General features: G+C 42.1%; 2 protein-coding genes across 3 annotated transcripts; both read right to left on the reverse strand.

Moving 5' to 3' along the window:
- Window positions 1-37,309: 37,309 nt before the first annotated feature.
- foxf2a (forkhead box F2a) lies at window positions 37,310-42,654 on the reverse strand. Of its 2 annotated transcripts, none has more exons than XM_051697754.1 (2): window positions 40,959-42,654; window positions 37,310-38,130 (listed from the first exon to the last, which is right to left on the reverse strand). In XM_051697754.1, the coding sequence occupies exons 1-2, from the start codon at window positions 41,941-41,943 to the stop codon at window positions 37,961-37,963; spliced, it is 1,155 nt and encodes a 384-aa protein (XP_051553714.1). In that variant the 5' UTR covers window positions 41,944-42,654; the 3' UTR covers window positions 37,310-37,960. The 2 variants fall into 2 exon arrangements, with proteins under 2 accessions (XP_051553714.1, XP_051553713.1); XM_051697753.1 differs by having other exon boundaries at window positions 37,310-38,133; window positions 40,959-42,642.
- A 6,128-nt stretch (window positions 42,655-48,782) lies between these two features.
- Window positions 48,783-50,423, reverse strand: LOC127440879 (forkhead box protein Q1-like). The gene has a single exon (XM_051697938.1). The coding sequence runs from the start codon at window positions 50,197-50,199 to the stop codon at window positions 49,291-49,293; it is 909 nt and encodes a 302-aa protein (XP_051553898.1). The 5' UTR covers window positions 50,200-50,423; the 3' UTR covers window positions 48,783-49,290.
- Between the last annotated feature and the right edge of the window lie 21,666 nt (window positions 50,424-72,089).

Here is a 72,089-nt window from a genome sequence, read left to right on the forward strand (position 1 = left end):
CTCTCCTTGAAGACTGCCTTCCTGACTGCGCTCACTTACATCAAGAGGGTAGGTGACCTGCAAGCGTTCTCTGTTAGCGAAAGTCTGTCTTGCCTGGAGTTCTGTCCGGGTTACTTTCACGTGATCCTGAGACCCCGACCGGGCTATATGCCCAAGGTTCCCACCACCCCTTTTAGGGACCAGGTGGTGAACCTGCAAGCGCTGCCCCAGGAGGAGGCAGACCCTGCCCTGTTGTTGCTGTGTCCGGTGTGCGCTTTACGCATCTATTTGGATCGCACGCAGAGCTTTAGAATCTCTGAGCAGCTCTTTGTCTGCTTTGGTGCACAGCGGAAAGGAAGCGCTGTCTCCAAGCAGAGGATCGCCCACTGGCTCGTTGACGCCATAACTATGGCATATCTCGCCCAGAACATACCGCCCCTGGTAGGGCTACGAGCCCATTCTACCCGAGGTGTGGCGGCTTCCTGGGCCCTGGCCAGAGGTGCCTCTCTAACAGACATTTGCAGAGCAGCAGGCTGGGCAACACCCAACACCTTTACAAGGTTCTACAACCTCCGGGTGGAACCGGTTTCGTCCCAGGTAGTGGCACGCAACACAAGCGGAAAAGCCCGGGATAGCCGGCCAGGTGTATCGCTTGCACATAGCGCCTTCCACCTCCCTTGTATCTGAAGATGTGCGCCATTAATTCCCAGTAGTGTTCACAAACTTTGTTCCCTGGTTGACTTCCTGTGAGCCCTGTGACAGTCGAGTGTTCGGAGAGACTCGCTGCCGGCCCAGTACACGTGCTAACTCAGAGCCCTGTTCTGGGGTAGGTGCTCTGCATGTGGCGGTTCCCTGTAAGGCTAACCCCATGCAATAAATATCTTCTGCTAGTTCGTTTCCCTGCTGGCAAACTGCGTCTTACTTGGGCAGAGCCCCTCTGCCCCAGTCTCCATGTTTGTGGTAACTCCTCCCCATTGGGCAGGATCTACCTTGAAGGCTCTCCACATGGTTGGAAAGACCATGTGACATATTCTTCCACATAAATATCCCCCCCCCCCTTTGGGTGAGGTGTGGTCTCCGTGGTGTCTTCCCCTTGGGAGGGACACCCCCCAACTAGACCTGGCGGCCCAGTCGGATAATCCCCCTTCTTTTTTAGGGAGTGGAAAAAGAGAAGGGGAAAAGAGGCCATGACTGGGTTAAGCCTGTCTCTATCTTTGGGTAGTCAACTTGTTCCCAAAAAGGGCCGTTCGACACTCATAACTATGTTGGGGGAGGTTACGTGTCGACCTGGTTTGCTGGTTATGAGGCACACAGCACTCTGCCCACCACACACCTCCAGTTCACGTAACACAGTTCAGCCAGTTGTGGCGTTTCGTATAGGGACCCCTAATGTCACTACATCGACACAACGTCGAGTGAGTGACAGATAGGGAACATCATGGTTACTGGTGTAACTTCCGTTCCCTGATGGAGGGAACGAGACGTTGTGTCCCTTCTGCCACAATGCTGAACTACCCGCTGAAATGGCCGGACCTTATATCGGCTCCTCAGCATAAAACCTGAATGAGTGGTTGCATACCAGCTCCTTTTATACCCGTATGTGCGGGGGAGTGGCATGCAAATACCACTCGCCAATTTTCACTGGCCTTTTATCAAAGACCAGAGGTGTCTCGGGCTCCCAAGAGTGACCCCTAGTGTCACTACATCGACACAATGTCGCATTCCCTCCATCAGGGAACAGAAGTTACAGCAGTAACCATGACGTTTTCTCTGTTCCCACCCGGGTGTGAATGAGAGCGAGAGCTGGCCTGGAGAGGTATCCCCCATATGCCCACTCCGACCTTAGGGCATGGTTGAGGAAGTAGCATTCCCACGTGGGTGGCTAAGAGGGTGCACCTCAGCTCTGGAATCTGTCTCTGGAAAGCCTGTTTCACCACAAGGATGCCAGATCCCCCTTTATTTTGGACACTTATTCCCCCTGGACACTTTATTCTCATTTTTAAGAACATTTTATTATATTATATGTATTATTATTTTAAATAAATGCCTCTCCGAGGCCTGATGCCACACCCACTGTGTCTGTCTCTTGCTCACCCAGCCACAATATACATATTATAGATAAAGAGAGAGAGACACAGAGAGAGAGAAAAGAAAATATAACAGGAAACAGAATGCAATTGACCTACAATTGTTTAATTAAATACAGAAAGCACATCCACACAGTGCTATTCATAATGAACAAACTTGCATTAACATTACATTAAAACCTTTACTTCATTTTAAAGATTTGGAAACAGTTGTTCATGCTTTTATTACATCTTGCCTGGACTATTGCAACAGCCTTTATTCTGGAATCTGTCAGTGGCAATTATCCCATCTGCAGCTTGTGCAGAAGGCCGCTGTCAGGCTACTGACTGGCACGAGCAGCAGTGAAAACCTTACTCCTGTTTTGTCTTCTCTTCACTGGTTGCAAGTTTAGTATAGAATTGATTTTAAGATATTATTATTTGTTTTTAAACCAGTCTCCTCAATATATTGCAGATCTCATAAGCCTCTATACCTCTTCGAGGGATTTAAGAACTACTAATCATATGCTGTTGGCTGCCCCTCAGTCTAGGTTAAAATCCAAGGGTCATCTGGAATTTTCTGTAACTGCCCCATAATTATTTAATAATCTTTCCCTTCAAATACGCTTGCCTCATTCAAAAATAAAATGTAGGAGATGTTGGAGTGTTTGTATTTTGTGTTTTAGAGTTTGTGGTCATTTTACAATGTTGTTATGATTTAAATGTTATAATTGTGAAGCACTTTGGTCAACTCTGTTGTTTTAAATGTGCTATATAAATAAAGATGTTGAGTTGAGTACAATAATGTAAGCTAAATAAAATTAATGAGAAAAGAAACACATTTAGGGTGTGGCAAATAAAAAATAAAAAAATAAAAAAATAAATAAATGACAAGTAAAATAAAAGATAACTATGCTCTCTTACTAGTAGGGGGCATTGTCTCAGTCAGGAGTCTGCCATTGGTTTATGGCCATGCCACGAAGATGTCAACCATTGACCTTGCTTTGGAGACTCTATTGCCGCTATAGATTTGCTAACTGCATCTGGTACAGCATCCAGTCACTATAAATGTATCCTGTTAATGCTGCACTAATATTAAGATGTATTTCTCTAAATCTGTAATCTTCTTTGTCAGGTAAAGCCAAACGTACACTACACGACTTACCATCGGTGCTCTCCAAATCACAGTCTTGTTTTTTGTTGTGCTGGTGCGTACAATACAGGACTGTAGAGTATCAACCACATGACCATTCGTCTCTGACTGAAGCAATGTGTACATTGGTATTACGATGTGTTTTGGGTGATCCGATCACAAGTGTACAAGTATTATGGGACATTATACAGCAAGCAGTGTTCTGCAGTCTGTTATGGGACAGTATACGGCATGCAGAGTTCTGCACACATTCCCTGTATGGGCCACCTGTGTCCTTGACCTGGGCAAGTGCCTGGGCAGACAGAACGGAGGATGGAACTAATACAAACTTGAAGCCTAATTTTGTTCCAATGCCTGTTTCTCATAAAGTACAAAGCAACTGCTCTTTCTGCTATATCTGTTATCTGTGTAATAGGCTCAGGTCTTCCGCGTCCCGTCCAGGGGCCAGATATGGAGATTCCAGAGGTCTGGTCACGGGTGCCAGATGGTGCCCCGTCCCTGAGAAAGAAGGTCCTTCCTCAGGGGAATTCACCGGGGGGGGGGAGGGTGGGGGGGCTGTCGCGAGGAGCGTGAGGTCTGAGAGCTCACTGGGGGAAACGCATATTTGCACAGTTCAGGGGGCCAGCTGTGTGCCAGCACATCTATACTGAGAGGTGCCTCGGTCAGGGCGAACCAGAGTGGGCAGTGGGAGGATTCTTGGGAAGCAAACAGGTCTACCTGTGCCTGTCTGAATCGACTCCAGATCAGCTGGACCACCTGAGGGTGGAGTCTCCACTCTCCCCTGAGGGTAACCTGCCGTGACAGCGCGTCTGCTGCAGTGTTGAGGTCGCCCGGAATGTGAGTGGCTTGCAGCGACTTGAGGTGCTGCTGACTCCAGAGGAGGAGATGGTGGGTGAGTTGTGACATACAATGGGAGCGCAGACCGCCATGATGGTTGACATATGCTACCGTTGCCGTGTTGTCTGTCCGAACTAACACGTGCTTGCCCTGGATCAACGGCCGGAACCTCTGCAGGGCGAGCAGAATTGCCAGCAACTCGAGGCAGTTGATATGCCAACGCAGCCGCGGGCCCATCCATAAGCCGGCGGCTGCATGCCCATTGCAAGCAGCACCCCAGTCCGTTTTGGAGGCGTCTGTCGTGACCACGACGCGCCTGGAGACCTGCTCTAGGGGAACGCCTGCCCGTAGAAATGCGAGGCCGGTCCAAGGGCTGAAGAGGTGGTGACAGATCGGCGTGATGGCCATGCGATGTGTCCCGTGGTGCCATGCCCATCTTGGGACTCGAGTCTGAAGCCAGTGCTGAAGCAGTATCATATGCATCAACCCGAGCGGAGTGGCCACCGCTGAGGATGTCAACGAGACTGAGTCCAACTCCAAACCGAAAAAAGAGATGCTCTGAACCGGGAGGAGCTTGCTCTTTTCCCAGTTGACCCGAGGCCCTAGTCGGCTGAGGTGCGAGAGCACCAGGTCCCTGTGTGCACACAACACATCCCGAGAATGAGCTAGGATTAGCCAGTCATCTAGATAGTTGAGGATGCAAATGCCCACTTCCCTTAGCGGGGCAAGGGCTGCCTCTGCGACCTTCATGAGGATGCAAGGGGACAAGGACAGACCGAAAGGGAGGACCTTGTACTGATACGCCCAACCCTCTAATGCAAACCGCAGGAAGGGTCTGTATCGAGGTAGAATCGAGATGTGGAAGTATGCATCCTTCAGGTCTTCACCGCCGCGAACCAATCTTGATGCCTGACGCTTGCTAGAGTGCGTCTTTGAGTCAGCATCTTGAACGGGAGTCTGTGTAAAGCCCGGTTCAGTACTTGCAGGTCCAAGATTGGCTGCAACCCTCCGCCTTTTTTCGGTACAACGATGTAGGGGCTGTAAAACCCCTTCTTCATCTCAGCCGGAGGGACAATCTCGTCAGACGTACCGGTGGGTGGGGCCTCGCGGCGGGGCAGAGCCTGAGGTGCCACACCATGTCATGGCCGTATTGAGTTCAGGGACATCAAAGTACTCACCTGGCTCCTTGTGACCACCCCCAGAAACAGCCTGGGACGGGGGAGGAAGAGGCCTGTCCTCGTGACCTGTGGAGACTGTCACATCAGGGGCGGATTTGTGCCACAGCTGGGTGCTCAGGGACGGGGAGACCGCTGCTGTAGCGGCAAACTGCCAAAATGGAGTGGTGGACAGTGGTCGTGATGACGGCCATGCACACCAAGTATGTGACCCAGGGAACAAGGAAACTGCTCTTGCTGAACTCTTGGGTACCGCAGCCACTTGGGCATGCAGCACAATTAAATGCAAAGGTTACAAAGGATTCTCTTCCCGGCCCTCCACCGGGGGATGGAATGATCTGCTTATCAACTCCAGAGCAGTGGGTTTCGTCATCCCTGGGTCGCCCATCTCAGGGGCGCTTCGAAGCTGTTCGTGAGTTCTTGGCAGCCTCGAGACGGGTGGCGTCTGCTTCCTGCGGTGGGCTCCACGGCGGGGCTGGGCCGCAGGGGTGGGCTGCGGCGGAGCCAGTGCAGTCACCATAGGGGGACGCCCTTGGCAACAAGCAGACGGGGTGCGGGATCTTGAGCTGCACCGGGGCAGGATGTGCCGGATAACCTCCGTCTGCTGCTTCACCCCTGAGAACTGCTGGGCAAAGTCCTCGGTGTCGCCGGACTGGCCAACTTGGGAAATGGGGGCAGCAAGGAACCGTGCCTGGGCTACCCGGGAAAGCATTTCATCATCTCCGCATTAACCTGTGACTGGGCGACCGCACCCGAAGTGAGGAGCCTAGCTGAGGCTTCTGTGTCCGACTGGACGAGCCCGCTCTCCAATGCTGCGCTCGAGAGCTCATCACCTTCGCGGGCTCCGAACAAGAGGTCGAACTCACTGTGAGACAAGCCGGCGTACTCATCCGGAAGCCCGATCGGGGCAGACAAGCGTGCTGGGGAATGGGAGGTCCGTGGGGGGATACCCAGTGGAGGTGATACCATTGGGGTCCCCAAATCGCCCCCAGTACTAGCCGCGCTGGCCTCATACCCGTGGGTAGAAGGACTGAGGCGGGGAGCCTCTGGGGTGGCTTGCTTTCTTACGAAGGTAAGCCACGACCGCATCGTTGCCATGGACAAGTTCTCGCAATGAGTACATGACCCATCCACGAATGCTGTCTCTGCGTGAGCAGTGCCCAGACACAAAAGACAGTGATTGTGACCGTCAGAAGGTGAGAGATAACGAGCGCAACCAGGAATAACACCAGGAAAAGGCATCTTTAAAAATACGCATCTTTAAAAAGACGTTCCGTATGTGCCGCTCTTTTAGAGATATATACTCTTTTAGAGAAATATACTCTTTTATTTCTGCCTAAGCGCCCAGGGGCATTCTCTGCAGTGCACCAGTGCAGAGGGGGGAGAAGCCACTGAAATGCACTGTCAGATCCAGCAGAGGTGAATGAACAGTCGTGGGAATTCAGCTCAGTGAGCATGACCGTTCGGCTCCGAAGAGAAAATCTGAATGAGTGGTTGCATACCAGCTTGTTTTATACCCATATTTCCGGGGGAGTGGTATGCAAATACCACTCGCCAATTTTCACTGGCCTTTTATCAAAGACCAGAGGTGTCTCGGGCTCCCATGAGTGACCCCTAGTGTCACTACATCAACACAACGTCAAGTGAGTGACAGATAGGGAACTGAAAATGATGTTTTGAATGGACTCTTGTATGCCATCAATTTTGGATAGCAAATTTGAGTCTCAAATTATTTTAAATGATAAAACATCTGGGGTTAAATCAATCATTAAATCAATCAGCTGGTTTTCTTAAAAGATAAGTCATTTTTGGGTGTAATTCATAAACTGAATTACCAGACCTAAACCAAGAAGTTTAAGGACAACCTTGACAAAATCCATCTGTAAGATGATATTCCATTTAAAAAAAGCGTTAATGTCATTAAAGTTGTAGATTTTACCATATTATTGTGTGATGTTCATATTTAGTTGATTCTAACATTTGTTTCCATTTTGAATAGATGAATATATTAGTTCTTAGTTTTGAAAACTATAAAAATGGACCCTCGATCAGATTTTAAGTTTGTTGCTGTGACATACTATTCTTGATCTAGAACTACTTTAAACTGCATCTTTCAACTTTTCAGTTGTATTTCAATTACACATGCACCTTCTATGACCTTGTACAGAGCCCTGTTCAGCAAAATACACCAGAAGCAGACATTTCGCCCCTTAATCACACGCATGCTCAATGTCAGCAGCTCATCAGTTCTCAGTGTGTCGGACACCTCCGAAAGAGGCGATTCTCAGTTCAGTGTACTGTTGACTTGAGAACTGTTACAAGCGACTCATTGTACTGTTGACACCAGAACTGTTGCAACCAGAGCGTTCAGTCCGATTTGTGAACTAGTTGGAGCAGTTCATTGCAAAGAAGAGTTAGAAAAAACAGATATCACCAGTTTAAAGATCATATTACTCCCGGTTATTGGCTCATTTCGAGTCAGAGTGTCAGGCACGTCCGAGAAACAGGTTAAGATAGAGCAACTTGTGGATCAGTGTTGACTCGATTTTTTAGGGGTCTTAATTTACATGAAGAGCCCAACTTCATTTACATTGTGGGCAGAAAACTGTTTCACAAACTGGCTAAAACTTTTGAGTTTACAGTGTTCGTTGTTCAGCCTGACTCTGCTGAATCCAAGGTACTTCATGTACTTTGTCACTGCAAAACTGGAATAAAGACTTCCGGTTTCTCAAACAAAATCAGGTCAAGTGGGACACACATTTTAGGGCAGAATACTGTATTTCTTACACCTTTCAAGATGCTCTACAAAGAGCAACACTGTAGCCAGTGCAAAGTTGGTAGGCAAAAGTGTGTCAGATGACATCAGATGTCCGACTAGAACCTCTCAATGTATTGTTGATAAATCCATCTCTGGCCAAGAGTCTGGGGGAAACAAAAGGTCAATTACTACCATGATGACCACAGCAACAAGCATGCGATACAACACAAAATGATGATTAAAACACAAAAGGGGTGAACCACTACCTTTGCATCAACTGTACATTTTACCCATCACTACAAAGTGATACATTTCTCTTGAAAGAGATTATGTAATTGTTCCTCTCAGCTTGCAAGCTTAGTATTATTGATTATGCACAGCAAGTCGTGGTTGAAATGTTCTTGTTTAGCAGGTTCTCAAGACCTAATTATGTTTTGTACATCAAAATTTAAGTCATCTGGCTGATTTGCCTCTGCATCCCTGCACACACCTTCTAGATCCACCTCTAGACCTTTGGTATACAAGCCTGTCAAAAAGTGCTAAATAATCTTTTAGTCTGAGATAATATAAACATAGCTTTAAGTGATCTTGGTTCATTGATCCCTACTCACCAGTCTTTTGGCCCATGGGAAGTTAAGGTCTTTTTACCACTTGGCTTAGACTGGAAGGTCTAGGAACAACATCGTTGGTTTCCGGGGCCTGGGTAGCTCAGTGGTAAAAGACGCTGGCTACCACCCCTGGAGTTCGCTAGTTTGCTAGTTTGAATCCCAGGGTGTGCTGAGTGACTCCAGCCAAGTCTCCTAAGCAACCAAATTGGCCCGGTTGCTAGGGAGGGTAGAGTCACATGGGGTAACCTCCTCGTGGTTGCTATAATGTGGTTCGTTCTCGGTGAGGCATGTGGTGAGTTGAGCGTGGATGCTGCGGTGGATTGTGTGAAGCCTCCACATGTGCTATGTCTCTGTGGCAACGCACTCAACAAGCCACGTGATAAGATGCACAGATTGATGGTTTCAGAGGCAACTGGGATTCGTCCTCTGCCACCCAGATTGAGGTGAATCACTATGTGACCACAAGGACTTAAAAGCACATTGGGAATTAAGCATTCCAAACTGGGAGAAAAAGGAGGAAAAAAAAAAAAAACCTTGTTGGATTCCAAGCAGGCTACAGGTCTCACTAACATCTGTTTGGACCTGTCACAATGATGACTGTAAAATCCTGGGGTTGAGGTAAATATATTCATAAATTATTTACACCTGCAATAGTTACGGTACACCAAAAGGACATCACCATCACTATTATCATGTGATTTCATCTGTCAGTCAAAAAAATTTTTTTCATCAATGCCAACAATAAATGCAAGCAAACATATAACCAATTCTATTACCCATGATGCAGAACATTGCATTGAGTAAAGTTTAAAAGTACTGTATTTCTTGCTGTCAGAATTGACCAATTGCAAAAAACTTGTGTAATGATGTTGATGATTGAAAATCCTGTAAAGGTAACTCCTTAGATGTGTGAAGCCGAGAACCTAAGTACAAATAATGGAATACAGTGAAAAAAAAAAAAAATAAAAAAATAATATGCTGAAAAATACCCAAAATCAGATCATTCTAAAAACACTACAGCACAGAAAACGTCATGGTTACTTGTGTAACCTCCGTTCCCTGATGGAGGGAATGAGACGTTGTGTCGATGTAGTGACACTAGGGGTCATACTTGGGAGCCCGAGCCACCTCTGGTCTTTGATAAAAGGCCAATGAAAATTGGCGAGTGGTATTTGCATGCCACTCCCCTGGACGTACGGGTATAAAAGGAGCTGGTATGCAACCACTCGTTCAGGTTTTATGCTGAGGAGCCGAGACAAGTCCGGCCATTTCAGCGGGTAGTTCAGCGTTGTGGCAGGAGGGACACAACATCTCGTTCCCTCCATCAGGGAACGGAGGTTACACAAGTAACCATGACATTCCCTATCAGTCACTCACTCGACGTTGGATGGGCCAGTAGGGTGCTACCAGGACGACCTGCTCCTCATCCTCTCTGACCTTGCACAGGGTCTGTGCAAGTAGGCTCACTGGGGGAAATGCATATTTGCGCAGCCCAGGGGGCCAGCTGTGTGCCAGCGCGTCTATGCCAAGGGGGCCTCAGTCAGGGCGTACCAGATCGGGCAGTGGGAGGATTTTTGGGAGGCGAACAGGTCCACCTGTGCCCATCCGAATCGACTCCAAATCAGCTGGACCACCTGAGGGTGGAGTCTCCACTCTCCCCTGAGGGTAACCTGCCATGACAGCACGTCCGCTCTAGTATTGAGGTTGCCTGGGATGTGAGTGGCTCGCAGCGACTTGAAGTGCTGCTGACTCCAGAGGAGGAGACGGCGGTCGAGTTGTGACATACAATGAGAGCGCAGACCGCCTTGGCGGTTGACATATGCTACTGTTGCCGTGTTGTCTGTCCGAACTAACACGTGCTTGCCCTGGATCAACAGCCGAAACCTTCGCAGGGCGAGCAGAATTGCCAACAACTCGAGGCAGTTGATGTGCAAATGCAGTTGCGGGCCCGTCCACAGGCCGGCAGCTGCATGCCCGTTGCAAACAGCACCCCAGCCCATTTTGGAGACATCCGTCATGACCACGACACGCCTGGAGACCAGTTCTAGGGGAATACCTGCCCGTAGAAACGAGAGGTCGGTCCAAGGGCTGAAAAGATGGTGACAGACCGGCGTGATGACCACGCGATGTGTCCCGTGGCGCCATGCCCATCTCGGGACTCGAGTCTGAAGCCAGTGCTGAAGCGGTCTCATATGCATCAACCCGAGCGGGGTGGCTACCGCTGAGGATGCCATATGCCCCAGGAGCCTCTGAAAAAGTTTCAGTGGAACCGCTGTTTTCTGTTTGAACGCCTTCAAACAGGCCAGCACCGACTGGGTGCGCTCGTTTGTATGGCGCGCTGTCAAAGAGACTGAGTCCAGCTCCAAACCAAGGAAAGAGATGCTCTGAACTGAGAGGAGCTTGCTCTTTTCCCAGTTGACCCGAAGCCCTAGTCGGCTGAGGTGTGAGAGCACCAAGTCCCTGTGTGCACACAACATATCCTGAGAGTGAGCTAGGATTAGCCAGTCATCGAGATAGTTGAGAATGCGAATGCCCACCTCCCTTAATGGGGCAAGGGCTGCCTCTGCGACCTTCGTGAAGATGCGAGGAGACAGGGACAAGCCGAAAGGGAGGACTTTGTACTGACACGCCTTACCCTCGAATGCAAACTGCAGGAAGGGTCTGTGTCGAGGAAGGATCGAGACGTGGAAGTACGCGTCCTTCAGGTCTACCGCCGTGAACCAACCTTGATGCCGGACACTCGCCAGAATGCGTTTTAGCATCAGCATCTTGAACGGGAGTCTGTGTAAGGCCCGGTTCAGCACTCGCAGGTCTAAGATTGGCCGCAACCCACCGCCTTTTTTCAGTACGATGAAGTAGGGGCTGTAAAACCCCTTCTTCATCTCGGCCGGAGGGACAGGTTCTATTGTGCCCTTCCGTAGGAGGGTAGTGATCTCCGCACGCAAGGTAGCAGTGTTTTCGTCCTTGACTAAGGTGAAGTGGATACCGCTGAACCTGGGCGGGCGCCTGGCGAACTGAATCGCGTAGCCTAGTCGGGCAGGCCGGATTGGAAAGCGCAAGCCACACATCCAAGTTCCACGCAAGGGGGACCAAGGGGACAACGTCGTCGGACGTACCGGCAGGTGGGACCTCGTGGCAGGACGGAGCTCGAGGTGCCACACCATGTCATGGCCATGCTGAGTCTAGGGACATCGAAGCACTTACCTGGCTCCTTGTGACCACCCCCGGAACAGCCTGGGACGGGGGAGGAAGAGGCCTGTCCTCGTATCCCGTGGAGACTGCCACATCGGGGGCGGCTGTGTGCCACAGCTGGGTGCTCAGGGGCGGGAAGACCACCGCTGGAGCGTCAATCCTGCAAGGAAAAACCCATTGACGGTAGTCGTGATGACGACCGTGCACACCGGGTATGTGACCCAGGGAGGAAGAAATCCGCTCTTTTGCTGAACTGTTGGGTACTGCAGCCACTTGGACATGCGGCGAAATCAAACAAAAAGGCAACAAAAGATTTTCCACCCGGCCCTCCACCGGGGGATGGAGTGGTCTTCTTACCAGCTCCAGGTGAGTGGGTTTCGTCGTCCCTGGGTCGCCCGTCTCAGGGGCCCTTTGATGACCTCCGTGGGTTCTTAGCGGCTGACTGTGAGACTGGTGGCGTCTGCTTCCTGCGGTGGGCTCCACGCCAGGGCCGGGCCGAAGGGGCGGGCTGCGGTGGAGCCGGTGCAGTCACCGCAGGGGGACGCACTTGGCGACGAGCAGATGGGGTGCGGGATCTTGAGCCATGCCGGGGCAGGATGTGCCGGATAGCCTCCGTCTGCTGCTTCACCGCCGAGGACTGCTGGGCAAAGTACTCGACGGTGTCACCGAATAAGCCAGCCTGGGAAATGGGGGCAGCAAGAAACCGTGTCTTGTCGGCCTCACCCATCTCGACCAGGTTGAGCCAAAGGTGGCGCTCTTGGACCACTAACGTGGCCATCGTCCGCCCAGGAGACCGCGCCGTGACCTTTGTCGCTCGGAGAGCAAGGTCGGTCGCCGAGCGCAGTTCCTGCATCATATCTGGGGCGGAACTACCCTCATATGCTGTCGTGGACCTGCCACCCGGACTATGGGTCTAAAGAGCTTAGATATTTTTCTAAAAATCCTTATTTGAAAGAAAGTCATACACATCTGGGATGGCATGAAGGTGAGTAAATGATGAGAGAATTTTAATTTTGGGGTGAACTATCCCATTTAGAATCACTTCCAGTACTAATACACAATTGTGTACTATGTGCACTGCCATATGGTAAAGAAACTCCCCCTGCCATTGCAGTACACAACATGCTAAAGCCATCTGACAAACCTTTTCCAGGCTGTATAGGAGCATTTCACCAGCTGCATCCAAGCACATTCAACGGCATAGTATGTTGTCTGTGCACTCAACAACTAAGCACGCCTGGGCAGAACCAGAACCTAGCTCAAACTATAACGCATATAATTTGTGTTACTTTACAATAGGACAGACTATATATACTCACTGAGTACTTTATAAGGAACACTGTACTAATATTGGGTAGGGCCTACTTTTGCTCTCAAAACAGCCTCAACACTTCGTGGCATGGATTCCACAAGATGTTGGAAAAATTCCTTTGAGATTCTGGTCCATGTTGACATGAATGTATCACACAATTTCTGCAGATTTGTCAGCTGCACATTCATGCTGTGAATCACCCGTTCTACCACATCCCAAAGGTGTTCTATTGGATTCAGATCCAGTGACTGGGAAGGCCACTGAAGAACAGTGAACTCATTGTCATGTTCAAATCAAATCAAATCAAAACACTTTTATTGTCACACAACCATATACACAAGTGCAATGGTGTGTGAAATTCTTGGGTGCAGTTCCGATCAACATAGTAGTTGTGACAGTGATGAGACAATTTACAATAAACATCAGATTTACAACACAGTTTAAAATCTAATATACACATAATTACACACAACACAATATACAAATAATAACATACAATGTACAGTATACAATACACACAATATAGAATACACATTATACAATAAAAAAAGTATATATAATATATATAGAATGTACAGTAGGTTGTGTTGTACTGTATTGACATTCAGGCTGTCTGTTGATAGTAAGTTGTTAAGAGAGAATATAATATAATAATATAATTTATGACAGTCCAGTGTGAGATATAAGAGTAATAAAGTGCAGTGCTGATGTATTTGATCATGGGAGATCAAGAGTTCAAAAGTCTGATTGCTTGGGGGAAGAAGCTGTCATGAAGTTGGCTGGTGCGGGTCCTGATGCTGCGATACCGCCTGCCTGATGGTAGCAGTGAGAACAGCCCATGGCTCGGGTGGCTGGAGTCTCTGATGATCCTCCGAGCTTTTTTCACACACCGCCTGGTATATATGTCCTGGAGGGAGGGAAGCTCAAAAAAAGATTTTGCGGAAGATATCACATGGGGTCGCCTTCGGGGAACCAGCACATGTGGAGCACCTACCTCAGTACAGGGTCTCATTAGCGCACGTACTGTGCCGGCAGCGAGTTTCTCCGCAAACTCAACTGCCAGAGGGCTAAGGAGGAAAGTCTTCCAGGGATCACAGTCTGTGAACACGACTGGGAGTCAAGAGTGCACGTCTTCACCTCAAGGGAGGGGAAAGGTGCGATGCACAAGTGGTAAACCCGGCCAGCTGTCCTGTAACTTACCTGCTCATGCCTGCCAATACACGGGACCGGCTCAACCCGGAAATTTTAGAACCTCGCAAAGGTGTTGGGTGCTGCCCAGCCCGCTGCTCTGCAGATGTCTGCCAAAGAAGCGCCACTGGCCAGGGCCCAGGAGGCTGCCACACTCCTGGTAGAGTGGACTCGTATCCCCGCAGGGGGTGGCTTGTCCTGAGCCTGATATGCCATCACGATGGCGTCAATGACCCAGTGGGCAATCCTCTGTTTGGAGACAGCGCTTCCTTTCCACTGTTCACCAAAGCAGACAAAGAGCTGCTCGGAGCTTCTAAAGCTCTGCGTGTGATCCAAATAGATGTGTAAAGCTTGCACCGGACACAGCAATGCCAAGGCTGGGTCTGCCTCCTCCTGGGGCAGTGCTTGCAGGTATACCATCTGATCCCTAAAAGGTGTCATGGGAACCTTGGGCACATAGCCCGGTTGGGGTCTCAGGATCATGTAAGAGTAACCCGGACCGAACTCCAGACAGAGAACGCCTGCAGGTCCCCTACCCTTTTGATGGAAGTGACTGGAGTGAGCAGGTGTTGTTGCTGCAGGAGGATGCCCTTGGCAATGAGCAGACAGGGTGCGGGGTCTTAAGCTGTGCCAGGGCAAGATATGTTGTAAGGCTTCCGTCTGCTTCTTCACCGCCGAGAACTGCTGGGCAAAGTCCTCGACAGCATCGCCAAACAGGGCAACCTGGGAAATGGGGGTGTCAAGGAAACATGCCTTGTCCGCCTCTCCCATCTTGACCAAGTTGAGACAGAGGTGGCACTCCTGGACCACCAGGGTGGATATCGCCTGCCAGAGAGACCGCGCCGTGACCTTCATCGCCCGGAGAGCAAGGTCGGTCGTGGAGCGCAGTTCCTGCATCAATCCCGGGTTAGAACTACCCTCGTGCAGTTCTTTTAGCGCCTTGGCTTGGTGTACTTGCAGGAGAGCCATAGCGTGCAGGGCGGAGGCGGCTTGTCCAGCGGCACCGCAGGCCACAGTGGTCAGGGACGACGTAAACCTACAGGTCTTGGACGGGAGCCTCGGGCGCCCGTACCAAGTAACGGCGCTCTGCGGACACAAGTGCACTGCGAGCGCCTTATCCAGCTGGGGGATCACCGAATACCCCCTGGCCGCTCCACCATTGAGGGTAGTGAGAGCGGTGGAGCTGAAAGACCAGGACCGGGCAGTAAAAGATGCCTCCCATGATCTTGTCAGCTCCTCATGCACTTCCGGAAAGAAAGGGACTGAGGCGGGGCGTGGCCGTGGGTGGCGCCCTGAGCCTAGGAACCAATTGTCGAGCCACAAGGGTTCAGGGAAGAGTGGAAGGTTCCACTCTAGCCGAACGCTCGCGGCTGCCCCGGGAAAGCATGTCCGTCATTTCCGTGTCGGCCTGAGACTGGGCGACCATTCCTGAAGGAGGAAGCCCAGCCGAAGCCTCTGCGTCAGACTGGATGAGCCCACTCTCCAGTGCTGCGCTCGATAACCCATCGTCTTCCCGAGCTCCAAATGAGAAGTCGAACTCGCCCTGAGATGAGCCGGCGGACTCGTCCGAGAGCCCGACCGGGGCAAGTGAGCGTACTGGGGAATGGGAGGTCCGTGGGGGGATACCCGGTGGAGGTGGTCCCATTGATGTCCCTAAATCACCCCCAGTGCTAACTGACGCAGCCTCAAACCCATAGGTAGAAGGACCGGTGCGGTTCTTACAAAAGCAAGCCGCGACCGCAACATTGCCATGGTCATGTTCTCGCAATGAGGACATGACTCATCCATGAATGATGTCTCCACGTGGGCAGTACCCAGACATGTAAGACAGCGATCGTGGCCATCAGATGTGGAGAGATAACGACCGCAACCAGGAATAACACACAAATGGAAAGGCATATTTAAAAAGATGTTCCGTGTGTGCCGCTCTTTTTGTGAATGAAAATATACTCTTTTAGAATATACTCTCTTATTTTCGCTCTGCCGAAGCGCCCAGGGGTGTTCTCTGCACTCCACGGGTGCAGAGGGGGAGAAGCTGCTGTATGGCTGATGCCGAAATGACGGACATGCTTTCCCGGGCGGCCGCGAGCGTCGGGTTAGAGTGGAACCCTCTGCTCTCCCCTGAACCCTCGCAGCTTGATGATTGGTTCCTGGGCTCGCGGCACCGCTCAAAGCAGCCACGACCCACTCCAGTGCCTTTCTTCCCGGAAGTGCGTGGGAGGCACCTTTTACTGCCCGGCCCCGATTCCGCAGTTCCCCCGCTCTCACTACCCTTGATGGTGGGGCGGCCAGGGGCTATATGGCGATTCCCCCAGTGGATAAGTTGCTTGCGGTGCACCTATGCCCGCAGAGCGCCGCCACCTGGCACAGATGCCCTAAGCTCCCGTCCAAGCCCTGTAGGCTCACATCATCCCTGACGGCTAAAGCCTACAGCGCTGCTGGACATGCCGCCTCTGCCCTGCACGCCATGGCTCTCCTGCAAGTCCACCAAGCCAAGGCGTTGAAAGAACTGCACGAGGGTAGTTCCGCCCCAGATTTGATGCAGGAACTCTCCAAGCGACAGGTCACAGCGCGGTCTCTCAGGCGAACTCCAGGCACGTTTCGCTGACAGAGAACGCTTGCAGGTCTCCTACCCTCTTGATGGAAATGAGCGCAGTCAGGAGGGCAGTTTTCTGTTCGACACTCATAACTATGTTGGGGGAGGTTACGTGTCGGCCTGGTGCGCTGGCTACAAGGCACACAGTGGTCTGCCCGTCACACACCCCCAGTTCACGTAACACAGTTCAGCCAGTTGTGGCGTTTTGTATAGGGACCCCTAGTGTCACTACATTGACACAACGTCGAGTGAGTGACAGATAGGGAACGTCCTGGTTACTTGTGTAACCTCCGTTCCCTGATGGAGGGAACGAGACGTTGTGTCCCCCCTGCCACAATGCTGAACTACCTGCTGAAATGGCCGGACCTTGTCTCGGCTCCTCAGCATAAAACCTGAAGAAGTGGTTGCATACCAGCTCCTTTTATACCTGTATGTCCGGGGGAGTGGCATGCAAATACCACTCTGCAATTTTCATTGGCCTTTTATCAAAGACCAGAGGTGTTTCGGGCTCCCAAGAGTGACCCCTAGTGTCACTACATTGACACAACGTCTCGTTCCCTCCATCAGGGAACGGAGGTTATGCAAGTAACCAGGATGACTTCTCTTAAGTATTCATCCCTCAGAAGGGCACTCTCTCTTCGGTTCGGCAGAGCCCTACCCACACATGACAAATCTTTCCGATACAGCAGGATGTGACTTTTATTAACATAAATTACAATTATACTGAAAGTGAAAACTATATTATACTACATACTGCAAAAATACAATGAAATGAAGTAATATTGGCCACTGTTACTATACTTGAAATTTTGTAAAACCCTTCTCCTTTTTACTAGCTGAAGCAACAGCTCCATGTCTCAGTGTGTGATGAATAATGTCTAGTGTCATCCATATAAACTCCTGTAAATAATGCATATTAAAAGAAGTTCCCCCACTTACCATTTGGTTTTGTGAGTGTATTAATGTGTTTAATTAATAAGGTAATGTTGCTGTAAAATTGTATTTACACAGTATTGGGTATGAATGTATACTTATCTCCATAAGCACTGTCTTTACTGACATACAAAGTACTTATTCAGACGAAACGATGAGGAAAACCGCTTATGATTGTATGCTTAATTGTTGTTATATTCCATATTACTGCATATTTCGAGTTATATATTTTAACTCCATCATTATTGAGTCCCCCTTCTTTGTGTTTTTATCTACAGTTTTATTGTATTTCTGTTATTTTAACCTTACCAAAGATTAAAAAAACCAAAGCCTTACCAAAGCCTACTTGCGTTGTCCGCTGAGGCTGTACGTTGTTATATAAAAATAATTAAAGGTCTTCCATTGAAATCACATCAGCCTTATCACAGGTTTCACCTCTTAAATTTGGGCTATTTTATTCAAACAATCATTTCAAAATATCATTAATGTGTGGATGAAACACTTTAATAATCATATTAAGAGATATAAATTAAAGTGTTGATGATTATAAACAAAGCAATTAACAAAGCAGTTAAATGTTTTAGATACCTATTGGCTTTTTCTAAAGCATAAAAACAACACAACAGCTTTTCGTCATATTTTTTGTTGTTAAAATAGCCAAATCTATTGGATATTTCTCCCCGTTTTTCTCGTAGGTGTGAATGAATCATTATGGTAATGGGGCTTTGCTTTCCCCCACAAGTGGGGGCCTCATTGCTGATTGTATCTATAGAGTGCAACAGTCTGGTTCTGGAAGTAAAAATCCCATACATTTATCCCATAGACGAATTGATTTTCAACAATAACTTATAAAACTTTTGAAGCAGACCTACGAGCTACGATGTTGTCCATTGATGGTATATGCTTCCGTTGAAGCATCTGTCTGCATTTTCAACTTCATTGTTTAAAAATAATTTTTGATAGTGGAATTCATGGCAAACAACTACATTACCCATGGTCCAACAAAGAAAGCTTCACCAATCAGAAAACTGCGACCAACGAAGCCTGTGAAACATGCCTCAGAGCAACCGCCCACTCCCATGACGCACTGTGAATGACGCAACTGAGTCATTCTCTCTTTACCCTTAAACTACTTACGTGCAATACACGTAAAACATATTGTTCATGTACTTTTAAACATCAACCTAAATTTTATAGTTTTATATATTCCCATCATTTTTTATTCAATGACACAATTTGCAATGCTTCTTGGGATTGTAGTCCATGCCCTCATGAAAGACGGTAAGTAACTTTGTCTTTTTGTCCAATTTTCAAATATTTTTTGCCTCAAAAGAATGTTAGTGATGTTGGGATTTATCTCAGAGCTGGTTAGTTTGGTTCATGGCTCTTTTAAGAAGGATTTTAAGAAAAGTCTATGGAAGAAATGAATGGGGAAAATACTTCGGAACCCAGATGGCTGAATAAGTGGGTGGGCACTTTTGTGCTCTATTGGTAGTTTGTAGGAGTAAAAAAGTTATGAGGATCAATCAGCAGCCATTTAATGGAAAGTACCTCCTCCTAGTATGGGAGAATCCTTTTCTAGAATAGAATTCTTTTTAAGAGACTGTTTTTTCATTCACAACTTCTCTGATGAAGCCACATATGGGTGAAACATTTGGCCTTTTTAGCAATTTTGTCTTTTTATTTCTTTTCTTTTGTTTGAAAACTTATTTTCTAGGATGATTGGTTAAATCCTTTTAATGAGAAACTATAATAAAGCAATGGTGTTTTTAAACTGGTATTCAGAAAAAGGGAAGTATTCCCAATGGAATAAAGATCATCACAAAACCATCATCAAACAACAAATCACAACAACCAAATCCTGAAAGCTTTCAACAAAGGAGTAAGTGTTCAATTTCAATAAATAATAATAATAATAATAATAAAACAATCCTAAACAAAAGGGTGTTCACACTGAAGATAAATTAGGAAGAAAAAGATACTTATGGTTTTAAAAGGGAAGATTCTTTCCTGAGCACTCCTCTAATGGTGGTTGAAGTGATGTTATCCTGTAAAGAAAGACAGAATTGCATGTAAAGTCTTAGTTTGTAAACACAATCCATTGTGGTGACCCAACAATTCCATAATTTATCCACCAGGTGGCAATGAGCTTCTACTCTACAGTCTAACCAGGTATACATGTCAAGTTAGTTTTAGTTTGTTTGCTGTGTTTGTTTTAAATAATCCTAATTTTTAAGTCAAATGTTTAAATATTTTTTTTGATTTCCCCAGGTACATGCTCTTCTCCCCTCTTGTGTTTAGCGAGTGCCTGATATCGATATGTCTGTAGCACTACACAACTGCTTTGAGGCCTTTGACGTCCCTGAACCTTTAGGTGAGCCTACAAATCTGGTTGGAAATAGAAGACATACTCTTCCTAAATCTAAGACTTAAACAGATTTGACACTGTTACAGGCCTTGCATCACTCATAAATTTTGGCTGACATAACACCATCCACATTTGGTAGATGCTTTTATCCAAAGTGACTTACAGTGCCCTTATTACAGGGACAATCCTCCTGGAGTTAAGTGCCTTGCTTAAGGATACAATGGTAGTGGCTGTGGGTTTTAAACCAACAACCTTCTTCTTACCTGTTCAGTGCTTTAGTCCGCTACACCACCACTCCCATCTGAGCTAAATCTGATCCCCTTGGTATGTTCAGGCAGGCTGCAAAACATACTTTTTTATTGAATCTCTCCAAATCAGATAACACTAGAGAAAGTGAAACAGAACACAGCACAATGGATGGATAGAAAAATATAGAGATTTTGGGAGAACACTATAATGGGGTAATAGCAGTTTAGGAGTTTGATATTGAAGCTTTCAATAGAGCAATGATGTGGGGTAAGACTAGATTCAAAAAGATGTTCACTGACAGTTTAGCACAGACTTCAAAATCTATGTTGATGGGAATTAAAATCACCTACCCAACTTGAGACTTTAGCTTGTCAGGACCCCTTTCCTCTGTTGACCAAACCTACCACACAATCTATGTCAGGGTGCAGAGGCTGTGAGGGGAGGTTGGAGGGAGTCAGAGGCCAAAATGAGAAGGAAAGCAGTGCTTTCTATGACTTTCATACCATGTAGTCCTAATAATAACAAAAAGGAAGATAATGTTAGAAAACTTCAAAACAATTAGCTGCAGTCTCAAATGTCATGGAACAAGCTGAGGAGATGCAAGTAATTTTAGAAGTGAAGGCTGTTAACCTTAATTGGCCCCTGACTCAGTTAGAGAGAATCCAGACGATAGGGAACAGACCAATTTTACTGTAAAATATAGTAACATAATAGTTAAAAATAGTGATAATATTGTCTCTTCTTCTGTTTCTTCTCCTATTCCAGAGTCAGCCTCCAGAGCATTGGCAGAGCGTGCTTCCAAAGTACTCCAAACATCAAGGATGGGCGGACATCAAATGATGATGGGTGACACGTGAAAAGAAAAAAATCATTTAAGTGACCCTCATTCTGAATCCCCCATTACCACTCAAGCATGGGCGTTTATGGTACTTTTCCACTGCACGTTACGGTTCGACTCAACTCTGCTCACTTTACTTTTCTGAGCTTGCTTTTCCACTGCAGTTTAGTGCCGCCTCAACGTGGGTGGAATTATAGGCTGATCATCATAGTTGCACCACCTCTACTTCCGTGACATCATCTTAAACGTGACACAAACATTACTGACCATAAACAATAACACGACCGCTAGCTGTTAGCTACTAGCTCATTGTGCTGCATAAAGCAGTTGTTGCATGGTGATTTTACACAAGTGTAACAGTTAAATTGGCCTGGTTGTTTTAGAAGCAAGCTTTACAGTAGCTGGTCAACTAAATAAAGTGAAGCTTTCAAGCAGAATATAGAGTTAACGTAACAAAATGTACCATCCTCCATCGTGGACTCCAACAACACCGAGTCCAGGGCACTCTCCCTCCCATTGCTCATCGGTCTATTGCCATAGACAGCGTCCATCTGGTTGAATCACTTCCACTTTCTTCTGTTTTAACCACTCTGGCTGTTGTGGTCCTTGATGGCTCTGTAGTCACTTTTATGTTTTTTTAACTTTTCCCTACACTGTTGGTAGGTCCGGTGGTAGCCGTATGCGGACAACAGCTGAGACACTTCCTGAAAGACTTTTTCGTTTCACGTTGTTTCATTCGTCGCTAATGAGAGGAACGTCTGCACCTTGTTTATTGACCACGGCGTGTATTTGCGCACAGACATTTCTTTTTACAATTCGAAAGTCACGTGAACAAATTATATTGCTATCGCTGTTGCTAACTTTAAAACTAGTGGGTTGATGTCACATGTCGCAAATCCAGTAACGCTGGTAGTGACGATTCTCTCTGACCAATCAGTGATCTGCAGGGTTTTGACGTCACATTTAGTATCAGCTCGGCTTGACATCAAATGATGATGGGTGACACATGAAAAGAAAAAAATCATTTAAGTGACCCTCATTCTGAATCCCCCATTAACACTCAAGCATGGGCGTTTATGGTACTTTTCCACTGCACGTTACGGTTCGACTCGACTCTGCTCGCTTTATTTTTCTGAGCTTGCTTTTCCACTGCAGTTTAGTGCCGCCTCAACGTGGGTGGGATTATAGGCTGATCATCATAGTTGCACCACCTCTACTTCCGTGATATCATCTTAAACGCGACACAAACGTTACTGACCATAAACAATAACACAACCGCTAGCTGTTAGCTACTAGCTCATTGTGCTGCATAAAGCAGTTGTTGCATGGTGATTTTATACAAATCACTGGTCCGAGGAACCAGGTTCCAGGTACTATCCAGAGTGGAAAACCCCCAAAAAGAGAGCAGAGTCGAGTCGAGCTGTACCGTGCAGTGGAAAAGCCCCATTAGTGTGGAGGCTGCTGTTGCTGCTAGCCTGGAGCTGATGAAATACAAAGAGAACACAAAGGGAAATCATCTACTGGGAGTTTTAAGTAGATAAATAAATAATAATTATAGGTGATTCTAATTTAGCCTGCATTCCACGTTTCCTGACCCCAGAGTCCAGGCAGACAGCTTCTCAGGTGTGACCTTCTACCAAATTAGGGGGGTTCTAGAAAAATCTAGAACCTCACCCTAATATAGAGAAAGTAGTATTGCTTCAATAACTCTTTGGGTAGACAGACATTGAGGAAATTTGGGAGGCAACATGAAGGAGAGGCAATACTCACATTAACTTAACAAATAAATACATTTATTAAAGAAAAAAATAAAGGTTTTCAAAGTATCCAAATAATAATCAAATGCAGTAGCAGTTCTAGCTTGTGTGGCACCCTGGTAACTCCTCGCTAACAAAAGTTGTTGACCGTGTGGGTGGATGGACATGACATGGCTGGTGGACTTCCTCCCCCAGCAAGATGCCGCCCTGGGAGGCTGCCCATGTCTCAAAAATCAAAATCAAATCACTTTTATTGATTTGCTAATCAATAGTCTAAATCCACCCCTGATCCAATGAGCCCCAAGAAGTACTGGAAGTGAGGGGAAAGCCCAAACAATGGAAGGAACAGCTCTTTTATCCTCTTGCCCATCAGCACCGCAATCAAGGAAAGCACCCACACCTGCTGCCACTCTGCAGAGGAGAAATGGATTAGAGTTAAAAATCTATATGGGACTTCTAAGGTTAGGTTTAGAAAAGGAGAAGGGTAGTGGAATGGCGCTTTAGAACTAATATTAGGGTTAAAGAGCTAAACAGAACTTAAGGTAAGGTTTAAAATTCTAGAATTTTATCCCCCTACCCCAACTTTCCTAAACCTAAATTTTGGAGTCCCATATAGATTTCTAACCCTAATCTTAATTCAATATCTTTACCCCATCCCCTTTCTTAATCTAGCCTTTTAAAAACATATTTTTAAACAGTTTGAACATCATGATCCAACATCATTCAATAGAGTAGGACAGTGAGCAACTTTCACAAACATTTGTTTTACCCCTAGTGGTTGAATAGGCAGGTGCATGTCCAATATAAACCTGGGGCTGACTGAGAGTCAATCTCATCCTCTTCTTCTTACTCACTGTCAGACTCAGAATGGACAGGGACATGACACTGGTTTCGTGTCTCTGTCTCCTTCAACAAAAAAGCTATTACAAAAAGAAGGTTTATATTGGACATGCAGTTCCCTATTCTACCACTAAGGGTAAAACGAAAGGTTTTGAAAGTTGCGAACTGTCCTACTCTATTGAATGACATTAGTTTCGTGTCTCTATCGCCTTCAACAAAAAATCTATATCAAAAAGAAAGTTAATTTTGGGCGTGCAGTTGCTTATTCAACAACTAGGGGTAAAATGAAAGGTTGTAAAAGTTGTGCACTGTCCTACTCTATTGAATGACCTTGGTTTCATGCCTCTGTGTTTTTAAACAAAAAAGCTATTACATAAAAAAGTTCATTTTGGGTGTGCAGTTCCCTATTCAACCACTAGGGGTAAAATAAAAGGTTGTGAAAGTTGTGCACTGCCCTACTCTATTGAATGACGTTGGTTTGATGCCTCTATGTTTTTCAGCAAAAAAGCTATTACAAAAAGAAAGATAATTTTGAACATGCTGTTCCCGATTCAACCACTAGGGGTAAAATGAAAGGTTGTGAAAGTTGTGCACTGTCCTACTCTATTGAATGATGTTGATTTGATGCCTCTATCTCCTTCAACAAAAAATCTATTACAAAAAAAAGTTAATTTTGGGTGTGCAGTTCCCTATTCAACCACTAGCGGTAAAATGAAAAATTGTGAAAGTTGTGCACTGTCCTACTCTATTGAATGACATTGGTTTCATGCCTTTATCTCCTTCAACAAAAAAAAAAAAAAATCAATTTTGGACATGCAGTTCCCTATTCAACCACTAGGAGTCAAATGAAAGGTTGTGAAAGTTGTGCACTGTCCTACTCTATTGAATGATGTTGATTTGATGCCTCTATCTCCTTCAACAAAAAATCTATTACAAAAAAAAGTTAATTTTGGGTGTGCAGTTCCCTATTCAACCACTAGCGGTAAAATGAAAAGTTGTGAAAGTTGTGCACTGTCCTACTCTATTGAATGACCTTGGTTTCATGCCTTTATCTCCTTCAACAAAAAAATCAATTTTGGACATGCAGTTCCCTATTCAACCACTAGGAGTCAAATGAAAGGTTGTGAAAGTTGTGCACTGTCCTACTCTATTGAATGACATTGGTTTAATGCCTTTATCTCCTTCAACAAAAAATCTATTAAAAAAGAATGTTAATTTTGGGCATGCAGTTCCCTATTCAACCACTAGGGGTAAAATGAAAAGTTGTGAAAGTTGTGCAATATCCTATTCTTGGGTGACGTTGGTTTTATGCCTCTATTTTTTTTCAACAAAAAAGCTATTAAAAAAAGAATGTTAATTTTGGGCGTGCAGTTCCCTATTCAACCACTAGGGGTAAAATGAAAAGTTGTGAAAGTTGTGCAATGTCCTACTCTATAGAATGACGTTGGTTTCGTACCTCTACGTTTTTCAACAAAAAAGCTTTTACAAAAGGAATGTTGATTTTGGACATGCAGTTCCTGATTCAACCACTAGGTGTAAAATGAAACGTTGTGAAAGTTGTGCACTGTCCTACTCTATTGAATGACATTGGTTTGGTGCCCCTATGTATTTCAACAAAAAAACTATTACAAAAAGAAAGTTAATTTTGGACATTTAGTTCCTGATTCAAACACTAGGGGTAAAATGAAAGGATGTGAAAGTTGCACAGTGTCCTACTCTATTCAGTGATGTTGGTTTCATGCCTTTATCTCCTTCAACAAAAAAGCTATTACAAAAAGAATGTTAAGCACTGGGGGCTAGCACTTGGGGCGATTTGGGGACCCCAATGGGATCGTCTCCACCGGGTATCCCCCCGCGGACCTCCCATTCCCCAACACGCTTGTCTGCCCCAGTCGGGCTTCCAGATGAGTTCGCCGGCTCATCACATGGCGAGTCTGGCTTCTTGTTCGGAACCCGCGAAGATGATGAGCTCTCGAGCGCAGCATCAGAGAGCGGGCTTGTCCAGTCGGACGCAGGAGCCTCAGCTGGGCTTCCCCCTTCGGGGATGATTGCCCAGTCACAGGCCGATGCTGAAATGATGGACATGCTTTCCCGGGTGGCCGCGAGCGTCGGGCTAGAGCGGAACCCTCCGCTCAAAGGCGCCGCCCTAAGGCCCCGCTCCAGTGCCTTTCTTCCCGGAAGTGCACGAGGAGCTGACGAAATCGTAGGAGGCATCTTTTACTGCCCGACCCCTATTCCGCAGTTCCCCTGTTCTCATTACCCTCAATGGCGGGGTGGCCAGGGGCTATACAGCGATTCCCCTGGTGGATAAGGCACTCGCGGCTTATGGACGGGCCCGCGACTGCATTGGCACATCAACTGCCTTGAGTTGTTGGCAATTCTGCTCACCCTGCAGAGGTTCTGGCCGTTGATCCAGGGCAAGCATGTGTTAGTTCGGACAGACAACACGGCAATGGTAGCATATGTCAACCGCCAAGGTGGTCTGCGCTCTCGTTGTATGTCACAATTTGCCCGCCATCTCCTCCTCTGCAGTCAGCAAAATTTCAAGTTACTGCGAGCCATTCCCGGGCAACCTCAACACTACAGCGGAAGCGCTGTCATGGCAGGTTACCCTCAGGGGAGAGTGGAGACTCCACCCTCAGGTGGTCCAGCTGATTTGGAGTCGATTCGGACAGGCACAGGTGGACCTGTTCGCCTCCCAAGAATCCTTCTACTGCCCGCTCTGGTACGTCCTGACTGAGGCACCCCTTGGCATAAACGCGCTGGCACACAGCTGGCCTCCTGGCCTACGCAAATACGCGTTTCCCCCAGTGAGCCTACTTGCACGGACTCTGTGCAATGTCAGGGAGGACGAGGAGCAGGTCGTCCTGGTAGTACCCTACTGGCCCACCCAGACTTGGTTCTCGGACCTCACGCTCCTCGTGACAGCCCCCTCCCGGCGAATTCCCCTGAGGAAGGATCTTCTTTCTCAGGAATGGGGCACCATCTGGCACCCAAGACCAGACATCTGGAATCTCCATGTCTGGCCCCTGGATGGGATGTGGAAGACCTAAGCGGTCTACCATCCGCAGTGGTAGACATGATCACTCAGTCTAGGGCCCCCACTACGAGGCGCCTGTATGCCTTTAAGCGGCATCTGTTCGCTAAGTGGTGTTCTCCCTGACAGGAAGACCCCCAGAGATGCGCAGTTGGATCGGTGCTTTCCTTCCTGCAGGAGAGGTTGGAAGGGCGGCTGTCCCCTTCTACCTTGAAGGTGTACGTAGCTGCTATAGCAGCACACCACGACACAGTGGACGGTAAATTCTTAGGGAAGCACGACCTGATCATCAGTTTCCTGAGAGGAGCCAGGAGGCTGAATCCCTCCAGACCATGCCTCGTTCCCTCATGGGACCTCTCTGTAGTTCTTCAGGGTCTACAGAGAGCCCCCTTTGAGCCTTTGCAGTCAGCTGAGCTTAAGGCGCTCTCCTTGAAGACTGCCCTCCTGACTGCACTCACTTCCATCAAGAGGGTAGGAGACCTGCAAGCGTTCTCTGTCAGCAAAACATGCCTAGAGTTCGGTCCGGGCTACTCTCACGTGATACTGAGACCCCGACCGGGCTATGTGCCCAAGGTTCCCACGACCCCTTTTAGGGACCAGGTGGTGAACCTGCGAGCGCTGCCCCAGGAGGAGGCAGACCCAGCCCTGTCGTTGCTGTGTTCGGTGCGTGCTTTATGCATCTATTTGGATCGCATGCAGAGCTTTAGGATCTCTGAGCAGCTCTTTGCCTGCTTTGGTGCACAGCGGAAAGGAAGCACTGTCTCCAAGCAGAGGATCGCCCACTGGCTCATTGACACCATAGCTAAAGCATATCACGCCCAGGACGTGCCGCTCCCGGTAGGGCTACGAGCCCATTCTACCAGGGGTGTAGTGGCCTACTGGTCGCTGGCCAGGGGTGCCTCTCTAACAGACATTTGAAGAGCTGCAGTCTGGGCAACACCCAACACCTTTGCAAGGTTCTACAACCTCTGAGTGGAACCGGTTTCATCCCAGGTAGTGGCACGCAATACAAGTGGATTTGCCCGGGATAGCCTGCTGGGTGTATTGCTTGCACATAGCGCCTTTCACCTCCTCTGAGCTGAAGACGTGCACCATTAATTCCCAGTAATGTTCACAATCTATGTTCCCTGGTTGACTTCCTCCGAGCCCTGTGACAGTTGAGTTTTCAGAGAGACTCACTGCCGGCCCAGTACACGTGCTAACTAAGAGCTCTGTTCTGTGTTAGGTGCTCCGCATGTGGCGGTTCCCTGTAAGGTAACCCTATGCGATGTATATCTTCCACTAATTTGTTTCCCTGTTGGCAAACTGTGTCTTCTTTGGGCAGAGCCCCCTCTGCCACAGTCTCCATGTTTGTAGCAACTCCTCCCCCGTTGGGTAGGATCTACCATGAAACTCTCCACATGGTCGGCAAGACCATGTGATGCATTTTCCACTTAAATACCCCCCCTCTATTTGGGCGAGGTGTGGTCTCTGCGGTGTCCTCCCCTTGGGAGGGACACCCCCCGACTAGACCTGGTGGCCCAGTCGGATAATCCCCCTTCTTTTTTAGGGAGTGGAAAAAGAGAAGGGGAAAAGAGGCCACGACTGGGTTAGCCTGTCTCTATCTTTTGGGTAGTCGACTTGTCCCCAATGGGCCGTTCGACACTTATAACCATATTGGGGGAGGTTATGTGTCGGCCTGGTGCACTGGCTATGAGGCACACAGTGGTCTGCCCGTCACACAACCCCAGTTCACTTAACACAGTTCAGCCAGTTGCAGCATTTTTTATAGGGACCCCTAGTGTCACTACATCGACACGACATCGAGTGAGTGACAGATAGGGAACATCCTGGTTGCTTGTGTAACCTCCGTTCCCTGATGGAGGGAACGAGATGTTGTGTCCCTCCTGCCAAAATGCTGAACTACCCGCTGAAATGGCTGGACCTTGTCTTGGCTCCTCAGCATAAAACCTGAATGAGTGGTTGCATACCAGCTCCTTTTATACTCGTATGTCTGGGGAAGTGGCATGCAAATACCACTCGCCAATTTTCATTGGCCTTTTATCAAAGACCAGAGGTGTTTCGGGTTCCCAAGAGTGACCCCTAGTGTCACTACATCGACACAACATTGAGTGAGTGACAGATAGGGAACGTCCTGGTTACTTGTGTAACCTCCATTCCCTGATGGAGGGAACGAGATGTTGTGTCCCTCCAGCCACAACGCTGAAAAAAACCCTGAAATGGTCGGACCTTGTCTCGGCTCCTCAGCATAAAACCTGAATGATTGGTTGCATTCCAGCTCTTTTTATACCCGTATGTCCGGGGGAGTGGCATGCGAATACCACTCGCCAAATTTCATTGGCCTTTTATCAAAGACCAGAGGTGTCACGGGCTCCCAAGAGTGACCCCTAGTGTCACTACATCGACACAATGTCTTGTTCCCTCCATCAGGGAATGGAGTTTATGCAAGTCACCAGGACGTTTCATGCCTTTATCTCCTTCAACAAAAAAGCTATTACAAAAATATTGTACATTTTGGACATGCAGTTCCCTATTCAACCATTAGGGATAAAACGAAAGGTTGCGAAAGTTGTGCACTGGCCTCCTCTATTGAATGACATTAGTTTCATGTCTCTATCTCCTTCTAAAAAAAAAAAGCTATTACAAAAAGAAAGTTAATTTTGGGCATGCAGTTCCCTATTCAACAACTAGGGGTAAAACAAAAGGTTGTGAAACTTGCACACTGTGCTCGTCTATTGAAAGATGTTGGTTTCGTGCCTCTATCTCCTTCAACAAAAAAACTATTACAAAAGAATATAATTTTTGGACATGCAGTTCCCTATTCAACCAGTAGTGGTAAAACGAAAGATTGTGAAAGTTGTGCACTGGCCTCCTCTATTGAATGACATTAGTTTCGTGTCTCTATCTCCTTCAACAAAAAAAATTTATTACAAAAAGAAAGTTAATTTTGGGTGTGCTGTTCCCTATTCAACCACTAGGGGTAAATAAAAGGTTGTGAAAGTTGCGCACTGTGCTCCTGTATTGAAAAACGTTGGTTTCGTGCCTCTATACTTTTCAACAAAAAAGCTATTACAAAAACAAAGTTAATTTTGGGCGTGCAGTTCCATATTTAACACTAAGGGTAAAATGAATGGTTGTGAAAGTTGCGCACTGTCCTCTTCTATTGAATGACGTTGGTTCCATGCCTTTATCTCCTTCAACAAAAAAGCTATTACAAAAAGAATGAACATTTTGGATATGCAGTTCCCTATTCAACTATTAAGGGTAAAACGAAAGGTTGTGGAAGTTGTGCACTGTCCTACTCTAATGAATAATGTTGGTTTTGTGTCTCTATCTCCTTCAACAAAAAAGCTATTACAATAAGAAACTACATATTGGACATGCATTTCTTGAGTCAAACACTAGGGGTAAAATGAAAGGATGTGAAAGTTGCACACTGTCCTACTCTATAGAATGACATTGGTGTCATGCCTCTATCTCCTTCAACAAAAAGGCTATTACAAAAAGAAAGTTAATTTTGGGCATGCAGTTCCCTATTCAACCACAAGGAATAAAACGAAAGGTTGTGAAAGTTGCACACTGTGCTCATCTATTGAAAGAAGTTGTTTTCGTGCCTCCATATTTTTCAACAAAAAAGCTATTACAAAAAGAATGTTAATTTTGGGTGTGCCATTCCCTATTCAACCTCTAGGGTTAAAACGAAAGGTTGTGAAAGTTGCACACTGTGCTCGTCTATTGAATGACATTGGATTCATGCCTCTATCTCCCTCAATAAAAATAATCTATTACAAAAAGAATGTTAATTTTGGGTGTGCCATTCCCTATTCAACCTCTAGGGTTAAAATGAAAGGTTGTGAATGTTGAGCACTGTCCTACTCTACTGAATGACATTGGTTTCATGCCTCTATCTCCTTCAACAAAAAAGCTATTACAAAAAGAAAGGTAATTTTGGGCATGCAGTTCCTTATTCAACCACTAGGGTTAAAACAAAGGGTTGTGAACGTTGCGCACTGTCCTCCTCTATTGAATGACGCTGGCTTCATGCCTCTATGTTTTTCAACAAAAAAGCTATTTTTTTAAAAAAAAGGTAATTTTGGACATGCAGTTCCCTATTCAACCATTAGGGTTAAAACGAAAGGATGTGAAAGTTGCACACTGTCCTACTCTATAGAATGACGTTGGTGTCATGCCTCTATGTCTTTCAACAAAAAAACTATTCAAAAAAAAGGTAATTTTGGACATGCAGTTCCTTATTAAACCATTAGGTGTAAAATGAAAGGATGTGAAAGTTGCACACTGTCCTACTCTATTGAATGACATTGGTTTCATGCCTCTATCTCCTTCAACAAAAAAGCTATTACAAAAAGAAAGTTAATTTTGGGCGTGCAGTTCCTGATTCAACCACTAGGTGTAAAATGAAAGGTTGTGAAAGTTGTGCACTGTCCTACTCTAATGAATAATGTTAGTTTTGTTTCTCTATCTCCTTCAACAAAAAAGCTATTACAATAAGAATCTTAATTTTGGACATGCATTTCCTGATTCAACCACTAGGGGTAAAATGAAAGAATTTGAAAGTTGCACACTGTGCTACTCTATAGAATGACAATGGTATCATGCCTCTATCTCCTTCAACAAAAAAGCTATTACAAAAAGAAAGTTAATTTTGGGCATGCTGTTTCCTATTCAACCACTAGGGGTAAAACGAAAGGTTGTTAAAGTTGCGCACTGTGCTTGTCTATTGAAAGACGTTTGTTTCTTGCCTCTATATTTTTCAACAAAAAGGCTATTACAAAAAGAAAGTTAATTTTGGGCATGCTGTTCCCTATTCAATCTCTAGGGGTAAAACGAAAGGTTGCGAAAGTTGTGCACTGGCCTCCTCTATTGAATGACATTAGTTTCATGTCTCTATCTCCTTCAATAAAAAAGCTATTACAAAAAGAAAGTTAATTTTGGACATGCATTTCCTGATTCAACACTAGGGGTAAAATGAAAGGATGTGAAAGTTGCACACTGTCCTACTCTATAGAATGACATTGGTGTCATGCCTCTATCTCCTTCAACAAAAAGGCTATTACAAAAAGAAAGTTAATTTTGGGCATGCTGTTCCCTATTCAACCACTAGGGGTAAAACGAAAGGTTGTTAAAGTTGCGCACTGTGCTTGTCTATTGAATGACGTTGGTTTGATGCCTGTATCTCCATCAAAAAAGCTATTACAAAAAGAAAAGTTATTTTGGGCATGCAGTTCCCTATTCAACCACAAGGAATAAAACGAAAGGTTGTGAAAGTTGCACACTGTGCTCATCTATTGAAAGACGTTGGTTTCGTGCCTCCATATTTTTCAACAAAAAAGCTATTACAAAAAGAATGTTAATTTTGGGTGTGCCATTCCCTATTCAACCTCTAGGGTTAAAACGAAAGGTTGTGAAAGTTGCACACTGTGCTCGTCTATTGAATGACATTGGATTCATGCCTCTATCTCCCTCAATAAAAATAATCTATTACAAAAAGAATGTTAATTTTGGGTGTGCCATTCCCTATTCAACCTCTAGGGTTAAAATGAAAGGTTGTGAATGTTGAGCACTGTCCTACTCTACTGAATGACATTGGTTTCATGCCTCTATCTCCTTCAACAAAAAAGCTATTACAAAAAGAAAGGTAATTTTGGGCATGCAGTTCCTTATTCAACCACTAGGGTTAAAACAAAGGGTTGTGAACGTTGCGCACTGTCCTCCTCTATTGAATGACGCTGGCTTCATGCCTCTATGTTTTTCAACAAAAAAGCTATTTTTTAAAAAAAAGGTAATTTTGGACATGCAGTTCCCTATTCAACCATTAGGGTTAAAACGAAAGGATGTGAAAGTTGCACACTGTCCTACTCTATAGAATGACGTTGGTGTCATGCCTCTATGTCTTTCAACAAAAAAACTATTTAAAAAAAAGGTAATTTTGGACATGCAGTTCCTTATTAAACCATTAGGTGTAAAATGAAAGGATGTGAAAGTTGCACACTGTCCTACTCTATAGAATGACATTGGTGTCATGCCTCTATCTCCTTCAACAAAAAGGCTATTACAAAAAGAAAGTTACTTTTGGGCGTTTTGTTCCCTATTCAACCTCTAGAGTTAAAATGAAAGGTTGTGCAAGTTGCACACTGTGCTCGTCTGTTGAATGACATTGGTGTCATGCCTCTATCTCCTTCAACAAAAAAGCTATTACAAAAAGAACGTTTATTTTGGGCGTGCCATTCCATATTCAACCACTAGGGGTCCAACGAAAGGTTGTGAAAATTGCACACTGTCCTCGTCTATTGAATGACATTGGTTTCATGCCTCAATGTCATTTAACAAAAAAAGCTATTACAAAAAGACAGTTTATATTGGACATGCAGTTCACACACCAAGCTATTCTAAAAAGGAAATAAAAAAAGGAAAATTGCAATTTCTCCACGGTCCCTTACTTATCGCTGCAACAGGAGGAACTCTTCCCTGGGTAACTCACATTGCGACGGCTTTTGCAGGCAAATGCTCATAATTTCAAGTGAAAATAATGACAACAAGCTTGAAGAATATTATTAGCTTTCCATGTCAATTAAAAAAACAAGAAAAAAAATAGAAAGTATTTTCTAAGCCGTTTAAGAGTTATTGCCGTTTATCATTGAATGTGTCTGGAATATCAAAAACAATTTTAATCTCACTCTGTCTGGTTTGAAGCAGCCGCTTTGAGTGTGTCATTGCTTTCGGACAATGACAAAAATAGAAAAACACTACACATTTCCTGTGCTGTTTTGTGATTGGTTTGGCAGTCTACAGCTCACCCTTAATGTTTGCAACACACAGCCCTTCCCCATATTGCTTTTAACCAATGCACAAATTGGAAAAAAATATAATTGTTTTAAATTTAAAACTGTGTTTCCAAAATGTTTGATTGGGTGGGCAAGACTTACGTTTGGGTGGGCTCAGCCCACCCTTGCCCATGCCTTCATCTGGCCCGAGTTACATTTTGGTCTGTTCTCACCCAAAACCAATTGGATTGCTTCTGAAGACATGGATTAAACCACAGGAGACTTTCAAAGTTTTGGTCACCATCCACTTGCATTGTATGGACCCACAGAGCTGAGATATTCTTCTAAAAAAAAAAATTCAACAGATGAAAGAAAGTGATACATATCTGGGATGGCAGGAGGGTGAGAAAATGATGAGAGAATTTTCATTTTTGAGTAAACTATTCCTTTAAAGTGTTCTAGCAAAGCTAACTCCTGAAGATGTTCAAAGGTTGTTGTGTTACAAGCGAGATGCCACTTCTCGTGGCAAATTCTAGGAATTACAAATAACTAGATTGAATGCACTTAATACACAATATTCACAATATTAGAACAGAGAAATGGTCAAAAAATAACAGGACATTTTATTAGGCATGGGTTTCAGAATCAAAGGATTTAGGAAATAGAACATAGTCCATATTGGATAAAAAAGGATAGATTAATAAGGAGAAACAATGGATTTAACGGCTACATTATTTCCCACAGGGATAAATGAAAAATAGGAATACAGTAGGCTAAAATTCTAGGGGGGTTTAGGACTAGGATTTATAACATTTAGAGTAGGCTTTAATGATGATATAAAAGAATACATGTATGAACAACCCAACAATTGGCCTTGGCCTCAGCTTTGCATTTGGCATGGACTTGGACCATGGCCCTGACCCTGACTTTAACCCGTAACTTGACCCTGGCCCCAATTTTGACATAGACTTCAGCTTTGTTATTAGCCCAAGCCCTAACCCTTAAACCTATGTGTTTAACTTTTCACCTGATGGATGATTAAACAGGAAAAAAATCCTATGTACTTAAATTGAAAGAGGGACAAGCCATATCTAGAGACCAAAATATGATGACTTGACTTGGGCTAGTAAACACCTATAGCAACATGTTAAAAACTACCCACAAAAATCTAGAATTTAACACTAAGTATTGCATAGGCAAACATAACTCCGATTTATTTCAGATGATGTAAAAATCAAGCTGGTAGAATTTCAAGACAGAGCTGGTTGTGTGATCTAAACATAATGTCCTCCATAAGGGGAAGACTCTTCTGTGTAGGAAAACAACAGCTTTTTCTAGAAGACTGTATGTGTAAAGTCTTCATCCCATGTGAGTGTACATAATTATAAATATAAATGTTAAACGTAATTGTCAAAATACTATTCATTTCTTCCGATTTTTTAAAAGTAGACTAATCTTTATACTTATTTTAATGATTAGATCATGTAAGTCCCTCCTTTAAAGAGCTATTTAAAGAGCATATACCATAATTGGAGGTTACCACTTTTTACAGTGTATGCAGGGGCGTGTCCAGGATTTTTTGCCAGGGGTGGCATCCAGTAAGTTCGCTTGGTGGGGGGGGGGGGGTCGGATCTGTCTACTGAGGGTGAACGCTGTGTCCTGCCAGACATGGGTGGAACGTTGTTATGGACAGGTTAAACCATTGCCCACCGTCTCTAGGATGCGAGCGGGGTCCAAGTTGGGATGGCAAAGCTCATTTTAAGGGTGGCAGCTGCCATTTTAATGGGGCCCTGCCCCTGAGTGTACATTATCAGACAAAATATTTTTACAATGTGATATAGCACAATTTAAATTGTCTTTTTAAACTTGGATTTATTTATTTAATCATTAATTTTGTAATACAGAAGTTAACATAACAAAGAAGTACTATTCATGCTCGTTACATGTAATTGAAATTGATTTCCTGAAATTATACTGAATCATAATTTGAAATGTATTGACTTATGACAAGCAAAAATACCTTTGGTTAGGTGTACTAAAACATGCTTAACACAATTTAATGTGTATTTCCTGAATGTGTACTCAAGTGCAACATTCATCATTTTAAATGTAATGTCTAGTACCTTGAAAAATGCTTGTCTGTTAGGCAATCATTTAATTGTAGCCCGCTTCTTTAAAATACACTAAAGCATTATTTAAAAAGTATTGATTTCAAATGAAAGCCTCCTTGTAAAATAATATTAAGTTAAATTAAAAATATTATAATTTACTTAAAATATTACTTAAAACACACTTTAAAATTACACTTAAAACAGTATTCATGAACAGTAAAGTCAAGTACAGTACTGTACTCTAAAGTATTTTTTATATTCATTACTATCTGATAATATACTATTTAAAAAGTGTACTTTTAGGATTTTAAGCACACAATTAATACACCCCCAGCAATTGTGTTTCTGCCTGATCTAACTCTTAAAATTAGTTTTGTTGGTAGTCAGCCTAATTCAGACTAATGCTAATTGTTATTATTATTAATAATGAATCATGTTTAAATAAAACTAGTTCATTTAGATCTCACCACATGAAGCCATTTTTTTTTTCTGTGACACAATGAAACTAGAATGCTATAGGAATAACAAAGTGTGTCCTTGTTTTTGATATTATTATGAGATGTACACGAAAGCATTTAAATAGATTTTACAAATGCAAAAGCGACTACAAGAATAATCCATTGATCATGGTGGCCGCTCATTTACAGAGCGAGGAGAAAAGTGTGCGGTATAACGGTAGATGGCGACATTGTGCAACATTTAACATTGTGAATGTAGTTCCAGCGTAGCCTACAGTCCTGCGTTAGAGTAATAGGGGTTAAGCGGAGTTAACTCCGCCACGCTTAATGACTTTCTCTATTCATTCTCTCTAATTGAACTGCAAATTGCTCCCTCTTGTATTTGATAATTTTAGCTAACTGATCTCAGGGTCCTTCTGATTCGAACGCGCTTTGATTATTTTCATCATATATATATATATTATATATATATATATATATAAGTTTTTATTTTGTGTGTGATATGCATTTTTCATTTAGAGGGCTCAAGAGCCGAATTAGTGACCTTGTTCTTGTTGCTTAAGCGATAGTAAATTAAATGTGATTTTGTCATGCTGATCTAAAATGAAGATTTTGTGTCATGTCTGGGCTGCATTGTCTTTTTACAATGTCGTAACCCAATTTCCCTCTTTATCCTTATCGTATCCGTTTTTACACTTTCTTTTATTTCTTTTTCTTTTTTTTTCTTTTTCTTTTTCTTTTTTTTTTTCAAACAATGTATATGCAATAATAAAGGCGGCTTTTAGTCGTATTCGTTTTTCCCTCTTGAAGAGCCCGTTTTTCGTGTTTCCAAGTTGTACATCTTCGCAAATTAGTTTTCTATAACCTAAATAAAAACAATTAATTTGTTAAAATATTGCTGGTCCAAATATTTATTTGACCGCTTTTATTTATTTATTTATTTTATTATCCAGAAAAGCCCAAGCTTTAACTTTAGAAATGTGCAAAAGAACTCTAAGATTCTAGAATTAGTATTGTCCGAAAAAGTAAAATCATTTTTTTCAGCATTAAATAAATGAATAAAAACACTGGATATATTTGTATTTTTATTTTGAGAATACATCGTTTCATTGTACTGTAATTGTATTGTTTTCAACTAACAAAAATGCAGTCATTATTATTCTATTGCGAACTCTTTCCTTTTACTCATGAATTAAAACCAATATACACTCACCCCTCTAAATATAGGAGGTGGAATCTTTTAAAAGCAGTCAAAAAGAAACACACGTAAGATTTAAACAAATAAGATAGATGGATTTCAAGTGGGTTTGTGACATACATCATTTCCCACACCACTGGACGCTAATTCTGTATTTCTGTAGGTTGCTGAGTGCATAAAACAAGATAATTTTACAACGCCTTTATTATGCTCAATTTCTCATCAACTTTAGAAATGTGATCAAGTCAAACAGAACACTAGGCTATTGTGGACTGGATAAACTGGGTGTTTTGTTAAACAACATGTCTCTTCATTTGCAGAAGTTTCGAGGTTTGTTCCAAGGGAGTAAATATACGTTATAAACCTCAAAGCCAACACGTTCTTGCTCCCCATGGAGTCCTTCATTCCTTCAGTGAATACTGACATACGCATCTTCTCTTTTTTTGTATCTTAGATAACTGTGTGCCTCGAGCACATCATTTCGAAATTGCCAGCTTTTGATTTATGAATCCTCTGCTTGACAGTTTACAAAACGCATGGCTTCACATCTTGACAGACTCCTTGATGGTGATGTAGCTGATGATGATAGTAGGATCCACTGGTGGTCGGATGAAACGACGTAATTCCGTTGAAGTTCAACACAAAGTCTTTTCTGTCACAGACTGGCGAGGGGTGGGCCTGATATCGAGACATTCCTACTGCAAAAATAAAGAAATAAACACGATAAAATCAAATAAGAGATCTTTATTAATATCTGGATTTATTTACTTTTTTTTTATTTTTTATTTTATTTTTTTTTACATATAGTGGTGAATGCATTAAAGTTTTTATTTTCTAGGCAACTATATTAACTAAAAAAAACAAATGCATTGGTATAACTTAATTCAGTTGTGGACATTGGTTCCACACAATGAAAATGAGTGTCCTTAATGTGAAATTAAAATATATGCTCCACTCAAATGCTTTGTTTAGCGAAAACCTAAATTATTTGACGGTTTCAGCACTAAGCTGATGCAACAAATATTATGCACATAGTCCCAACACAATTGAATTAAGAAAACATGATGGATTGTACTCAGTGAAGTTAAGTTGAGAACAAATGCTAAATAATTTTGTTGCATTAGCTAAAAAAAATTAAAAAAAAAAAAAAGTTAATTGAGCAAGCAGTAAAAATCACATTGAGTTAGAAGTCGGAATCCATTTAATATCCATTAATAACAATGTGATCGTCAGCTTTTTGATGACTGTGTTGAATTTCACTTGGACTTAACGCAATATAATTCTGTTCTTAAACATACATGTATTAAGTTGATTTCACCTTTTTTCACAAGTTGAATGTTTAAAAGTCAAACACGCTTTATCCCTGAAGGCTACAGCATATGTAGGGGGGAGCGGGGCACAAACTAACTTGGGGCAAGCTGTAACACACGTGGGTTCACTTTTGTTTACTTGTTGCCATATCAACACTGTGTAGATAAAAAAAAATCCAGAAAATTTCAAAAAAACCAGAAGATATCGCCAAAAGATCATTTTAAAGTAGCAAAAGTAAATCTCTGTTTTTCCTGTTTATTTAAAATGAGGCAAACTTGGTATCATATTAATCTCCAATCTTTTAGCTAGCATCTTACATAGTCTTTTCATTCTCAGATAGCCAGCAGAAGTGACCAGCCAGGTTTAAATCCCAGCTGCGCCCCAATTCCAAAAAACGATATGCAATTCCATGCAGTCAGATATGTAATTTACATAATTCCTCTTAATGCGTACGTGTGTGTGTGTGTGTGTGTGTGTGTGGGCAGGTTTAAGTGGTTTACGAGGACTTTTTTTTAGGTTACAAACTGGTAATTACAAGGATATTATACTATAAATGTGGTTTATGAGGACATTTCTAGTGTCCCCATAATTCAAATCGCTTAAAAAACATACTAAACGATGTTTTATTGAAAATGTAAAAATGCAGAAAGTTTTTTGTGAGGGTTAGGGTTAGGGGATAGAATCTATAGTTCGTACAGTATACAAATCATTATGTCTATGGAGAGTCCTCATAATGATAGCTGCACCAACATGTGTGTGTGTGTGTGTGTGTGTGTGTGTGTGTTTTGTCATCAATCCATGCATTATTTCGGTCAATGCTGTGGCTTTGTTGTGTATTTATTGGCAAGTGTCAAAATTGTTGCTATATTATATATTATAATAAATGGCTTTTATTGACATGAAAATTTAGTTTATCTTTTAGGCTTTTTAATTAGATCAGATGCAGTTATTAGATGAGGATTTTAAGCTGTTATATGGTCTTGTTACAATGTGCCCCTCACCTGTTACAACATTTCACTTTCTTTTTTTCGAGGTAGATTGCGAAAAACGTACACGCTGTATTCATGAAACAAGAGCACATATGTGTAATAGACACGTGTGAAATTCATGTGAAAAACGAAAAATACATCGAACCCAAAGTACATTTACACAAACTTAAGAAAACCAAAAAGTGTTAGTTTGTGCCCCGCTCTCCCCTAATCCAGGTCGAGTTTATTCAACAATTGATTTCGAGTCTTTTCAACACCATGCCACTCTTAAGACATGATGCATATTTATGTGCTTATCATGAAATGACATTTTAATCACTTGAGGTAAGTTTTTCCTGTAAAACGTGGTCTATTTTCTTGAATTCTAAATTAGTCCGGCTCAATCGATATCAAATTCCCTCCCTCCCATTTTTGTTTCAACGCCTTCTTAAAATTGTACAATATACTGTTATTCACGGATTCACTTTAAATTGCACTGTACCATTAAACATTTAGGAGACTCTTTTGTGTTTGCCACCTGGAGCTCAGCTGTTAAAACAGTCCGCACTGGCTAAACTGAACCCATAAGCCTCTCTTGTGAAATCCTCTTTAGCTTTCAGTAATGTTGGGTTTTCATTGCCAATCCACTGGCAAAGGCGACAATGTTTTCTTAACCTTAAAAATGTTAGACAGAAAAAAAAAAAAAAAAGAAAGAAAGAAAAAAAAAATCCCAAAAGAGCGCACAAAGGCATTCTGCGTCAAATATACGCAGTTTTTTTTTTTTTTTTTTTTTTTTTTTTTGATCGCCACGGCGGAACTTTAATTCTGAATAGCATTAGGCCTCAGACATTTATAACATTGTAGCCTGTATAGTCTACTCGTGCCGTTAACTCAATAGGACTCTGAAAAAGACAACATTTTTTAAAAGTTGAAAAAAGAAGCGTGATGTGATTGTCGAATCTCTGGCTTGTAGAAACCTAAATGTCCCTTAAATACATAAATAAAACTAAACATGCATGCTATAAAAAAATAATAATCATTTAATTGCATATATTTGTATAGAGGCTATTTCTTATTTTGCGTGCTTAAATTACAAGCATTCATTTTTGGTTATTATTACATTATAAACATTAAATATGATTTATCTTTCTAAATGCTTCAGTAACGTGTCTTTAATGGTAATTCTTCAGTCACTTCTATGGAAATATTAAATCGAGACTTTTAAAGAGGGCAGTCAGATTTACCTGAGATGTCGGCCGCCGAGTCTCTGCCGTTGTGATGCAAATAGCTTTGCTCCAGAGAATAGGGAGACATACTCGAGTGTAATCCAGAGGAGGTCGGGCTGCTAGAGGACAGTGGCTGCTGTTTAATATAGGGAGACATGCCAGATGAAGGCCAGTGCGCCGAGGCGGCTCCATATGGCGAATGGCACTCCAAAGAGCCGGACATCGTCGGGGGTGAATGAAGCGGGCTATTGCTGCTGTCCGGGCCATACTCGCCATTTGAGGTGACTTGGCATGCCGTCATGTATGTTGAACCGGGGCTTGGTGACATGTGTGAGACGTGGTGACCTGAAGTAAGGCCATCGTAGCCCGTATGAACGCCGGGCACAGCGTTGGTCATCATGTCCAGATTATAGCCGTTGGCGTGGCAGGCCAAGGACGCGGACGGGGACTGGAAATCAAAGTTTTGGGGCAGCATAGAAGCCCCGAAGCCGATTCCGTTCATCATGCGGTACATGGGTTTCAGAGCTTGGCATTTCCTTCGGAAACCCCGTGGTCTGCGTCGAAACGAGCCCTCCTCGAACATGAACTCGCTCCCGGGGTCAATGGTCCAATAATGGCCCTTGCCCGGGCGCCCGAGGCCCTTGGGAAGTTTGATGAAACACTCGTTTAGAGATAAATTGTGCCTGACGGAATTTTTCCAGCCCTGGTAGGAACCCCTAAAAAACGGGAAGCGAGCCTGGAGGAACTGATAGATTTCACTCAGTGTCAACCTTTTTGTCGGAGAGCTCTGGATCGCCATGACTATAAGAGCGATGTAGGAGTAAGGTGGCTTTTCGGGGCGTCTCATGCCCGAATTGGACTTTTTGCCTTTGGTACCGGTCGTGGTTGTGCTCTCCATCACTGTCTGTGCGCTCTGGACAGCTGAGTGCATACCACTGGACGCCGGGCTGGATCTGAGGGGCGGCGGCGGGTCCAGCTGTTGCTGGGAGCTTTCGGTCGTCATTGTTAAGCGTAACAGCTCGATGACAAAAGTAACAAAAAAGACAAAAAATTACAGTATTTAAAAATTGAATTTTATGAGGGGGGAAAAAAAGAAAAAGAAAACGATTGGTACTCCACGCAAATCTATCTGAAATCCAAGTCTCTTCGAAGTGTGATGGTCAGTGCGCCCAAATCCTGCTCTGCTCGCAGGACGCGCTCCTGGTTGAGGCCACCAGCTGTGTGTCGCCAGGATAGCGACCCCTCCTTAGTCTCTTGGTGGCCATCGTCAGGACTAATCCTTAAGAGAACTCAATGCTCCGGAGTCTTCTGGCTCAAAGACGTGCGGCCAAACAAAACGCGACCACCAATCAATTCGTAAATCTCTCTCTGCCCCCTAGATCCCCACTAAATTCCTCCAAGAAATCTCCTCGAACTGTGGAGACCCACCCCTTTACCATGTCTGGCATGCCTCCAGCTATCGGTCTGGCGGGAGGCTGTGCAGAGTCCGAGCAGAGAGGCTCCCCACCTCCCCTCTGACAACCTAAATACACGCAATAACGCCATTTATCAAGCCCGTTCCGACATTTCAATCAACAGCGCCACACGCCAAACACCGGGGCGAACGCTTTCAGACCTCCACGCCAATAATTAATGGCGTGTTTTGGTGAGAGTCCTGGCACTGTGTGGTGGGAGGAGGTTAAGATAGGAAAGCACGTTTAGGACTGAACTTTAATGGCTCTGTAACACTTGCTTTTGTCCGACAAAAGAACAGCCGCGTAATGGACGAATAAGAGTTCATTAATTCGCCAAAAGAGAGAGGAGTGTACGCACAAGTGACCTGGTTGAGCATCTTGTCAAGGAGGAATTGAGGGGGGTGGGCAACAAAAAAAAAGACCCTCTCCAAGTGTATACAAGTTCTTGTAAAGGGCTGTTCTGGATAAATGGTTTTGACATGAGTGGAAGCAGGCTTTTTCCATCAGCCGCTGCACCGCTGCTCGGATACCACACACAGCGTAGTGTCAGTTTACAGTCCCGCACCCCTATCATCCCCCCCTGAGAGAAGAACTAATTAATTGTGGAAAGTGAGCTTAATTGGCCGTACCGAAAAATCTCCAGTGCAAAGTAACATTCGTGATTATTATGAAAGAAACAACAACTGCAAAAATAAATGCCCTAAGTTACTTGACTTTGTCTAAAAATTATAAAATGTGAAGATTTCCAACCAACTCACTGTTTGCAGTTCATGTGGAATACTTAATAATAAGAATAATAATACATAATAAAAATATGTATTATTATTATTATATAGCAATAATAATAAATGATAATACATAGGTTAATTATAACTATTATTTATTATCATATAATATTATTATTTTTTATAATTATTGTTTTAATTTTATCACAAATAAAAATTATAAAATGTTATGAAATCCAACCGACTCTTTGTTTGCAGTTCATGTGGAATTCTTCATCATCATCATCATCATCATCATCATCGTCATACTACTACTACTACTACTACTACAACTACTACTACTACTACTACTACTACTAATAATAATAATAATGCAATAATAATAATAATAAATGAAAACACAGGCTAATTATTATTATTATTATTTAATATATTATTAAATATAATGATTTCCAACCAACTCTTTGTTTGCAGTTCATGTGGAATTCTTCATCGTCATCATCATCGTCATAATAATAATAATAATAAAACATAATAATAATACATAATACAAATCATTATATTATTATAAAATAATCATTGATAATAATACACAGGCTATTAATAATAATAATAATAATAATAATAATAATTAGTATTATTATTATTATTATTATTATTGCTGTTGTTATTATGACGATGATGATACAAACATAGAGTGAAACCAAGAGTTGGTTGGAAATCATTACATTTTATAATTTTTAGGTAAGTCAAGTACATTTTGGGCATTTATTTTTGTTGTTTCTTGCATTAACTTTTTTTTAACTTGCATTACCCTGTATACAATTTTTTGTCCATTTGACATGAACATAAGCATAACACAGAAAATACATTTATTTTGTATACACATTTACACATTACTCTTTTTTTTTTATTATTATTATTTTTTTACTATTTGTAGAAATCGTGAAAATGACTTTGAAAATATAGAAATATTTGCCTCGAGGTCAACTGCCTGCTCAAAAAATTCTACAATGTTAATTTTAGATAAAGATTGTTAGTTGATGCCAGAGTTATTGCTCCTCGCCCCGGCCTCTCAAATGTGTGTATCCTCCAGAATACAAAAAGCTTTTTATATGTGGAAAAAACAATGATATGTGCGCAAAAGATATTTATTCGTTTTATAAACTAATCGGTGCTCCTATATTACTGCTGACAGCCTCTTATTAAACATTAAATCTAGACTCAGCAGCAAGTCTTTATAATAGACTGCAATCCGAATACACGCACTGAAATATATGAATGCTCTGATTCTAGAGGCAATTTACACAGTCATGGCTCATAGGCAGAAACAAGCAGCCTCACATCTTTATCAAACACGACAAAAAGGATGTGAAGATAAAATCAGCCCTCGTCATAACAATAAAGGTAAAGAAAATAATCGCCCCGAAATTCCCGGCAACATCAAACTCACTATCCCCGCTGCGTTCAGGATGCACACTTGGCTCAGAGAAAGCATTACTCGGAGCTAAAGAAAAATACGTGAAAGACTTTGAAGGTTTAACGCTACAGCCTCTCGTTTTGGGGATAACATTGTTGTACCAGACTGCTGGATCCCTCTTCTGTTTTTGGTGACCTCTTAACGAAAGGTGGCACTCTGACAGAGTCTCCGAGTCCATTTTTCAATGCCGTTTGGCACTTGCAAGGGCTGCTGGATAATGCCGATGTTAAAGGGTTTTTACTCTCCGCGTGACAAGAGGCACTTCGGGGGGCGGATATTTGTAGTTCTGGACAGAAAATATAAATACTGAATTGCTAAATATATCTGTGTCCGCTCTCGGGGAAACTCAGCGAAGAAAAAAACAAAGCATTGGGTGCTCGAGGCGCCTACAATGACGAATGTTTCTCCCTCTAAATAATCAAACAACTTTAGCGATTGTTTAAACTGCAATCAAACAAATAAACTGTGCGATAATAACAAAGATTGCACTGCTTTAGGGAATTGGTGACGTGGGGTTTAAATATATATATATTATTATATATATATATATATATATATATGAAAAAAATCGAATAAAGGAACAAACAAACAAACAAACAAATAATGGATATGTATTTAAAAAATATTCAGCCATTGACCGGTTTCCAAATTTGTTGAAAAATGATCACTTTATGTGATCTTTATAGTGTTAGATTAGTAAATTAAACGTGATTTATGTGAATCGTGTTCTTAAAATATTACACCTTCACCTGTATTATGCTTATGTGTAGTAGAAGATGTTGGACATTGCAACCTGTAGGTTGCAGTATAGTGTCTTGAGTTATTTCCCCTTCAGATGCGATGGATACAGCAGGCCTTGTCGGTTTGATTGGTAGTAAGTCTGACATGTGGGATGAACATATATCTAAAAATAATAGTCAATATATTTGAGATTATATGTACGTAAATTAGTAGGCCAAGAGGTTCATTTCCCCCAATAATTTGTATACGGTAATGTCAACATTCAATTTTCACTCTAGTGCTTGTGTTCATTTACTGTCTTTGCTGCCATATTCCTCAAATCCCAAATCCTACTATTGAAACGGTCGGCCAATTATCAAATCAGGTTAATAATTTGCATGCATGATTGACTGGTATAAGATATTTTTGCCAATAGCCTACTTATCCCAAAACATTAGCTATACGATATAAGAACATCGAATTATTAAAGTGATAAAAACAGACTAATCAGCAACAACAACAACAACAAGAGCAATACTACTTATAATAATAAATAGGATTGTTATTATTATAATTGTCGTTATTGTTGTTAAATTACTACAACTACTACTACTACTACTACTACTACTAATAATAATAATAATAAAGTCAAACGAAGAAACAATTTCCAACACTTTTAACTCTCTGAAGAGTTTTTGACTAGTATGTTAAAAGGGTGCGCAGAAACAAAAATTCTACATTTTCAAATGAAGCATCTTGGGCTTTGTTATAGCAGGGGTAAATCACTATAGCCTACTTGTCCGTGAAAACCGAGTTATGGCATCTTATCTTCAGGACCGTGGACAGCTCGTGGCAAAGTATGCAACTATTTCACACTCCGTCCCATTTGGGATTTTCAACATTGATTTTATTGCACTTGACCTATTACTAAAAACGGCTGGGCATCCATGTACGTATTTAAAAAGATGAGGAGGCAAAGTCTGAGAAGGGTGCTGCTATAGGTTAAAGCCCACAAACATCAGAAGCGCACAGGGAGAAAGGCAATAATGGTGCCTTGTAGGATAACAAGACAGGAATTGCTATAAATGCTCTGGGCCTCGTTTCTCATTATTATCCTTGCCGGTTAATAATAACAATAATAATAAAATAAAACGTATGTATACTTATATTAAATGAGCATAAAGTGTAGCTATAGGTATTTAAGTGTATGAAGTGTAATTTCGTGGTTGTCCTGCAGGTGTCTACATAAGTCTGTGTGCTCACCATGCTCTTAGCGCTGTACGATTACTCCAGAGCACTCCTTAATCTATGAGCATTTTCAAGTACTACTTAAGTTACGATGTTTTTGGGAAATGGCTGCAAAACAAAGATTAATAGTAAGAAGGATTCTACGATCTACTTAGGCTTCCCATGCTTTTGGGAAACAAGGCCCTGGGCCTCCTTTCCCAAGAACTATCGATCTTAGCGGCCAAGAGTGTTTTCTACGAGCAATTTTACGAACGTTTGTTATTTTTACGTACGTTTCCCAAAGCTGCATTTAACATGAATGTGAGGACACACTTTAAGTGAGAGTCGCTGTCCATGTGACAGTGCTGAAATGTGACTGTATAGTGCTGCTCCTCATTGCAACTGCATTATATTTGTGCATAACTTCACAATTTGTAATTTACCTCGCTAAAATTTGTTTTAAATGTTTTTATTAAATATTCAACCTAATTAACTGCATATTTACATATTTTTGTGCAGAACAATCTTTTTCTTTTCACAGTCTGCTTCCTATTTCCAATTGTAATATTTACTTTTCTCAAATTCCTCTCGATATAAAAGCTTCCAGGGATTAGTGAAGACAGTGGAGGCCCTGTGTATGATCCTGCTAATTAACCTAATTAACTGCATATTTACATATTTTTGTGCAGAACAATCTTTTTCTTTTCACAGTCTGCTTCCTATTTCCAATTGTAATATTTACTTTTCTCAAATTCCTCTCGATATAAAAGCTTCCAGGGATTAGTGAAGACAGTGGAGGCCCTGTGTATGATCCTGCTAATTACAAGCATTCACTGAATATTATTCCGTGTTATCGCGGAGCGCAAAACATGGAGACGTTTGGAAGATGTGCTTTAGAGACATTCACCAATTAAGCGGAGGTCTGCTCTTTACTGCCAAAAGTGATAATGGTGAAAGCAATGCTACATGTGCAGTGCTACACAACTTGTAGTGCTGGCGAGAGAGCCTTTGGGTGTCAGAGAGGAAGAAGAGACGAGGATAAAAGCATCTGCCAAATGAATAAATGTAAATGTAGGATGATGAGCAAATATATATGGACGATTTTCATGCACGGCAACAAGTTAATGAATTTTTTCTTCTTTATCTAATATTAATTTATACAGTTGTCTGCATCAATTATGCCACAACTTTGTTGTTACCAACTATTTTATGTATGTATATTTCATAATAATAATAATAATAATTATTATTATTATTAGACATGTCTTTTAAAATCAAAATTAAATAAAACACATATATCCTGATATTAAAGTCTCAGCATAAAAGTGTAGCTACTGGTATTTAAATTGTATTAGGTGTAATTTCACGATTGTCCTGCAAGTGTCTGCGTAAGTCTGTGTCCTTACCATGCTCTTAGCGCTGTACGATTACTCCAGAGCATTTTGAAGACCTACTTAAGTTTCAATGCTTTTGGGAAACTGGCCGCAAAACTAAGGTGAATCGTAAGTTGGATTCTACGATCTACTTAGGCTTACGATGCTTTGGGAAATGCAGCCCTGGCTTTTGCAAGCATCACAACATTTATATTTATGACAAAATGTAATGTGTAGAGTTTGCCATGTTGTAAATGATCTAATTACTTGAAGTCCTATCAATATTTACACCACCAAAGTTGATCACGTTAGAGCAAACCATTAAATCGGCAGAGATTTCTATATGTTTCGAAGAGATAAACAACTTATAATATTTAAAGGCACATCCATGATGAATTTGTGTCCCATATAGAAGTCTGACATGTGGGATGAATATATATCTAAAAATAATATTAAATATATTTGAGATTATATGTATGTAAATTAGTGGGCCCTTTGGAAAATATTGGCTATATGTTACATATGAAAACGGCCATATAAAAAAATAAAACAAAATAAAAATAAAAATAAATAAAAATGTTGCATATATAGTAGGCTACAAGTATGTGACATTTTATATCAGTGAAAACCTTATCTGAACAGTAGTATCATAAATGTGTTTTTCCAAATGTGGCATTTCATAACATCTCAAGGATTCTACAAACAAATGAATCTCCACTGTGATCGGATCAGTCAATGTGAGCCCATTTTGAACATTCTTCATAACAAATCTGTTCGCCCCACTTCCACTCACTAAAGTGTTAGAATCCAATCAGCGCCACTGAAACACAAAGGTGATGCACTCATCGACTGGAAAGGATCAATTCTTGTTTAATTTGAAAATATATTTTATTATTCAGTATAAAATGCGCCATGCATTTTTGTCAGGAAAATCAATTCTACAGTCTAATTCCAGTTTACGACTATGCAACAGCCTCACCTTCTCCATAAGAACTCAGGTTGAGCTTGTCTGAGTCAATCTGAAATGAATACAGGTCATATCATTTTACTTTCATAAGATAATTTGAGGCCAATGGTTCAACAAATTCAGAACAATCACAAATAACAAACAAATGACGAAAACATCATAAATACATACATGAACAAAGCAATCGTTCAGTAGGACAAGACGCATCAGAAAATTAAATAGTTTAGTGGTTCACTTTGTGTGTTCTCCCCACTCAAACTTTCTCGACAATGTACCAGTTAGTTTCCGAAGCGATTTATTATGTGAGGACATGCAGGCTTATGAAATGTATTTTGCGAATAGTCTCTGACATGAGCCATGAGTACAGAAAGTGCCAACATTCCCCAGCCCAAACCCTCACACCATTAAGACAACAGATAGTCAATCTTGAACGGGTGATAGCCCGCTAAAGCTGGCACCGGTGCCACTGTGGTCGTGTGCGGGATCGAGAGGCACTCGGAGGTCAGCTGGAACGGGAAGAAGTCCTTCTGGTGACGGCAGCTCATGGCAGGGTCCTCGGGTGCCCCGTATGATCGAAGCACCTGCGTGTGCGGGAGAGTGACAGGGGAGCCACACAGGGCATAAGCGAGCATCTCCACTCCCCCTTGCCAGGTGTCAGTTTTGAGAGCGGGGCGTTCCTCTTTCCTAAAAGGTCGGCTGAGGATGCTGTCAATGGCGAAAGAGCTCGTAAACTTGGCGCTGGAAGGAGGCGTAATGACCGAGTCGCTGGTGTCCACTCCAGCAGCTTGGCTCGGCCGCTCTGGCTCTTTGCCGGGTTTTTTGTTGATGCGCTTTCTCCTCCGCCGAAACACCCCATCCGCAAAGGTGTACTCGCTGTGCGGGTTCAGCATCCAGTAGTTGTCCTTGCCCCACGGTCTGGAGGGATCCCGCAGCACCTTCAGAAAGCAGTCGTTCAGAGACAGATTGTGGCGGACCGAGTTCCTCCATCCCGTATAGCTGCCTCGAAAAAACGGGAACTTTTTCATGAGGTAGTCATTGATTTCGGCGAGAGTCAGTCGACCCGACTTCGAGTCGCGGATGGCCATGGCGATCAGAGCGATGTAGGAGTACGGCGGCTTGGGTCTCCGGGTGTAGGGCTTGCCTTTGCTCTCCGCGCACGGAGTAACAGGTGCCGGACTGTGCGCAATGCAGTCTCCATCTGAGCCCAGCTCCTCCTCCGCGGACAGCGGGGACGGGATACTGCCCTCGGCGTCGCTGCACAGCTCCACGGGCTTAGAGTCGTAGTGACCCCCACAAAAAACTTCCAGTTTCATTTTTTAGACGTGACTTGGTGACTCGTGAAATTGTCCGACCCCTGGTTCCAGGTTCCTGCAATGCACATACGGAGCAGAATGCCCACGCAGCGCTGTCAAACACAATCCAAAGTGTGAGAGTGACAGGATTCGTACCTGCTCAAGTTTAAGTGCATGTAACATCTCGAGCAGGCGCTCAGCTGGCTAATATAGCCGCTCACCTCCGGGTATGCCTACAGGGGGCGGGGCCTGGCGAGCTGTCTTTAAGTCTAAAAAACGATCAATCTTTGCAAAACAGACAAGGATCATGATGCACACCCTGTTTTGAAATAGAGCGGTCAACCATAGCCTATATGGACAAATAGCTGTTAGAGTGGTGATGAATTAGCTACTTTGTTGATTTGAGCCGGGTTGCGTCACAGCTAGGTGGGTTCACCTGTGTTTTTGCTCACCTTTGTTCGCGCATTCCCAGAAGAATTTCACCTCAGGAAACCAGGTGGCGTGCGTTTATCAGACATGGTTGTTTTTGCCCGTGTGCCCTGGCACTTGGTGGACGAAAATAGTTTAGTAGCCTATAGAAAGCATATTCTTAATTCAATGCATGTCTAAAATTTAGAGTTAGTAGTGATCATCATCATCATCCAAAAATAAATAAATAAATAAATAAAAAAATAAAAAAACATGTTTTGTGTGCGCGATACGTTTTATTGTAATATTTGCGAGACTATTTGATAGACAGTATAGCCTATAATAAGCAGAATAATGCATTACTGACTTTATTATATGGGTCACCAAAATGGTTATTTAATAAATAAATAAATCTTTGTAGGATTTTAAACATTCTCTCAGACAAATTAAGTCTTCAACTTATATAAATAATGTATTAAAGTATTAATAAATTACATTGTGCTATCTCATGCTACATTTTTAATTTTTAATATATGTCGGGATGTAGCTATGCCTTTAAAGACAGTAACAGGGTTGACAGTTTTACAGTTTATTTAGCCATTACTATATTTAAAGGAATATTCTGGGTTCAATTCAAGTTAAGTTCAATCGACAGCATTTGTGGCATAACGTTGATTACCACAAACATTTATTTAGACTCGTCCCTCCTTTTCTTTAAAAAAGCAAAAATCGAGGTTACAGTGAGACACTTACAATGGAAGTGAATGGGGGTCAATTTTTGGAGGGTTTAAACACAGAAATGTGAAGCTTATAATTTTATAAAAGCACTCGCACTAATTCAGTTAAAACTTGTGTATTATTTGAGCTGTAAAGTTGTTTAAATTGTCATTTTTACTGTTGTTTTAGGGTTTTAGGGTTTGTAGACATTACATCGTCATGGTGATGAAGTTGTAAAATTGGCCATAACTTTACACAGAAAAGGTTAGTAAGTGATCGTTATCACACTAAAATTATGTTTACACGTATATTGTTTATATCTTGTGGCTATACTTTTGAAAAAGGGAGCATTGTAACATACAAAAATTGGCCCCCATTCTCTTCCATTGTGGTAAGTGCCTCACTGTCACCTTGATTATTGCTTTTTTATTTATTTTATTTTTTTTTTTTATTAAGAAAATGAGGGAAGAAAGAGTCGAAATACATTTATGTGGTAAACAATATTATGCCACAAATGCTGTCGATTGAGCTTAACTTATTGAACCAGGAATATTCCTTTAAGGCCAAGGACATGAAACTACAAGGTGTTTATTACAGAAAAGAATTTAATGCTGATATTTCTACAAACATCCACTTTTTAGTAATCAGCTGTATTCTGTACAAAATCACCGTAACAGGGATAAGCATTTAATATCATCCTTTACTGACAAACCAAACAAAATAGAAGATAAAATGATCTACAAAGAGAAGACATTTACTTGTACTTGTATTTCAAGTTCGCATCCCGAGAGGATGGTGATGTCATAATTTATTAATGGAATTGTTCATTATTTTAATAAGAGGGAGTTATGATGGTAACAAAGTTGACACATAACTTGGTGACACAACTTTAAGTCTTAAAAATATATTGTGCTCAATAAAACACAAAATATATATGTAAAGGGATAATAAATAATAAATACTAGTTTTTATTGCAGTTTTTTTCTTTTCTTTTTTTTTTTTTTTTTATCAAAATGTTTATATATACTTAAGGAGAAGTTGGACACACCAGGCTGGGGATCCTTATAAAGAAAGACGGTGAAAACAAAAAGACTTAAAAATAAAATAAAGTTACCTGATTTTTTCTGATGATTTAAGAAAATTGCCTATAGTACTGTAATAACACTTTATAAAAGTTGTCATTAGCTATTCATTGTTAAGGTCATTCAGGTTTTGCACAAAGTTACTGAAAATGAGGGTAATTTGTCGATGTAACTTTTTGCTGAAATTGTTATTATGCTGATAATATAATTTGTAATGAAAATTTTGTAATGAATGCCAGGCATGAGCTATTGATGAGATTATGCTTCAGCTTTAGTCTAAAACAAACTTTTGATAATTAAAGGCAGTAAACACAACAGCCAGGTGTTTAATGGGCTTTAGATTCTATTGGAAATTAATGAAGGTAGAGCATAAAACATTTCATTACAGCAGGGAAAGAGGATACTGCATATTAAAATAGTGATATGATGTTTATTATTATTTGTTTTCCTGTTTTAGCATCAACAATGGCTATATTATTAAACAACCCCAATTTTAAAAAAGTTGGGACAGTATGGAAAATGCTTTTAAAAACAAAAAGAAGTGATCTGTAAATTAAATTCACCCTCTGCTGTATTGAAAGCACTACAACAACAAATTATTTGAAGTTTTACCTTTTGAATTAATTAATTAATTAATTTATGTATTGAAAATATAAACTCATTTCAAATCAGATGATTGCAACATGCTCCAAAAATGTATATCATGACATGAGATCGAGAATACTTCGGTAAACCTTCATCAGTCAACACCATTCACCGTTGCATCCACAGATGCAAGTTAAGGCTTTACTATGCAAAGGAGAAGCCATACATCAACACTGTTCAGAAGTGCCACCGACTTCTCTGGGCTTGTTATCATATGAGATGGAAAGTAGAAAAGTGAAATTGTGTTTTGTGGTCCAAAGAGTCCACATTTCAAATAGTTTTTGGAAAAACAGCCGTCGTGTTCTCCAGGCCAAAGAGGAAAAGGACCATCCAAGCTGTTATCAGTGTTAGGTCCAAAAGCCAGTGTGTGTCATGGTATGAGTGTGTGTCAGTGCCCATAGCAAGGGTAAATCTGTGAAGGCAACATTAATGCAGATAAATATGTAGAAATTTTGGGTGCCCTGTGTGTCCAACTTCTTCTTAGTTGAATCGAATTTACAAATCAGTCCTTTTTGTTTTCATTTTAGTAGCATTTTCTATATTGTCCCAACTATTTCGGAATAGGGGTTATACATTTATCTTGAATTCATTTGTAAACGCCATAAATGCAACATAAATAAGTTGTATAAATGAGAGTTTCCTGCTAATTTCCAACATATATTACATTTACTGTATGTCATAGCTTTGTAATTTGTAAACACGAGTAAAGCTGGCTCCACACTAGCAGACTCAGAACAACTGGATTTGGGTGGGGGGTGTCACACTTGGTGACTGTTTTCGCTGATCTTGCCCTCCTAGTAAGTGAGCCTGTCACATTTACCGATTAAATTTGGAGGGAAGGTGTCACACTGAACGACTGCCCTTGACTTTTCTCAATGCTTCACTGTCACACCCATTTTCACAGCCAATTAATACACAGGTATTTTAAGGGTCATGTTATCTTAAGGGTCATGTTCTATTCATAATACATTAAACATTAAATGGACAGAATACAGTACAATTTAACCTGCATTGCAAGTTTTTATGTAGTAAACATAACGTGTTTTAGAAATATCCTCAAAGCATAAGTCTCGAATATGTACTTTATACTTACTGAAGTTTCTTTTTTAAATTGAATGTCTTAAAGGGCTAGTTCCCCCCATATTAAAGGAATTTTGTCATCATTTACTCACCCTTATGTTGTTCCAAACCCGTGTGACTTATTTCTGTGAATCACAAAATGCATTCACTTTCACAATTCATTGCATATTTCTTTTTTGTTTTTAATAAAATGAAAGTGAACAGTGCTATCTTTTTGGTTAGTCATACTGGTTTGGATGAGGGTTAGTAAACGATGACAGAATTTTCATTTTTGGCAGAACTATCCCTCTAAGCTTCATATGAAAGATGCAGTCTAGCTCTTTCAAGGATTTGACAGAACTTCTGGATGTTCAGTTGAGAATGCTCATGTTTAAGATGAAAAAGTACAAAGAGGCTGGTTATGGACAGACCTGTCAAAAAGTACAGTATACCTGACTTACTTGGCTATCTGACTAAGAGGTGAGCGCACATCAAAAAGACTCATGCCAAAGACCCCCCTCCAAGACACATTTTCAAGTGTTCTCAGATTTCCTACTACTATAAACCAGGAGCTCAACAAGGCAGTACTGATGACATACAGATAACACTGACACACAGTAGCAGAGTCATTTTGAGGTTTTTTTCTTTCTTTCTGGTTTTAGTTTTAAAAAATTAGAAAAAAAGGCAAATACATGATATGAAGGTTCCTTAGATATGTTCATTTCAATGACGTGACACTCTTTTTGTGTGTGTTCAAACCGAATAGGTTATTAAAATGTTGTAAATTGTCTGAATCAAAATTTGTTTTGATATTTAAGTGGAATTAAAAAGTCTAATTTCAGTGCTTTCAATAAAAAAAATTAAAAATATTAAAAGTACAATTAAGTTGTTAATATTAAAACTAATTAAATAGTCAATCTTCTTTTTCTTCATTTTTTTCTTAAAAGGAATTGTGTATTTTTTTCATAGATTTGCCATTTAATTACTGGCAAATTAACCAAAATACTAATTTAATTATGGAGGTGGCATACCCTACATTAATTCCTGAGTCACTGATGTTTCATGCAAGTACATAATTCCTCATTTACTATAACTGATATGTTTTTAAAGCATTACTAGCATTTCTACTTTTTCTGTTGTAAAGAGATCCTCTTGCTAAGCAGCATTTGTAAGCATGTAGGCAGGGGAGAGCACAACTGCCAAGTTTAATAGGTTACACATTCATAATTAACAGTTGACTTAGTTATAGAATCTTCTTCATGCTTGAGGCATGAGGTAAACCATCATGCTCTCCAATCTCAGTTGATGTCACCATTGTTGACTACAGCTTTCCATTATCCTTCAAGCTGCAAAAGGACAGGGGCTGCAAAGTTACACTACATTTGTTACTCACAGTTTTCAAGTTCTGGTTGGTGTCCTGCACTCAAGGCCAGAAATTTGCACGAATGATTACACAATCGACATGTGGTTTCCGAATGTTCATGTATCAATTTAAAAAAATTACAATTGTGCCACAGTTGTGGCATCATTTCCACTACACCAAAACATTTCTGCCTATTTTTTATTTTTATTTTATTTTTTTAAAGTTAGTGTACTTGTTAATTAAGAGGACAAAAGTGTCAGTGAAGAGCATGCTTGAGATGAAATATGAGACATGTGATGTTTGAAGAAAACAAAGAAAAAATCAAGGTAAATACCACTTGTGAATAGAGTATTTTTAAAGGGCGTAATTTCCAGTAAAGCTGTAATTTTTCAAAAAAGTGTAAAATTAGTATTTAATTGTGTGTATTTAGGAGACATTAAACGTTAGCAATGGAATTAGCCTTAGCAAGACTTCTTTCTTTTTTTCTTTTTATTTAATTTTTATCACCATTATTTCCACCACATTTGAGATGTGCTGCCTGCAATTGTGGAAGAATCATGCTTTTAACAGCTTCCCCCGGCGGGCCTCCAGCGGGCATCCTGAGCTGTAACTCAAATATTTAGATAGCAGTAATCCCACACAAAGTGGTTTACAGATATTCATTTATGTGTGTGAAAACAGGTTTACTGCTTTAACTCTGCAAAATTGGTATATAGAGCGCAACAGCATGGGTTCTGGAAATAAAAAAATAAAAAAATAATTTTCTCTTTAAGAATTTGCTTTTTACTGACAATGTACAAACTTTTCAAGACAGACAGGAGCTCTGAGTTTGTTCAGCGATGATATATGCTTCTGTAGAATACAAAAGTCAGTGTGTTTTCAACTTCATTACAAAATAATTGTTTTATTGACAAATTCCTGGTGAGAACTACACTACACATAATCCCAAAGAGAGATCCACCAATCAGAGAAGTTGCTGTCACCACAGAAACGGAAATCACATTAAAAGAGCTCAGCAGTGACCACCCACTCCCATAAAGCATTGCAAATCACTTTATTGAGTCAACCTTACTACACTATCAAACTACTTGCATGCAATTGTAGAGTGTAATCTGAATATAAAGTAATTGGTTACTAGAATAGAATTACCGTCTAGTCAAAAAGTAGTGTAACATTACATTTTAAATTTAAATTACAGTTACTGATGTTTAATTAAGATAATTACTTGTATGTGCATTAATTGGATTACTAATATACTAATAATTATTTTAAATTAGCTATGCGAAAGCAGTATTTTAGAAAGTAACTTAAAGTACAATAATTAGTCATGATTTTTTATGAAGTAATCAGTAAAGTAATCTTTACTCAACTCAGTGATTTATAGTGAATACTGTTTTATCGTGGGCCTACCATCGTTTCTGATTCAATTACATAATTCAAAAGGCTTTGTGGGATGAGTAATTCATTCATTCAAAAATAAATGTAATTACGCAGTCTTGTACGTTTTTTATTTGTTTATTTAATACTTTCTAAACCAAGGCTACTGAAAAAAATGGCAATAACTGTTATGCTTTATTTGATGGTATCGTAATGTTCCTTTTCCATTACCATCTACAGTAAGCTTTAGAAGTAAAAATAAAAAATAAAAAGTTAAAGAGAAGAATAATGGTTCCATTGTTTACCTATAGAATAAAATTTCACTTTATAGCTGTGAGACTGTGAAAAGATTTAAGGGCGTGACAGACAAAAAATGACGATGGCATAGTCCCAACCTAATCTATCAAAGCTAATCTATTGTTCAACTAATCTTTTATAATAAGTTGTCTATTGAATGTCTAAAACCTATTTCCACAGCATATTCTTTAGATCCCATATTTGCTTTTCAGATTTCAAAAGGGCCGACTGATCTATTTGGTGGCTAGAAATGATAAAACGTGTATGGTTTCAATTTGAGTTGTAAATGTCATTTTAAGGTTTGCTCATTTAAAAAAAGCTCAATTGTAAAACAAACAGTTAGAGCTAATTATTGTCGTATAGAAATTGCTTAATCTGTCGACTCATTCAGCTACCGTAAATATTTGAAGATTCTTGGTATAGAATTGAGAATATTAAAGGAGAATCTCTATTAAAATCTAAATTTAATCTACACACAAAACCTCCAGCATCTAACGTTAAGTTTGTCTTTTTTATGAGCTTGAATAACTTTAATTATGAGACATAAAATCAGCACATGTTTAATGTTACATTAAGAATTTCCTGCACTACATGGGGCAAAATCAACATTGTCCACCTGGTTTTCTCTACTTATTCAATTTTTAAGTGTACTACAATGAGCATAAAACTTTACATCTTATACACTTATTCTGTTATTTGAATGTGGTTCATTATAACACGATCAAATTCATGATGTGAAATGGCAAAGTTATTTTACTTCCACTAGAAAAATTGAATGGGTTTTCCTCAGTGAAGTACTGACCTGGACCTACTTACTCAACACTACCCTAGCCAAATAAATATGGCACATAATGTGGTCTATAGCACTGCACTATGCAGGGCAGGTTCAGTAGAAAAAGATGATGGACCAGTGGAGTTATAGACATGTGCACCCTCTAATTTCCCCCTCCTGTGTTTATGTGTGGCTTTCCAGAATGAAATTGTTTCCAGTAATCTGAAGTGCACAACTAACAAGCCTAAGCATAAACAATCGTGAGTGTAGACTGGTCCTGGTGGGTTTTTTCTTTAACAGTTTGGATAGAATTGAGAAATTTATGGAAAGTAAAGAGGAGCTTTCTCTCTCCTTCTCTATGGCTCCGTTCCAGAACCTTGTGAGCTGTCTTGCTTTAGACTGCCTATGTAGTGACCATTCACACAAAACATTTTCTTGCGTTCAAAATAGCTATGTGGAGCATAGCGGGATGAAGTGAAATATAAGGGTCTTGATATGCATTTTTCATAGATAATGCGCCGCTCATAGCACGAGATGCAAAAACATCCATTAAATTGCCAAAAATGTCTATCTGGCACTTATGTACATAGACAAACAATTAGAAAATAGCCCAAACAGAATGAACACAATCTGTATGAACTGTCTGCATCCATATGAAATGGAACCTCATACGAGAGTGTTGATTTTGAACAATCTGAACAGAAAGCAACTTCATGCGTCATACAAATGGTGCTCTGAACATGAATCACTCTCACAATCAAGACTTGACTCACAATTGATTCAGTTCACGTTAGGATGTTGCTAAGATAACGGCGTGATACTCTAATAGGCATAAAAATGATAACACACACAAAGTGGGTAAAATTTTGCATTTTAAATTTGAATTTAATGAATGTCAAATATTTTAACCTCTTCAACACTGCATACCTCTGTGGACCCGCCAGGAGGTCGGTGAGAGGGACCAGAAGTTTACTTTTAAAATGTAAAAGCCCCTGAAGACATTCATATGTGGTACCATTTGAAAGCTTAGAATATGCACTTTTCACAAAACTCCATTTGTTTTGCATTTATTATAGATTAACAAGATAAGACCTGAAAAACTCCATGTCACAAATAAGCACCACCCCTTGGTGATGATGTAGGAATATAAATATAAGCATAGTTTTCAGTTTTTTAAATAGCATTAAATAGACAAGTCATCTATCAATTGAAAGCTGCAATTCTTAGGAATGTTGCCATAACACTACAGTCTGAATGATTATCGTCTCGGTTACTGTCATAACCTCCGTTCCCTGATGGAGGAAACGAGACGTTGTGTCGATGTAGTGACACTAGGGGTTGCTCTTGAGAGCCCCGAACACCTCAGATCTTTGAGAAAAGGCCAATGAGAATTGGCGAGTGGAATTTGCATGCCACTCCTCTGGACATACGGGTATAAAAGGAGCTGGCTCGCAACCACTCATTCAGGTTTTGTGCTGAGGAGCCGAGACAGGGTCTCAGCCATTTCAGCGGGTAGTACAGCATTGTGACAGGGGGGACACAACGTCTCGTTCCCTCCATCAGGGAACAGAGGTTACGACAGTAACCGAGACATTCCCCTTCTGTCACTCACTCGACGTTGTGTCGATGTAGTGACACTAGGGGTCCCTATACAAAATGCCACAACTAGCTGAACCGTGTTACGTGGACTGCCGGTGCAGGGGCAAGCAAGCTGCTGTGTGCGTAGTAGCAGGTCTGCACGTAGCCTCCCCCAATGCCCCAAAAAACTAGATACATCTCTCCCCCCACCCTAGGGTGTATCTAGTATGTATCTAGTATGGAAGCAGGCCACACCAGCCGTGGCCTTTTCTCTCTATGTTTTCTCTCCACAGAGTATTCAGTTATTCGGCTGGGGCCATTTTAACGCTCAATATATGCACCGGGGAAGGTGTTCTTTTCCTATCCTATTCTTTCAGGGGGAAAAGACCCCACGGAGACCACATCCTGCCCAGAGGGGAGGCAAAATGTGGCAAGCACGTCATGTGGGCTCAGAGCTGCACATGGAAGAGGCGTGGTGGTAGGTCCTGCCTTAAAGGAGAGGAGCTCTACAAACACGGCGACCAGTACAGAGAGGGCCCTGTCAAAGTGAGACGCAGGTCTACTGACAGGGAGACCGTACTGCGGAAAATATATCACAGGGGGTTCAGGAGTAACTGGCACCTGTGGAGCACCTACCTCAGTAAGGGCATATTAGCACACGTACTGGTTCCAGCTGTGAATTCCTCCACTGAATTCGCGAGCCACAGGGCTAGGGAGGAAGGACATCCTGGGTTCACGGGTTCGTAAACTCGCATGGGAAAAGAAGCGCACATCTTCGCCTCTTTGGAGGGGAAAGGTGCTATACGCAAGCGATACACCCGGCCAGCTGTCCGTATTCCCGAACTTACCTATTCGTACCTGACAGAACACAGGACGAAACCGGCTTAACCCGGAGATTGTAAAATCTCGTGAAGGTATTGGGTGTCACCCAGCCCGCTGCCCTGCAGATGTCTGCTAGAGAGATGCCATGGGCCAGTGCCCATGAGGATGCCAGACTCCTTGTGGAGTGTGCTCATGAGTGAGTGCTTGCGAGCCAGCTTCTTTTATACCCGTATGTCCGGGGGAATGGCATGCAAATTCCACTCGCCAATTCTCATTGGCCTTTTCTCAAAGATCTGAGGTGTTTGGGGCTCTCTAGAGCGACCCCTAGTGTCACTACATCGACACAATGTCGAGTGAGTGACAGAAGGGGAACAAATGATTATCACAAAGTGAAACATGATCCCAGTTAGACAAAAAAGACAAATATTTCATGTCTGCTCCTGTCACTGCTTCTGTAAGCCCCAAGTAGCCACAAACTCTATATCAGTGCTTACCTTAGGCTGTTTTCCTGAAAATGAGCCATTTTCTACTTGCCTATGAGGTTGTCTCAGATGTCCAGAACAAAATATGCAGGCAAGTAGAAAAAGCAAAATACAGTATGTTCTCGACTAACTATAACTATTATATTAGGATCTCAGCTTTCCAATGACACCTAGTTTAAGCTTCTAGTCCACTCAGAGGCCGAGATAATTGAAACAGTGGGGAAGGTGTGTGGGATCACAAAATCGACTGAATGTCCATGAATGAACAAGCGCATGGAGAGTGCTCAGCTGTGTTAGAGCGCCACCTGCATTTCAGATCTGTATATTGTGATTGAAGGTGATGGAGAAAATAATTTTTGCTGCCATCTAGTGGAATGGACTAACACTTTAGCAGGGACATAGAGCAATCAGAGCCTGAATCACAGGCTTTCAAAGACAGGATAAAAATTGTATGTTCATCACAAGATTGCAAACATACACAATATTATTTATAAATTATTGGAATATTTGTATTATTATTATTTGGGGGTTTTTTTTTCTGTAAAATTAGACAAATATTTTGCATTTAGTCCATTGTATGTGTGAATGGTGAGCTTTTCAGTTTGGGTGAGAAAAATGCAGGTGGCAGCTAAAATATGCTGCCATGCTGAAGAGGTTAAAGTTTTAATTTCTCTCTATTCATCTGCCATTGTTTATACTTTTTTTCACATAGCAATTATATTCCATAAGCAGCTTAAAGCATTGCCGTCCCTGCGAAGGATACTTGCAATGCTGTCTCAGAATTTGGCCAGAAGAAGGTATGTTAGAATGCACAACCTTTTGGAACAGCTTTCGCATCGGAAGCATGCCTATGATACCTCAAAATGCTGCCTATATAGTCAGCTTATTACTGTAGAGCTGAGGAGGGCGGGGCCGGGCTGGAATGAGACACACCCGGTCCCCAATCAGCCTGATGGGGCGCGCGAGGGATAAAGGCGGCCGGGGACGACAGTTCGAGAGAGAGAGAATTACAGACAGCTGTGCTGTGTTTTTGGTGTACACCAGTGTAAGGGGGTTTAGTGGAAAGGAGGAGGCGAGAACCGGCTTGACAACTTAAATAATAATTTATTAAACAAAAACCCAACCAAAAACACACAACTAAAAACACAGCACAGCTGTCTGTCATTCTCTCTCGAACTGTCGTCCCCGGCCGCCTTTATCCCTCGCGCGCCCCATCAGGCTGATTGGGGACCGGGTGTGTCTCATTCCAGCCCGGCCCCGCCCTCCTCGGCTCTACAATTACATTTTGGAACTGAGCTTATCTGCCCTCCTGCCAAGCATGTTCAAAGATGATGGACTGGACCCCAATGTTCTTGTTTAATTGACCTCTTTTATATTGACACCACTAATGTTTAAGCCTGAGGTGACTGTCTGATGTAATTTGTATTAAAAATACAACATACTCAAACTAGATCCTCACTATCTGTGTCACTGAATGAGCAAAAGTCTCCACACAGTTAATCTACACAGTTTAGATATATCAAAGTTGTGATGTCATCGAAGAAACAGCCCTAAGTTTAAACCTGGTAGACTAACCGCTGGTGCCATCTCTTTTCCACAGACCAGAGTCTTTCATAACGCTTGTTTGCCAATCATAAACAGAAACTGCGTTTTTAAGTCAGGGGTGATTCCTTCCACACGGTCGCATTACTTCGAAATTCATCCAGGAACAATGTGAATGCAGAAAACACTTCCCATATCTTGTGTTGGCGTCATTGGCTGTGTGTCCAATCAAACTCTACAGTATTTTGGCACCGGTTCACTTGCAAAAAAGATTGGCTAAACATGATTTGTACCTACCACAATGTGTTTTGTGCAGTGAATTATTGGTTGCCAAGAGCATGAAACCATTGAGATTCACAAGACATTTAGAGACCACCCTTACAAAAAATCTAGACTTGCCGCAAATTCACCACTCAAATTTTCACATGCAAATGAGCTTGTTATTCAACGCAAATGTTTGCCAGGAGTTTAAGAAGTTCAGATTTTTTTTTTTTCAAATTGTAATAGTAATTTTTCATGTTCTTAATGTCCTGACTATACATTGTGATCAGTTGAATGCCACTTTAGTGAATAAAAGTACCAATTTCTTTCCATAAGAGCAAAATCTGTACAGTATTCCAAACTTTTGGCCACCAGAGTACGTAAAGCAGCCATTTTCTGGTCAAATGAACACTAGAGGCACTACAACAATTACTTTTATTTACTTTTGTACAAATCATGAATAAAATGGCAGATTATATGTTCATGAACACTTTTAGCTCTGTTTACACAATGCTATCTTATGACATTGAAACACTTTTACTATAGCGCATGACTTGTAATGTGATTGTAACAGTTCATGGATGGGCAAGGAGGAGGTGGGAACCGTCTGAACAGTAAACATAAATTTTTAATGATAAACTGAACTTAAAACAAATGTAAACAAAAACAGACACATATGCGACATGGCTGCGTGTGTGTCTCTCTCTCTCCCGAACCAGCGTCTCCGGCTGCCCCTTATCCCGTTCTCTTGCTTATCAGCTGATTCAGCGTGGTTATGCTCCATCACGGCCCAGCCACGCCCTCCTCCTCTTCACACTCCTCCCCTGCCTGATTCAGGCCGGGGCACCATCGGTCTGACTAACACCCCCCCCCCATCTCTGAAGGGGAGACGCTGCCCTTCCGGCCGTTCTGTGAGCCGCTGGTCCACCCCGCCTCCTGTGAACCTGGGGAGAGGGCCAATGGAGACAGAGAGAGAGAGAGAGAGAGTGAAGGACTTGCTCGCCGGCTCACGGACACGCTTTTGCCTGGTCCTCAACCGCTCCTCCGCCCTCTAGCGGACGCCAGCTCACTCCTCCCCTGGCGGATGGCAGCGGCGAGGACTCTGCGACAGCGCATCCCTCCTCCCTCCTGGGTTTTGGCACCACTGTAACAGTTCATGGATGGGCAAGGAGGGGGTGGGAACCGGCTGAACCGTAAATATAAAGTTTTAATGAGAAACTCAACTTAAAACAAACGTAAACAAACACAAACACATATGCATTGTGGCCACGTGCGTCTCTCTCTCTTTCCTGAACCGGCATCTCCGGCTGCCCCTTATCTCGCTCTCCCGCTGATTCAGCGCAGGACATGCTCCATCACGGCCCGGCCACGCCCTCCTCCTCGTCACAGCGATATATTTTAACGTTTGTATTACATAACCACCTACATTTACAAGCTTGTTTGGCCTTGATGAAACTGCGTGGTAGCTCAACTGAAGAGCGTTGCACTTCATATCCCATTTGCATATATGGCAATATTGATTAAGTATAGGTTAAAGGTTTAGGGTAGGAAGGTAGGTTTTGTTGATTTAAAACTCAATAGACCATTAACATTCAAATAACATTTTTCTTTAAGATTTCACCTCGAAACCGCCACAATACATGGAAGAAACCATGTAATGTAATTTTGCTAAAATTTTATTAATTTAGATAATTTTCATGTTATCATACTGACAATTTTGTTACTTTTGCAAAAGCAATTTTTGTTTTGGATCCACACTTGATGTCCAATGTAAAATCTGGGTTCTGAAGGAAAGCCTGTTGACACCACTGCTCTAGAAAATGACTGAGCTTATTGATGATTAATGACTGAGCAAGGTGTGAAGGGTCTCTGTCCATGTTTGTCACAAAGGGGGAAAAAAGCTCTCTAATGTAACTGTTTGTCACAGTTGTTCATGTCTGCCACAAGTGGATTAATTATGAGGCAATAGTAACCACTGTTTCCTAAACCCCAAAGCTGAAACTTAGAATGGCTTTGTTGTCAGAATGACTAATTCTTTATGCACTTAATAATATTGAATCTTTTGAAGAAGAAAAAACAATTGGGAAACAACAAATTTTAACGTCATTACACACTGATTTAAAGCAGCTTTACAGATAATTACATTACTGTAGCATCTGTAATGTCTTAAAGTACTCACTGTGCTGTTTAATCAAAAAACGTAATTGACAATTGCCTGAGCCTTCTAAAATAGCCTCATTTACCTCACTTTCTTTGCAAAGCACGAAGTCTTCAAGCAGCTCTGCTGTGGTAAAGGGGAAAAACAAAACATCCAAAAATGTGTGCAACGTGGCTGATAAATGACGTCATGTTTAAATGTTTTTCTTTTTTTTTTTTTTTTTGATGTACGTTAAGATACAGTAAATAAACGTCCTAACACCAGACCAAGGGCTAACTCAAACAACCAAACTGTTGGTTACATGCCTGTAATTCCACTGCAATTCCATGCATAGCTTTCTGTTATTTTGACACCTCTTCATTTATACAAGTACAATACATTCTTCACAGATTATTTCATCATGCAAATAATTACAGTCATTAGCTAGCACTTTCCATTCCGTAGTTAGCCTACCCATAAAAGCATTATGCTGTTTAGAAATGTGCACCCAATATTATGATGGCTTTAAAAGTTTGGAAAGACTGTTTAAAGTAAAAAAATAAAAAAAAATCCTATGTATGTTCTGTGTATAATCATCTATAAATGTGTTTCTCAAGGATTTCAGTTGACTGTCGCTGAGAGAATATCTGTTCCAAAAGCAATGGTTATATCAGCCAGACAAAACTGCAAAACATGTAGCAAGCATATTTATGCTAGGTAGAAGAACTACTAGTTACTTTCACAAATGACATAATAGATGTTAATTCCCCTATATTCCATTACATAATACACATTTAACATGTATTACAGAATTATTATTATTATTATTAATGGAAATTCTGTCATCATTCACCATCATGTTGTTCAAAACCCATATGACTTTCTTTCTTCCATGCAACACAATAAGGAGATATTAGAAAGAATGTCTAATAGTCGCTATTTACTTTCAGTTTTTGTTTTCTCCATATTTTGAAAGTGAATGGTGACCGAGACTGTCAGTCCCTAACATTCTGTCTTACATATTTTGTGTTCCACATAATACAAAGGGTCACACTGGTTTGGAACAACATGAAGGTAGGGAAATTATGACAATATTAAATTATGTCTGAGCTATCACTTTAAAGGGATAGTTCAGCCAAAAATTAAAATTATCTCATAATTTACTCACCCTCATGCCATGCCAGATGTGTATGACTTCCTTTCTTCTGCAGAACACAAATTACTGCATAGCATGGACTGAATCAAAAAGCTATATGTGCCCGCATGGCATCTGGCATCAAGATTGGTTTGCGGTGGTAGACCTGAAGGACACGTACTTCCACGTCTCGATTCTACATTATCGACACAGACCCTTCCTGCGGTTTGTGTACGAGGGTCGGGCGTATCAGTACAAGGTCCTCCCTTTCGGCCTGTCCTTGTCCCCTTGCGTCTTCACAAAGGTCGCAGAGGCAGCCCTTGCCCCATTAAGGGAAGTGGGCATTCGCATCCTCAACTATCTCGACGACTGGTTAATTCTAGCTCACTCTCGGGATGTGTTGTATGCGCACACGGACCTGGTGCTCTCACACCTCAGCCGACTAGGGCTTCGGCTAAACTGGGAAAAGAGCAAGCTCCTCCTGGTTCAGAGCATCTCTTTTCTCGGCTTGGAGTTGGACTCAGTCTCGATGACGGCGCGCCACACGAACGAGAGCGCACACAGTCGGTGCTGACCTGTTTGAAGGCGTTCAGACAGAAGACAGCAGTTCCACTGAAACTGTTTCAGAGGCTCCTGGGGCATATGGCATCCTCAGCGGTGGCCACTCAGGTTGATGCATATGAGACTGCTTCAGCACTGGCTCCAGACTCGAGTCCCGAGATAGGCATGGCATGGGACACATCGCGTGGCCATCACGCCGGTCTGTCGCCACCTCTTCAGCCCTTGGACCAACCTCACATTTCTACGGGCAGGCGTTGCCCTAGAGCAGGTCTCCAGGCGCGTCGTGGTTACAACAGACGCCTCCAAAATGGGCTGGGGTGCTGTATGCAACGGGCACACAGCCGCCGGCTCCTGGACGGGCCTGCGGCTACGTTGGCACATCAACTGCCTCGAGATGTTGGCAATTCTGCTCGCCCTGCGGAGGTTTTGGGCGTTGATCCAGGGTAAGCATGCGTTAGTTCGGACAGACAACATGGAAACGGTGGCATACATCAACCGTCAAGGCGGTTTATGCTCCCGTTGTATGTCACAACTCGCCTGCCGTCTCCTCCTCTGGAGTCAGCAGCACCTCAAGTTGCTGCGAGCCACTCACATCCCGGGTGACCTCAACACTGCAGGCACAAGCAGGTAAGTCCGGGACAGCTGTCCCTCCTGCCACAATGCTGGACTACCCGCTGAAATGGCCGGGACCTTGTATCGGCTCCTCAGCATAAAACCTGAATGAGTGGTTGTATACCAGCTCCTTTTATACCCGTATGTTTGGGGGGAATGGTATGCAAATACCACTCGCCAATTTTCATTGGCCTTTTTTCAAAGACCAGAGGTGTTTCGGGCTCCCAAGACTGACCCCTAGTGTCACTACATAGACACAACGTCTCGTTCCCTCCATCAGAGAATGGAGGTTACGCAAGTAACCAGGACGTTTCTCCTAGCAGAATAACCACACGTGTAGTTCATCACTTAATATACATATTCCACTAGCAAATGACAACCAGACAGTGTCCAAATACGTTTTCTTAATTCTTAACTGTATACATATTTTATTTTTATGTATTTCTTTATGTTTTGGTTGATAAGAGTGCTTGTGCTATGTTTCTTTAAAATAAATGACACTTGCTTTGACATTGTCTTATCTAATACAGTGACATTCAGATTGTGCTATACACTTTGTGATATAAAGATCTATAATCAATAAAATGGACTGTAAAATCATAATGCTAAAACATGTGGAATTGCTGTCTCTCAAAGCACATCAGCTGATTTTACATACTTTTAATTACAGTTGGAGGTTCAGTTCAAGTTCAGGTTCTTTCACGCCCTTTGATATAAAAGGCAGAAAACACTGGCTGTTGCTTAAACAGGTTCTAGCCTGCTGATCCCATTGAGAATATTGTATTTTGGTTTCAAGGTCTCCTCACCATGGGGTTATTGTTCTCAGTTATTGTATAAAATCTAACAAAACAGAAAGAAGAATAACAAGAAGTCAATTAAAATCACAGAAAAAAAGGTTACTCAGCTGAAGAGAGGCCTAGAGTTTGGTCTATAGAGTGTAATGGTTGTGCCAAGGTTATTTTTATGTAAAAGTTAACTCTTAGCAACTCCCAAGATCTTCAGGTTTTTTAGGGGTCCAAGCATCGAAGGTGCTAAATCCTATAGACACCAAATTTGGCAGGATTGTACCAAATCTCCCCTCACTACTCAAGGTCACACACACACATCCGTCCCTAGGTGGTGCTATAATACTCAGTTTTGCATTTTTGACAAATCGTTCAAAAGATACAAGTTGATAAATTAATTGGGTAATGGCTAAATAATCCATTGGTTTATATCTTCTAAACAAATTGATGAATTAAATTTATTTTGGGAATATTTTGTCATGAAGGTCTTCTGATAGTACATGCAAAATTTCATGCAAATTGGACCAATGTTCTAGGAGTTAAAAAAAAGTGGATTTTTTGGACAACTCAAAATTAAGGACAGAATCCCTACAAAGTAACTAGAGTGCGTAGTAATGTAATTACTTGCCCCTCATAGATCTGTTCTTTCAGATTTGGCAATTTTGGTCATTTTCTTCACTTTTCCAAACTGTTTGGACTGCCTTGCGGCTATCTTTTGGTTTCATGATATATGACTAAAACTCAAAAACACTGGGAGGAATTCAATTGACAGAAATGTCCACAAACTTCTCTTTTCAATAAAATACATTTTACCGCCTGTTTCCTTTTGTCGGTAATAGCGTAATGTAAATTGCAGCATGCTATTTTTGTGAATGAAGTGCAATCTATTATGAGCCTAATCTTCATAGAAAGGAAGGCATGTTTGTGTGGAGAGGAGTGACAATGACCTCATTTAAATACTCAAGCCCAGAGCAGTTCCAGTGCTGATTGCACATCCTTAAACTAGATTGCGGGTGATTAGTGAACAAGATGCAGGTTTTTGCGTTGAAATATCTCGAGCAAAAGTGACACAACAGTTTAGTGAATTCACCCCATTGTGTTTGAGTTCTTTATTAATTTTAAATTATTAATTATTATTAAAGATACAGTCAAATATAAAAATCTGTATGTTTTAAAATTAAACTTAAAACTTACTTTTCTTGCACATTGTGTTTACTTTTCCAGTTCTACTGAGTAAGGTGCTGACCACACCATATTTATTGGTTTTTCACACTTGTTTGGGAGATGCAGGCGAGGGAGATGAGCAGGCATGCTGGTCAGGCTCCGTCGGCGTGGATTTCGAACAGCACTGCCGAGCATTCATCTTGCGAATCTCCGCTCTCTCCCTAACAAAACGGACAAACTACATCTCCTCACCTGCACAAACAAGGACTTTTCAACCTCTGCTGCCTTGTGCTTCACAGAAACCTGGCTGAGTGAAGCCATTCCGGACAGCGCATTACATCTGCCGGGCTTTCAGCTGTTTAGAGCAGTTCGCATTGTGGAGTTAACAGGGAAAACGAGAGGTGGTGGAACATGCTTTTATATTAATGAATGTTGGTGTACAGATGCAACAATGTTAAAGAAGATGTGCTGTCCTAATTTAGAAGCGCTCTTTATTAACTGTAAGCTTTTCTACTCACCACGGGAGTTTTCCTCATTTATTCTGGTGAGTGTTTACATCGTGCCAAACGCGTGTTTGAATGCCGTGCTGCAATAGCTGGCTGATCAAATCACAGACATGGAACAAAAATACCCAGACTCAGTTATTATTCTTGGGGATTTGAACAAAGCAAACCTCACACGTGAAATGCCCAAATACAAACAGCACATAACATGCCCCACCAGAGACAGGAACATACTGGATCACTGTTACACAACAATAAAGGATGCATATCGCTCTGTCCATAGAGCAGCTTTGGGACTATTTGATCACTGTCTAGTTCATCTTCTTCCAACCTACAGGCAGAAATTAAAATCTGCTAAGCCTGTAGTAAGGACTGTAAAGAGATGGAAGCAGAGGTGGAACTACAACGAAGCAGAGCTGGAACTACAAGCCTGCTTTGACTGCACTGATTGGAGTGTTTGTGAAGCTGCAGACACCAATCTGGACAAGCTCACAGATACTGTAACATCATATATCAGTTTCTGTGAGGATATGTTCATTCCTACTAGGACTTATTTAACATTTAACAACAACAAACCATGGTTTACAGCAGAACTCAGGCAGTTTCGTCAGGCCAAAGAGGATGCTTACAGAGTTGGGGATAAAGTCTTGTACAATCAGGCCAGGAACACACTGAATAAGGGAATCAGACTGGCTAAAAGAAGTTACTCTGAGAAGCTGAAAAACAAGTTTTCAGCTAACGATCCTGCATCAGTGCGGAGAGGCATGAAACAACTTACGAATTCCAGGACTCCTGCCCCCAACCCTGTGGTGGACCAACAACTGGCTGACGACCTGAATGTGTTCTACTGTAGATTTGAAAGACCCAATCTCACACCCCACACCCGCTCTGACCATCACTTCACACCAACACCTCCTGCAACCCCCCCCCCTTCCCCCTCCTGCTACTCAACCTGCACTTAAGATCTGTGAAGATGATGTGTGCCGTGGCTTTCTAAAACTAAGGATAAGGGAATCACAGGGCCCAGATGGCATTTCACCTGCATGTCTTAGATCCTGTGCTAAACAGCTGGCCACATCTTCACACAGAACTTCAATAGATCACTGGAGCAGTGTGAAGTTCCATGCTGCTTCAAATGTTCCACTATCATCCCCATCCCAAAGAAACCAAAAATCACAGGACTTAATGACTACAGACCTGTCGCCCTGATGTCTGTGGTCATGAAGTCATTTGAGAGACTGATGATGGCCCACCTGAAGGACATCACTGGACCCTTTCTAGATCCCCTTCAATTTGCTTATCGAGCAAACAGGTCAGTGTGTGATGCAGTCAACATGGGATTGCATCATGTCCTGCAACAACTGGACAGACCAGGGACATATGCAAGGATCCTTTTTGTGGACTTCAGTTCAGCTTTCAACACCATCATCCCAGCTATCCTCCAGACTAAATTACATCAACTCTCTGTTCCCACGTCTATATGTCAGTGGATTACCAGCTTTCTGACAGACAGGCAGCAGCTTGTGAGACAGGGGAAATTCACTTCCAGCACCTGTACAATCAGCACTGGTGCCCCCCAGGGATGTGTGCTCTCCCCACTACTCTTGGTTAAACAGCTGGCTGTCTGGTGCAGTCAAAACAACCTTGAGCTGAACACGCTCAAAACGGTGGAGATGATTGTGGACTTTAGGAGGAACCCCCCAACACTCTCCCCCCTCACCATTCTAAACAGCACTGTGGCAGCAGTGGAGTCATTCAGGTTCCTGGGCACTACCATCTCACAGGACCTGAAGTGGGAGACCCACATTGACTCGATTGTGAAAAAGGCCCAGCAGAGGTTGTACTTCCTTCGCCAGTTGAGGAAGTTCAACCTGCCACAGGCGCTGCTGATACAGTTCTACTCAGCAGTCATTGAGTCTGTCCTCTACGCTTCTATAACCTTCTGGTTTAGTTCAGCTATGAAATCGGATATCAGAAGACTACAAAGGACAGTTCAGACTGCTGAGAGGATTATTGGTTGCCCCCTGCCCTCCCTTCAAGAACTATACACTTCCAGAGTGAGGAAAAAGGCTGGAAAAATCACTCTGGACCCCACTCACCCTGATTTTCCACTACCTTTTTGAACTGTAGGCTTCTGGCTGACGCTTCAGAGAGCACCAGAACCATCAGGCACAGGAACAGTTTTTTCCCCCAGGCTATCCAGCTCATGAACAGTTAAAACTGCCCCTTTGAGCAATAATTAATGTGCAATACACAGCTTAGTCTTTTTAGATTATCCAACACATCCTACCTCTTCTGCCATTACATTCCCTTGCAGTGTATATAACCGATTTGTATTTAGATTTTCACTATGCATGTGTGTGTGTGTGTGTATGTGTGTATGTGTGTGTGTATGTATGTGTATGTATATGTATGTATATATATATATGTATGTATGTATGTATGTATATATATATATATATGTATGTGTGTGTGTTTATATATATGTGTATACTTGACTGAAATGTTTCTCATGATCTTAAAAATCTTCTGAAGGCGTATGCTTAAATGTTTGAAATTAGTTTTGTAGACAAAAATAAAGTTGTGCCACCATCTTAGTTTATTTCATT

The sequence above is a fragment of the Myxocyprinus asiaticus genome, chromosome 5 (genome assembly GCF_019703515.2).
Source record: "Myxocyprinus asiaticus isolate MX2 ecotype Aquarium Trade chromosome 5, UBuf_Myxa_2, whole genome shotgun sequence".
In the NCBI taxonomy this organism is placed as follows: domain Eukaryota; kingdom Metazoa; phylum Chordata; class Actinopteri; order Cypriniformes; family Catostomidae; genus Myxocyprinus; species Myxocyprinus asiaticus.

Excerpts from the sequence above, each read along its gene's own strand:
- foxf2a (XM_051697753.1), bottom strand. The coding sequence starts at position 41,943 with ATGACGACCGAAAGCTCCCAGCAACAGCTGGACCCGCCGCCGCCCCTC. Across the intron at positions 38,134-40,958 it reads CTCGGCGGCCGACATCTCAG|TAGGAATGTCTCGATATCAG; the intron begins GTAAATCTGACT and ends TTATTTTTGCAG.
- LOC127440879 (XM_051697938.1), bottom strand. The coding sequence starts at position 50,199 with ATGAAACTGGAAGTTTTTTGTGGGGGTCACTACGACTCTAAGCCCGTG.